Source organism: Telopea speciosissima, chromosome 6 (assembly GCF_018873765.1).
Source record: "Telopea speciosissima isolate NSW1024214 ecotype Mountain lineage chromosome 6, Tspe_v1, whole genome shotgun sequence".
NCBI lineage: Eukaryota > Viridiplantae > Streptophyta > Magnoliopsida > Proteales > Proteaceae > Telopea > Telopea speciosissima.
Window position 1 is genome coordinate 63884288 of NC_057921.1, and position 71576 is coordinate 63955863.

The following is a 71576-nucleotide window of genomic DNA, read 5'->3' on the forward strand; positions in this document are numbered from 1 at the left end:
GAACATTCCTGCTACTAATGTAGCAGCAAAATTTCGTCCTCCATGGGTCCCGCAGAAAGACTCAAAGACCCCACCATATTTCCACAAGATTGCCATTAGAAAAGCTGCGCAAATGTTTACTCTGAAGTCGTCCTCTGTTCCTAGAATCATATCGGAAAGATAAAAGCAGGGAATCTCCGGGGTTTTCTTCACCAGAAGGTGAAGACAAACTCTACTCAGTCCTCTTTTCTTTTTTGTTGCAGAAATAAGATGGTCGTATTAATTGGTCCTTCTGAAAAAGACCATCTAGTACTAACCTCGGCAAGCCAAATTGAAGCTGTAAAAAATCACCTTTTTATTCTCAGCTTCTCTCAGAGATTTGAGAATGAATTGCCATGGAGAAGTGGACCAAAACAGATTATTGATCTGGAGCCGAAGGTGGTGTATGCTTGCATGGTTTTAAAGTATAACTCTCTTCTTTGCTTCTGAAACTACCAACACAACTGGATTGGATTCAGGAGCAAAATAGATCCACATTCATCTGTATTCTGTCAGTTTTTGCTTCATTGTTCATGGGCTTCATTACAATATTCTCCTCCTCCTCCACCATTAGCCTAGCTTGGAAAAGAGTCTTTTGTTCGATTTCAGTTTCCACATGCTATATATTGAACCAAATCGAAATCAAATAAAATAATCAAAACAAACCAATTGACACCCTCAATCTGGATGAACCAGAGAATAGGCCTAAACCATAGATTGACTCTAATTTGGAAACCAGAGATTCAGAGAGAGAGAGAGAGACATCAAGTAGATCAAGTGATCAACTGGGTCTAGTAATATTATTGTTAATAAACGGGAACTGATTCTACCTGCAAGTTTATCAATTGTTTAGGACTTAGAAGTCAAAATGTCAACTCGGAGTAACGAAAACCTTTCGGAAACTGTACAGTAGCAGGTGGCTTTATCAATCAATTCGTGAAAATGGCGTCGTCGTTACAGTCTCTGTGCACGATTCGCTCCACCACCTCATTGCCTTTCTCGTGGAGATCAACCTTATGTTCCCGCCAAAGCATCCCATCACTCTCAACGACCTCAACTCCATCTCCCGAATCTGGTAACCCATTTGGACCCAGAAGCGACACCTCCTCATCCTCTTCAATATCTACCTTCCTCAACAACCCTAACTCGATTCGAACTGTGAAGACCAGAGCCCACCTCAACTTCCCTCTAATTTCCCCCCAAGATCACTGGGGAACATGGACAGCTCTCTTGGCCACGGGCGCTTTCGGGATCTGGTAATTAATTTCCACTTGAAATTCGACACACTCAGATTCTCTCCATCTCTCTTGCGTCCATGTTTGCAGTATCTTGTTCAATTCGTTGTTGTTGTTGTGATTGAACTTGTTGGTATTTGGTATTTGGGATGGAAGGTCGGAGAACACCAAGATCGGAAGTACATTGAGTGGCGCCCTGACAAGCACTCTTGTTGGTCTTGCGGCCAGTAATCTCGGAATCATTTCTTGTGAAGCTCCAGCTTATTCTGTAGTGCTGGAGTATTTGCTTCCCGTGGCTGTTCCCTTACTCTTGTTTAGAGCCGATTTGCGTCGTGTGATACGGTCCACTGGAACGTTGCTCTTGGCCTTCTTGCTTGGATCAGGTCACTCTTGTTTATATCTCCACTAATTCTTCATTTCTGCTCTTTCTCTTCTTCATTAAGCTTTCCTTTTAATTTTAATTGTATTCTGCAAATGTTTTAGAGTTTCATAGTTTATCACTGGAGATGTGCTTAAGATAAAGTTTATTTAGTTGATCTTTTTTAATTTATTTGTTGTCTTGTCACAGTTGCAACGACAATTGGAACAGTAGTGGCATATCTGTTGGTTCCTATGCGATCACTAGGTGGAGATAGTTGGAAGATAGCAGCTGCACTCATGGGTAGACACATAGGTGGAGGTAAGTTTGTTGAATTGGATTTGGTATAGGCTTCTCCTAACAAAAGTAGTAAAATTAGTGGATATCTTTCATGGCAATTGCAGTACTTAACTGCTGCAGAATTTTATGAAGCAGAGACCCCGTGGTATATGGCCTTTATTTAATGTGTATTCAACTAATTATGTATGACTTTGTAATGAACCCAAATCACATTTACCTTGTGTTTGCTGTGAGATGGAGGACACTCTCCATATGTACTTTATCATGGCCTAAATTCCTGATTTTGGTTTGGTGAGGGAGAGGGGAATTTGAGTTTCCTAAATTGGTTAAGCAAAGCAGGTCAGTAGATGTGCATCTAGATTGCTCATTGCTCTCCAGAAATCCCGATTGTCATAGAACTCATTGTGGTTTTGTATGGGCTTATCTTGCTTTTTTTAGACTTTACTAATGTCACTGTGTAACAGGCTGACCAACAAATCCGCTATGTTACCTGGATACTTCACAACATTTGCCGTACCATATCAGGTATTTCATTTCCAATGTAAAAATCATATTGGATACATCAAAATGCTGTGTCATTGTTTGACAACTGCTGTTTGATGGGGCAGCAATCCAAAAGGGATACGGGGTAGGAGGCGTCCTCATAGCACCTGACGGATCTCATATCCCATTGGCATTTATGCTAAACTTCAAATGTACAAATAAAAAATTGCAGAATATGACGACACCGTCTCATTGTTTCTGGGTAACATAGCATGTCTGTTGGTATCTATCAGGGGAAAAAAGTGCATCTATGTTGGTCAGACAACTGATACAATTTTGCTAACACTAACGTAAATTGACCTTACAGATCTAACATGTGAATACTGAATGGAATGCCCTTTCATACTCTCTACGAACCTCTACACACAGCTTAGTTATAACAATTTCATAACTCTCTCTCTCTCTCTCTCTCTGTCTGTCTGTTTCTTTGTGTGGAAAGCTTAGCAAATCTGCCTTTTTGATGCTTTTGAGAATTGGGATAGAAAAAGAAAGGGGGCTATTCTCTTCAGATGAACAGAACTTTGTTTCAAATATACCTGTTGTTACTTAGAGCCTTTGGCCTGGAATGTGGATCACCCATTGACCAATGTTTAACTTGTAGAGGGTAGAGTGGATATGATTAATCTGTTCTTGAATGCTTTAGGGTAAAAAGATATCTGAAAAGTGAAAAAGATTTGAAGAATCTAAAGAACTTGTTAAAACTATTATAGCAAACTTTAGTATGTTGCTCTGCACCTTCAAGGCAAGCATGACATTTTAACCATGCTATCACCTGGGTAACTTGGATATGGCAAGTGAAAGTTGCACAATGAACCTAATCGATTACATATTTACAGTTCTTTTATGAAAGCTTTAGTATACTTACAATTCACTTTGTTGGCTTCCCTTATGTTTCATTTATATTTTTCATCCATGTGGATACCTTTAAGCAAGTTGTGTTTCCTTTTCTCAAGTTCTGTCTCATTAACTTTCATCCTTGATTGCTGTAGCTGTGAATTATGTTGCCATTTCGGATGCTCTTGGTGTTTCTCCATCGGTTCTGGCAGCAGGACTAGCTGCAGACAATGTTATTTGTGCTGTATATTTTACTTCACTTTTTGCATTGGCATCTAAAATACCTCCTGAGGCTGCAACATCAACTGATGGTACATAATGTTTTACCTTGTTTGTACTGTTATCAACTGGAAATTGATCCCCCACCCCCCCCCCCCCAAAAAAAAAAGAAGTGGTGCTTCTCTGGAGCTGTCAGCTGTGTTCTTTTCAGTTGTTAGAAAACAAAGAATATTCGTAGATGTCTAGAACTAGTATGCATTAAATTGAAGGTGAGATTTGTAATGGTATTATTATAAGAGGTACCTTGCAATGAAACATGAAAATATTTTGGCAGGTGGGGTGATGGGTATGGAGTCAAAGCCTGGAAACAAGCTCCCTCTGCTAGAGACAGCCACTGGTCTTGCTGTATCCTTTGCTATCTGCAAGGCAGCTGCTTATCTCACGAAATTGTTTCGAATTCAAGGAGGCCAACTTCCATTCGTAACGGCAATTGTAGTAGTTTTGGCAACCATATTTCCCGCACAACTTGGTCACCTTGCACCAGCTGGTGAAGCTGTTGCAGTAATACTGATGCAAGTAAGTCAACTTCTAACCAAATAACACAAATAAAAAACCAACTACTTTGCTCTGCAGTTGGTCAACAAGTCAACACACAACAGCTAATTCATGTTTGTAGCTTCCTGAGATGCCTTTTTTCTATGCTGCCTTTGAGAAGGTTAAATTCAAATGTCCTTACAAAAACATGAGCAGAATTCTTACCAAAAACTTATGGGAAAAAGAACACTACTTGGTCTCGGGGCTCCTAAGCACAGACATAGGAACGTGCAAAATTACCCATCCGTATTGATGCCCCTGTGCACATTCTCATTGGCTCCTATGCTGGTGCAGGGGCTACACAACCAAGCAGCTATCTATTGCCCAACATGTAACTCCGCAAAACGCTTGAAGTTATGGGTAGCCCAAGCTATTTTATTTTATTTCTATTATTATTATTATTATTATTATTATTATTATTATTTCAATTAAATGGGTCTAGCCCACTAAAAAGAGAAAGGGTGTGTAACTTTTCCAGAATATCTTTTGAGCATGGAACACTAGAATCCTCTTCCCTTAAGTTTTCATGTGCTTTGAAATTGAATGTTCCTGTAGAGCTTTCATCCTTGGCTCTATGGGAAGGTTTAATCCATGTGAATTGCTGGTGATTTTCATCATCATATTCTAAGCCTTGTCCAATTATGTTGGTTTGGTTGCACAAATCACATTATTTTACAAGTTTATATATATTTATTTAGTGAAAAAAGCATGTCTGTTCGTCCCTACATCTTCAGATCTTTTTGTCCCTACCTACTCATGAAGTGAATTTGTTTACATATATATAGTTATTCAAATTTCATATATTGGATTTTGGGATTTCTTCTGAGAATAGATCTTCTTTGCGGTGGTGGGAGCAAATGGGAGCATATGGAATGTCATCAGCAAAGCCCCCAGTATTTTCATGTTTTCTCTGGTTCAAATAGCAGTCCATCTTGCTGTGATCCTTGGATTGGGAAAGTTACTACGTTTTGACCGCAAGCTGTTACTGATAGCATCAAATGCCAATGTTGGAGGCCCTACAACAGCATGTGGGATGGCTACGGCCAAAGGATGGAGTTCTTTGGTTGTTCCTGGGATTCTTGCAGGCATATTCGGAATCGCCATTGCTACTTTTCTTGGCATTGGATTCGGAGTGATGGTTCTTAAGTATATGTAATGGCCATGCTTTTATTTGGTTTTAATGGTTAAAAGATGGCATGATTCACTACTAGGTTGACATTCAAAGAGTTAATAACACAGAAGTTTAACTTGTATCCATCCAATTCTGTGTTGAGCGAAACAATGCCTGCCTCTCAAGTTGAGGCACACAAAAAGGGTCACAAGCAAACCCTAGCACGCCACCTTAAGTTTATGGATCCTTGAATCTCAGTGAATGGGGGTCATGCTGGTGGTTGGGGTTTCTTATTGGTGTACAACATGCCACTAAAGAAGCATTGCACTGCCATGGCCGACTATATGGTGAGAGTACCTCGGTTAATGCACTAGATAGATGTGGTCCTATTGATGCTAGCTAGTTAACTCCTCTTGTTTTTTTGTGGAAGATATTTAACTCGTTATGCACATCCAATACAGAAACATCAGCGAGAAACAAAATCCCAACGGAATAATTGGTTTCATGACACTGTAAAACCTTAAACCTAAACCATGAATCCTAAAACCTAATTCATGAAAAAACATGAAATCCTAAATACTCAAGTAATGGCTTGTGTTCTACCAAAAACTAAAAAGTAATGGCATGTCGGTGACATTTCCCGAAAGAGAGAGGAAGAGATAAACACGCCAGTAATCTTGTAGGTGGCCCGCTCATCTCTTCATCTGTTGGTCTTGGATCTCCTAATCCTTCTTTAAACAATCGGCTCGTTAAGCTTTCTTGAGCCCCAGAAGGATCTGTATTCCCAAACCCAACACGTTCCCTGAAATTATGAATGAAACCTATAGAAACATTGCTTTAGTATAAAAACAGAAACGTCTTAAAAATAAAGTCACGGGCGAAATCAGAATTCCTGCTTTCGCTTTCCACGCTTACTGTGAATACGATCCTTCAATCCTAGTCCCAAACAGTAACTTGAAAAAAAAAATAAGGGAAGCAGTTTTCTGTACAGGAGTGTGGCCAACGCCAACACTCCCATGTGTCTATCTCTCTCTTCCTTAAAACAAGGGGGCAGAGATGTCTTTTCATATGGGGGAGGAGAGAGATAAGACTCATGGAAGTGCTGGCGTAGGCCACACCCGGACAGAGATCTTTTTCCCAAAAAAATAATAATAACCTCTGCGACTTTTCATTTGAAAAAAACAGAAGAGCTAAAACACAAAAGTTTGCACTGGCCGACATCTGTATTTAGATCTAACAATAATACCAGTACCGGTCTTCACATGTTTCACTGGTGGAATGGCACATTCGAAATACATGCTTCTGAAAAGAAAACAACAGTATCAACACCCTTAAAGCAGAAGCATACATTTATATATACAACATCCAATGTGACTATTATCCTATGCAACTGACTAATTAGGCTCTCCAACAAAAAAAGGACACAATGCATAAACATAAATTTGGACCAAAACAACTCCTGCGAAAGCAGGCTCATCTACCTTGTTAAAAAAGTTACCAATTCAGACACTCTGCAGAAACAGGAACATAGGTCCAACACCAATGATAATGGTGACCAAGAAATTTTCCATGGTATTGGGCCAAAACCATCTTCCGGCTGAGTAGGTCCTTTGCGTCTTTGTATGAAGCTATTTACACAATTGGCATCTGCTATAAAATCTTTTGGGCTCCAAAATCATTACTGATGGTCCCACCCTATTTGGCAGAGGCGATGATCCATCTTGAAAATTCACATCAGCAACAGCCAACCCATTGTCCAAAATAATGATTGGTTTACAATCTGTGTGTCCCATATCTCCAGTTATTTCTCCTCGGATCTTGGCACAGATGAGAGTTCTTCTTCTAACACTTTCAGCAAATCATGATATTCGGAAAATGCAGGTTGCGACTGGAAGATATAACAGAGATGATTAATTAGGAAAAAATACAAAAACAAACACAACTGAGTATTGGCTTGATGCCTAGAGGCCAGGATCATATCAAAGTTATTCTTCTTTTCATAGAAGTTCTAAAAAGGAGACAAACCTGTAGCGTTGTCAAGTATGCTTTCCATAATTGCATATCATGCCGGAAAAGATCAAAAAGAACCTGCACAGAATTAAAAAGGAAATTGAACATCGAAGAAAACCACCTTATATTAAGGAACCTCAAAATTAGCAGGTGGATAGAAATGAGAATTCTATTTTTTTAAATGAAAAGAAGGGTTGTGGGGGTGGAGGAAGAAAAGTGAAGGGAAAGAATGCATGTTTAATATGATTTATTTTCACCCAGCATAGTATTTACATGGCTTCCATGCATTTCTCAGTACTTGCACGTGAACTATTATATTCCTGATACACAACCTAAATTTGTCTTATATCTGCACACTGAATGTAGTTGAAGCAATATCAGTCACTTTAGCCTCTATGTGATGTTGAGAATACACATCTGCTCTTATAGCAAAGAAAGGAGAATACACAATTATACAGATCTACATCAGAAAAGGCAAGGTGGGAGGATCATTCTATTTATTTTTTCCCCCTTACAAAGAAACGAACAAAGATTAGACCAAAGTGGAAAGGAAGGGAGCAGGGCACTTGAGGTTGAGCAAGAGAGACACGGTCTAAATCCTCCCCCTCCCACCCTGAACAAATTCCCCAACTCCCACCAACTACTTTTGTTCTTCGAGACTGACTTTAATAATATCTACAAAAACCTCTCCCCAAATTTTTAGAACATGTGCATCCATGTTACAGGTAATTGCTTCATTTCATGATGTCTCTGTGCCAATGCTTAGACTTACATGTTGCTACAATTTAAAATACTATTTTTTGTTTTGAATTTACAAATCAACAATTCAACTCAGTGCCTGTTTCCACATCAAGATCATATAACAGAGAACCTTGCTTTTGGGGCCATAGGAACCACAGAGGGAGATGGAGCTTAAAAGGATCACATCTAACAGATTGGGTATGTCAAAATCAGCATCATGATATTAAGAATTATAAACTTCATCTCCCCCACCCCCCCCCCCCTTATTTTTTGGAACTTTGTGGAGCTTTAGAAATTTTGCCCTGCCATTTCAGCAAAGAAAAAACTATATTGTGAATTTGATATGTCCAAGCAGATCCTTTCCCTAGTTTAATTTCTTATATAGACCCCTATAATGGTGGCTTTTGATCCTCTGGATGTGAGAGATTTTTAAAGTTATAGAGGCCCTCAACAGTTCTACACAATCTTGTAAACCTGGGTACAAGATATTTCCTCGTAGTAATGAGGATGAATCATAGTTGTCAAGGCGTCACCCTGCGTTCGGGCCCCCTCCAATGCGTTGGGACGCCTAGACACCGTAATGTAGTCCTAGAATAGGAATTAATCCCACTAGGAACCAAGTAGAACCAAGCTTAGGGTAAGCCTGCTGTTTAGGGCTGATTAGGGGCTGTTTTAGGGCAAAATTAGGGTTTAGGATGGGAATTTGGGAATGGGGTTTATAGGGTTTTAATCTGCAGGTTTAGAGGGTCATTATGGTATAAAAATATCTGGATTTGAATAAGTTTTAATTTCCTGCAGAAATTAGGGTTAGGTTTCGGGTTTTGTAAATAAGGTAAACAACTAAAATTATGATTCAAAGTAGGATTTAGGGGCAGGGGTTAAGGTCGACTGTTAGAGGGTGGCTAGGGGGAAGATTCGGTTGCAATATGTAAGGTTTCTGATGGCTGAATGTGTCCCAGCAGAAAATTAGGGTTTTTAGGGTCAATGGAGAAGAGGGATCTTAGGGTTTGGATGGACAGAATGGGCAGCAGCTAGGGTCGAGTGGAGACGGTGATGAGGGGAAGTTATGGTCCAAATCTGATCAGATTCCAATGGAGGAGCAGATCTGAATCAGAGTTTAGAGTCTTCTAGGGTTTATGAAAATAGGACAGAAGAGAAAAGGAATTGATTGGGGAAGGGAAGAAAGGATAAACAGAAAATAATAAATTCAAACTCACTCTCGAATCCTCTAACAGCAGTTTGAATGGTTGAAGGATGAAGCCACCTTCGAAAAAAGAAGATCCTCCCAGCCGTCACGGCGTAAGGAGTCAACCGGATTCCACTAGTCCCTTTCCACCTTGATAGAACCACAAGGATGCACACTCAACAGAACAAGGTAGCAACTATGGCAGCAAACAAAAAGCTTTTCATTAATCAAATTCGTGTTCAAGGCTTTGCCCTCTTACAACCTTATATAAAAGACTCAAAAATAGACTTTTATTCTAAAAAGGAAAGGTCTAACCCAATCCCTAACCTATTAGATAACTTAAACTGATTAGGAAACTAAAATAGACTCAAAATAGAGTCCTAATGACTTAAAAACTTAAACTACTTAAAATAAAGAAGATTCCCTACTAGCTAATAGGATATAAGAACCTCTTAGCCAATAGGATCACTTCACTTAAATTAGACCAATTGAACCAATTGGATGCAACCAATTCTAAACCGGTTCAATTTAAAATAGGAAAATAAACTAAGTATTGGGTTAATCCCGTATGCAACCTATATGCCCCTAGTTTAGGCTCATTAAAGTGGCCTAATACATAAAAAACCCTTGGGAACAAAGGCCCAACATGTATATAACCCAACCCTAGGCCTATTTCTAAAGAAATAAGCCCTATTTGGTGATCATTCTGCATCACACCGTGACAACTATGAGATGAATATTCTCAAAAGGTATCTATTTTGCTCCACTAATGGGTCCTATAAGTTACTGCTCAACCTTCCTTCTAAACAATAAAATTTCTCATTTATTTCTCTTGCAAGACCAAACTGATGACAGAATTGGGTGAAGCAATGCCTGCAGTTGCTGGTGGAAGTTAGCTTGACAAGGAAAATATTACAAGTTCTGTGTTAAAGAGGCACTTCTACTACCTCTGAACGTCTTAAAAGGGTAGCCAGGATGACTATCCACTCTTTGAACTTGACAGAGCACATATGTGCCAAAAGGAATTCTGCATCTAATCGGCTCTGCAAATTGCACATTTGAAGCTGCAAAACATAAGCAAAATAAAAAATCAGTTAAGAATATTTTCAAGCGCCTCTCACCCCACAATGAGAAGAAACAGGACACCATGTACCTTGCTTGACAAAATAGAGAGTACACAGAAATATGGATAACTTCATCTGATATATAATGCAAATTTATAACTTCTTTTAACAAGTGAAACCATGACTGATGCGACATACAAGTGTTACTCAAAACAGAGTTCAAGTTGGGATTGAACTCCCAACAAAAATAGTCTGATACCATATGAGAGTTTCCAAGTTGTTTGGATGGTTTGAGCAAATTAACCTACTCCCAAGAGATGGAGGAGAGATCCGGAGAAATCCCATATAACCCAATATGTCTGACAAGTCGCACTATACGTCAACCCAAAATGCATCTTCCTCTCCAGGACTATGCAAAGGGGCTTTTGGTACACCACAAGGGGTTTTGAAGAGAAAATTCCTTATCCATACTTTTTTAGTTAAATTTATGTTTTGTCCATTGAAGCTTCTTAAATAAAAAAACCTAGAGGGAGAAAAAAAAGGCAAACACAAAAATGATGGTCTCTAGGTGCCCTATTCGCCTGTTCTATATTCAAGTCCATCTCTGATCTCCACCATTCCATGACTTTTTACATGTTTCTATGTACCTCGATAAACTTCCACCAATGAAATTCTGCATATGAAGATTGCGATTGAATTTTGAAACCTTGTAGACCTAATATTAAGATGTTCTGATCACACAAGCTGTGATGCGTCTAACATGTGTGTGACACAGGTGTATGCAAAAAAGTTAAAAAGTAACTCTGCAAAAAACAATCAAATCCAAGGGGGGGGGGGGGGGAGATCTTCCATTGTCACCTCTTGATCTACAATTTTTTACCATGACAAAGGGGACTGAAGCACAAACATGTTGCACAAAGATCATAAGCATCCCGCTCAAACTGCTTCTAAGGTGTTTGCTCAGTTTGAGATGAGTAGTTCTTTTGTCCCTCTTGGTGGGAATTTGATGACCTGAGGTTCTCTAAGGTTTCTATGCAATTAGCTAGAACAATGGACCAGTTCATCATGATAACTGAAGTTCAAAGGATGGAAATTTTGAGGGAAATTTGGTAAAATATTTCAGGTCACCATGAGTTGAAGTTGGCAATTTGGGGAAATATATTGGTTTCTTCAGGTGCTGATTCACCCCACCCCAAGCGAATTTTTAAACACAATCAATTTGATAGGCTAATGCATTTCCTAGTTCAAGCCTGGTGTAAAAAATACAAGAAGCAACTGGTTCAAGATAAGATAGGGTGAAACACAATAAACAACAGGAAAACTATACCACAACTATCTAGAGTTGGTTACAACTCCTTTTCCATCATTCAACTCTACTGGAGGCTGTATGTGTTGACTACTTGACTCAATGAAATGTGGATAAATCCAACAAGAATAATTGAGTATAACCAAATACCATATGAAACACTCAGGTTATGGCACATATAGAGAAATAAGATTAGTATCATTCCATTTCTATTGTTAAGTAGCATAAACTTGATACCTTTTGCCCAATTAGCTCAAGACCTGAAGCAAAACTCTCTAAGCGAGCAGATCCATAACGCTCCCGCTGAAGATATTCCTGCAATAAACCAGAAACAATCAACTCCAATCCTAAATGATTAACAGTTGCCCTGAAAAGAAAAAGGTGGGATATACTCTCACCACTAGATCAAACTGCGTGCCTTTTACAAATGCAACAAGCTTGGAAAGTTCTTTTCCTGACATGAGGTAGCTTGCATGGTTTTCTAAGATGTTTTTAACAGAGGTAACATGTGCACTCTGCTCTTTGAACGAGGGGCTGCTCAAATTTAAAAGAAAAGGTAATACCATTAAAAACAATACCTTATAAGAACTTATTATTTAACATCAAAGTCAAAAGGGTCTGACAAAAACAATGCAAAGTTAAGTTACAAATAACTTTGTAACATAATTAACAAAGAATGTACAGTAAATAGCTACTTCACAACCACCAATTTTGATCCCATGTCATGCTTTCCTACTGTGCATTGTGATCACCACTTGATGCCTGAGGACAATTACAAGTCTATCTGATGTGATCCCGGGGTTCGCAAACCTTGTTTGGGTTCTCTATGGGCCCACACGAGGAGTAGAAAGCTCAAATCAAAGGATTTGTAGCAAAACATAAATAAAATTTAGGTTTGTGAATGAGTAGTTGCAATCTGGTAAATAAATGGAATCTTGAACGTTATCGGATAAAAGGAACAAAAGGATATAAGGGGATTACAATTTAATGAGTACAGACAACGATTTATTTACCAGAATAAGGGATAAGAGAGGATAAAAAAGAAGGGGAAAGGTAACTTAGGAAAACAGAATTAAGGGTTTAAAGCAAATAACCCACGCATGAGGTAGTCCTCAACCTCACAACAACCGGTAGCCAGCGGAAACCCAACTTGATTCAAGGTGAGAAATCTCACCTCAAAGGAATCCAATCAACCTGAAATTCAGGGGTTAGGATCCTCACTGTTCAGCCTCCCAATTTCAACAGGTGGCAATTTGATAGAACAAGCAACAAGTGAATAAAATCAACCTGATTCAAGATCTGGAGGCAGGTACAGGCTCTACTCTGGCTGCAGTTTGATTCCTCACAAGTCACAACAGAGAGGAATTTAAAGAGCGAGCCCTACGGTTTGAGCCACCTTAAGGTGGTAAGCCAGCGCCTGAAATCTCAGGACAACTAACCTGGTGTGAGATGATGGTTCAGTAGGTCCTTCTCAGCTAAGTAGTACTGCCAAGCAGAGGTAAACCAGAAAATATATCTACGAAGTTTCAGCAATAAAAGAAAAAAATACTGGTAAGAGAAATAGAAACAGTACAAGAAACGAAGAACAGAATAAAGGAGTACGGAAGGATCACACGTATGAAGGAGTAGAATTATAGTGGAGAATGGGAAGAAGAGAAATGAGAGGTTAGAAGACTTACCGGAGGGAAAGGAGGAAGAGAGAAGAGATAACCAACAGCCCGCATGCTTTCAACCATGCAACACCCACACCCATGAGGTTCAAACTCAAACTCAATATTGTATTCAACTCAGTGTAGTCGATGAGTACATCCCAACATATAAAGAGAAACAAAAAAAAGACTCCAATTGACTGTAAAATTAAAACTAACTTGCACTCGAACTCTATCTCCTATATTCTAATATCCTACATAATCTAATCCCAAAAAAAAAAAATTAAATAAATACTGCAATGAAAATTACAAGATTAACCCCAAAACAAATAAATAAGTCACTACCAGCCCTTAGTAGACCAAAATCCCAAGTTGGCTCATGCTGTTTGGGTTTGGGTTTCCAAAGCCAGGTGGTATTGGTCCAACCACTTTAGAGCCACTGCATCACTATCCATGGACCAGGTATATGAAAGACAAAATCCCAAACACACTTGCATGGCTACGACTGAAGCTTTTTCCCTCTCTTCTTAAAAGTGTCAACAGGGGTGAAGAGGGAGAACATAAACACAAGGGAGGACACAAATACCACAACCATCAAGCACAAAATCCTTTCAGTGGAACAAAGCATCTTACCTTCTTGAGTCCAAGGATTGCTTCTTGTAACTGGGGCGGAAAAGGAAATAACCCAAAAATCTGGGAGACAGTTTGTCAGAATCAGAAGTTGCATGTTCATATTCCCTTCCAGATCTCAACAAAAACCTCACCTAAAGACCAAACAAAAATTGTGGTCCTTAGTGGATTCTTGAAGTGCGTCATTTAGTTAAATGAAAAGGCACATATAAACTAAGTCATACCAGCTCCCCAGCAAGTTCATATAAAGATTCATCAAGTGTTGCCTTCACAGAGTTGAGCATGTAAATGATTAGAACATGCAATTATTCAAGAAATGAATTAACAAATCAAATAAAACGTATAGCAAATATAATGGCATAAAACATTCTATAACATGCCTACCTGCAATAAACGCAAAGCACAGTATTGACTCACAGCAGGTCCTTCAAGTTTGGCGATCACCTGTTGAATTCATCATGATATGAGGATGACAAATATCCACAACTCCCTTCCAAAAAGAGATCATTGAACTCTTATACATGGCCTAGAGAATTCCCAATACTCAATTGCATAGACATCAACATATGATGTTCTTTGAAAAATGAAATTTAGACACCATGGAAATAACACAGGAAGATGTTGTGGCCTACATAGATCGGAAATGTATTACAATTGGAAGCAAGGTTCTTGAGTGAGAGCCAATATATCTAATCAAGCTAGAAGATTCCTGAAACAACTAAATACCCTATCAGGTATCATGATCAATTAATTTGATAGCATGTAAAATGTTTCCTCAGTTGCACATCAACCTGCCCTTTAAACTTACTTTAAAGATCAGATGTAGATATGTCTCTCATTTGGTATAAAATAGATGAACTCGAGAACAGTTCAAACTTCAAACTAGATTTATGTTAAGAAGTTATAACACAAACCTAAGTCTGTGGCTCACTGTAAGTGTGAGGTTGTGAGCAACATGAAGATCCATGATCATTGGCTTTGATAGTACAATGATCCAACACATCTTAAGATCAAAATCAATGATCGGCTTTCTTACATCCAAGATTTGTGGAGAAAGAATATATCAATTGTCTTGATCTCTTCAAATTGTGTTTATTCAATTGGAATAATCTCTTGATGCTCCTTGGGTTTTTCTGCCATTGGATCTTCTTCCATTTCTGATTCATTTTTTAAGCTTCCATCATGCTCAATACATTATCGCAAAGACATTTAGTATTATCAGCAAACTCTCGAAAACTCAATCAGAGATTCAATAATCTATTTTCAAATCTCTTCGTACTTCTCTCCATGTGAAGCTGAAGAGCAAGAATTTGAGATTCAAGAAAATCATAATCGATCAACATCAAAAATAAATGATTTTGGCTCTGATACTAAACTGACGCAGATCAAGTAGATAGATCTGATGGTGGTGGGAAAGAGAAATAGACTGAGGAAGAGAAGAACAGAATTTCAGAATCAAGGGAGAGTGAGAAAGGAGAGAGAAGGGAGAGTGAGAAAGGAGAGAGAGAGGGGAGAGATGGAAAAAAAAATGTGGGGAAGAGAGGAGAGGTAGCAACCTCTTTCAATCCAAACAAACTAAATCATTCGATTAATCAAAACCGTGGAGGGCTCTTAGCCATTGCAAGGTATTTATTAAAAAAAAAAAAAACTGAAAAAGATTAAGTTAAGACACTAAACGTCTTCATGAATTAAACGCCTATTAACAACCCTTACTTGATAAGAAAACCTCATAACTAATCCTCCTTAATCTCCTCCAGCCAATGGCTGTAACTGGAGTTCCTAATCCAATATAGATACTAAGTAAAATAAAGAAAGCAAACTCCTAAAACTAGACCCATGGTTTCTGGTATTTAGAAAAACCAGAACTGAATGATCTCTTGGGCCAAGGTCATGGGTTAAACCAAAATCTGACACAAACAACCCAATCCAAATTGAAGCAAGCCTGTCATGCATGAGAGAGAGAGAGAGAGAGAGAGTGAAAGGGCATATAGGATGGGTACAAAAGAATCTTACTAGTATATAGCAAGCTCCAGTGCGGTACCATCTCCGCTGGAAGCATTCCTCAAACAACCTTCAAAGTGGAAACATAAGATATTAGAACATAAAAGCACCTTTGAATTCTTCATCCCATAAATAAAGCTCATGCTCCCTGTTAATATGTGTAGATATACATTATTGTGGCCCCTACTTAACAGCTCGAGCTTTTGGGATAAGTGACTGTAACATGGTATCAGAGCCAAGAGGTTGGGTGTTCGATCCCTGTAAAATGTTAGGCTCTCATGAGCTACTAATGACCAGCACTGGTTGATTGCCAACCTTAAAAGGCTCTCATCTGTTACTTTCTATGTTTGATGAGATAATGCTAATTGATATTATGATTTGTTAAATGATTGTCTACATGCTATTGGATTTAAGTGTTCATAAGAGTATGAGAGATTAGAATTTAGTTGCAAACAATCAGTTTTAGTTCATTCTTAATACCAGATTAAACTCGTATTTTTGCTCCAGGATTTTTACAGAACAACCATATTAAACACATACCGTATCATTGCCATACGTACTTTATTGCTCCGGATTTTTGAAAAGTATTAAACCCGTATACTCCGTTTAATTGTCATACGTATCCGTTCCCGTATTATCTCCATTCCTGAACTAATTATGTCCATCCCCCCCCAACCCCCCTACTCTCTCAGGGGGCAACCAAAAGTTAAAGTGTACAATCAAGCTCAACATCTACAAATGCTCTCTGAGAAGAGAACTCTCCTTGCAACAACTCTGATCATTCCATTTGATACTATGTTTTGCAAGTGAATAGACCAAGCAACTTGTATGGGGTACCAACTTTATTAAGCATTGTGTACTAGGCTAAGGCTTTGTTGATTATATGCCCTTTAGACCTCACTATTCATATCCTTGTGTTGTTTTTCTCTTCCCTTAATATAATCCAACCTTATTTAAATTATAGGGGGAGGTTTCCGTGCACGGTCGTATGAAGGTGGCACAAGACAATTGGTAAAATAGAGAGAGGGGGTTTGGTCATTTTGACCCCTCCTTATTCCCATCCAAAGGCATCGTGTGCATCCGTGCACCATGCACGGCCGTGTATGAACCTTTTGATATAAAATGCATTTAGATCAAATCTACATGGATTGTTTACTAAAAAAAAATATGGATTTCGGGTATCAATAGACTAATATCCCAATCAAAGATTCTAGTACTGCAAATTCTAAAGATAATTTGTAGTATGACTTAATCAACAGTTGACATTCATTGCAATAACTTCAATATTTTAAGCTTTAAAAAATCTTCAATATTTTTCTCTTTTTTTTTTAAAAATTTTTAATACTGGGTCATATGCTGTGCTCCAATAAGTATGATCTTTTCTTTTTACACATTCAGGACTCCAGGAAAAACCTCTGAAAAATGTAACTTTTGACACAAGAAAATCTTTGGTGCTTGAACTTCAGTTTTTTGCTAACCAGTTGTTGAAATGTTCAATAAAATATACATACATATAAGACTAGGTCAAACCCAATCCCTGAACAGTTTAACCTGACTCCTCCTTTAGGCTTTGGTGTGACCCTGATAGGTCATGCAAGTTGAGTATGTAAAATATCCTGGGACCCACTCTACCCTGCCTTGCCACTCGTTACCTAGGAAATCAGCAAGTCCCTTATGTTTGGTGTCACACTCACAGGTCAGGTTAGTGTTGAAATTTTCATAATAGGGTTTGTTTTTGGATAAACCCCCCCCTTTTTTTTTTGGAAGGGGCATTGGTGAAAACCTAATGGGGTTGCGCATGGTGAAAGCTAAAAGAATTAAGGATTCAGATTAATAAAAGAACAAATAATATGTTGCTTTGCATGGAAAGAAAAGACAAATGGTTCAAGAAAGTTCCTTATTATGCCACTATAAGATGAACAATAAAAAGCAAATAAGAAGTGAAACATACTCCGTTGATCTTCCAGCAGTAGCAAACAAATCTGCCCAATGTCGCCCATCAGTTTTTCTAGCCACACTTACAACAACATCAAGATATTCAGGAAAATTTCTGATCAAATCACAGGTCTTCTCCAAAAGAGAGACACTTGTAGCATTTTTAGGAACTGAGTTCTGGTTCTTGTTTGCATTTTTCCTGTAAGGAAGTAGTTATCATATAAGTTATTCATCAAGGGGGAAAGTAGGTATCATATATGTTACAGATAGTGCTCAACAAACAGGGGGAAAAGCATGAAAGGCACAAAAACAAGCACAATTTCTTGCCATATAGACATGTAATGGACAAAATATCCACGCTCCTCCCACACCTCGTTGGAAGAAAGAACTGTCACAACAACACAAACCCACACACATGTACTTTATAGTGTGAGAAATTCCAGTTCAAGAAAGGAAAAAAGAAAGGGTATCTTAAAGTTTCCTATTTTGATTTATTTGGTAGTGTGGTTTATTCTAGTCTTCAATTTCATGTTTGGAATCTTTTTTAAAGTTGTTTGGTGCAGGTTTGTTGATCCCAGGTTGACACTGAGAGGGGGGGTGAATCAGTGTTCTTAAAAAATAATCCCTAAATTCCAACCCTATGTTGACGTCGATGGAAAAGACTTCAAGCAAACCGCATTGACCGGGGTAATCCCGTAATTACCAATCCCACAACACACATGCACGTCCACCTCGCAACCACTGTGTGGTTAGGTCTACCAGACAGTGCACCCCACTCTGTAGATCAAACACACTCCAATATATGCAATGAAAGTGAAGTAGACAAGACACTAAATTTACGTGGTTCGGCCAAACTGCCTACTTCCACGGAGCAATACCCTACCCAGGATTTCGTATATTGCTCAATACGCTACTCAAATTATGACTGCAACAGCAGCCCAAGAACTACAATCCCTGCTTCGGTTTGTGCAACAACACAAATGAGGGCAACTACCCCAATCTTTGTACAAGCCCCCACTTGAAAAAGTTACAATAATTAATTGCAAATAACATAACCAAATCCCCCAATACAATGGCCGACATTGGCTTACAATCAAACTAGGTTTTCTTTCAACTAAACATGCAACCTAGAAACTCACAATGGGGATTTACAATCGAGGATTACCTCTTGTAGAGTAATCCAACAATCATGAAGCCTCTGACGCATAGAAATCGTGTCTATGTACGCTCCACTGCTCAAACCATCTTCAATATGGAGTCATCGACATAAAACAGTAATATCGTTGACTTTCTGTGTTCAAACGATGCTGCAACTCCTTCCAATGGCTTCCTCTCGAAAAAATACCCAATTTCAAAAAAAACTTCATCCCATTTGGACATCGGATGGCCAAGATACGGCCTTCCAAAGTTGAATGCTCCAAAAATTGGTAACCAGTGGCAAATCTGTAAATAACGAGATTCTTCGTGACAAACCGTGCACAAAAGGAAAAACGCGTCAGAGATTTTCACTCTCTTCCTTCATAAGAAATGGGGGGTGATGTCATGCCAACATCACACTTCACTACACATTAGTTATTTCCTTTATTTCCTCCTTTTTTTCCTTTTTCTTTCTTTTTCTTTTAATGAACCAAATCTGATGCAAGATACCGATCCGACGCTCGAGGAGATTCTAGAGTCTTAACAAATCAATGGAGAACGTCTGTCTATAGTATAACACTTAAAAATAAGACAAAAATTTTGGCTAAGTATATAAACTTTTGCCTATTCCAGATTTGCTCCGTTTTTGCGCATTGACATGAAAATATCTGTAACTTTCTCGTCCAACACTCAAATGATGCAAGACCAGTTGCGTTGGAACCGCGACTCGACGAAATTCATTTCTCATGAAGACCACTTCACCCAGAATTTCCATTAAGCCTTCCAAAAATGACCTTAAAGTCACTGCCATTGCATGAACCTGTGAAATCACAACTTTAACAGTATGAAACCTTCACCTGCTGCTTCGCCCCTTTGCCAAACACTATATAAGGACTTAATATGCTGTTAAATGGTGTTCTTCAAGTGCGGGTACCCTTATAACCCTGCCAAATAACCAAAATACCCTTATAGCTATGTAAGTGACTGTTTGACCATTTCAGCTCTTCCAAACCACCAATAGCTACTGCCACAACACCACTATGACCAAATACGTTGCCAACAATGACAACAACATTCCACACACTCCAATGGACTAACAAGGTTCTTTTAGGTTTCTTAGTCATATGGGGTCTCTTGACTCAATTAAGAGAGTGATGTCTCCCAGCACTTTATTTAGGGTTAAACTTGATCTTGATATCATTAGGAAGGTTTAGAGCTGCTGATCTGACAAAACCAATATCTTGTGAAGCTAATGATTTCTGGAAAGTTATAGCCAAATACTTGAAAACCATCTGTCTGTGATAGATTATATCTATTTTCATCAAATTAGGCATCAAAAGAGGCTGGACAAACAGCATTCTTTTCTTTTCTTTTTTTTTTTTCTTTTTTTTTTTTGGGGGGGGGGGGGTGTGCAGTAGATATGGAAGTACATATTCTAGATTACATACAGAACTACAGAGCTACAAAGGGGAGTACAATACTACAGGGTTACTGAGGGAACAGAACTACAATGAACCTGGGGATCGGAGGGGGAAAATGATGCAGTTAAATCACCTAAATAGGCTTATTTTAATGGAAATAAGCCTTGGGTTGGGTTAGGGTTTTCAATGTAATAGACCACTTTAATGGGCCTAAACTATGGGTATTAAGGCTGCATACAGGATTGCTTTTATTAGGACCTAGTTTCTTATACTTAGAGCCAGTTTGGTAACACTTCTGTTTCTTTTTTTTGGCGTTTTTCTGTGCTACTGGCACAGAAAAACGGAATCTACCGTTTGGATCCACCGGTCTGTTTTTATGTGCCAGTGAAACAAACCGGGTAAAAAAAACAACTAAAACACCTATTTACGAAACAAGGTTTACCTTGTTTCTACAGTTTTGAAACGCTTCAAATGAAACAAAAGAAGGAAAAATTGCAAATGTGTGCCCGATAACTTGAAGACCCCTAAGCTCCAGCAACCACTCTTGCTTGCGACATCGTCTTCTCCAACAAGCAACGAAACCTAACTCTGGTCTTCTCCAACGAAACCCTTGCTTTTGCTGCATGCCACTCTTCTCGACCGAAACCAAATTGAAAGCATCTAGTGGAGTAGTGGGTAGAACGAATCTCCATTTTACTTAGGTAAACCTTTGCTTATCAGCTTCTTCTACTTCGTCTGTGATCTTCTTCTCCTTCTTCCTCTGCTCAGCTTCTTCTTCTTCGTCTGTGATCTTCTTCTTCGTCTGTGATCTTCTCCTTCTTCCTTTGCTCAGCTTCTTCTTCTTCTTCAATTATTTTGTTGTTGAGTTTAAAGATTGTACTCTGATTTTTGCAGAAAACCCAAAAAATCCAAGACTTTGAGAGGCTCTTCCCCAACGATCGAAGCTCGAGTTCACAATTTCTGACCTCTCACACACCGATCCAAGCTCCACAGGTAAAAGCCCTCTCTGTGATCCATTTGGAATAAATTATTTTTTCGTTTTCGTACCATCTCCTTGATTTGTAAAACTTCGTTGCTGGTTTATGCTGGTATATCTGTGGTTGTCAATGAAATTAGGTTTCTTTCTTGGTTTATACATGGGATCTATGTAAATAGTGCCTTTGTGGTGTGGTTTATTCCAGAGAACAGATCCAGTGGATTGTATTCACTTGTGTGTGATATCTGAGATGCAAATAGTGACAAAATCTGAAGATATGAGTAAAATTAATACTTCTAAACAGCTTAAAATGGAATAAAATTAAGGAGAAATGCTAGGCTAATGGGTTTCTATGACTGTGTGAGATGAGTTATGGTGGTTGTTGTCGGATGAGGTGATATTCGTTCTAATTCTGTCTCATTAGTCATTGCATCCATTTGGTGCATGGCAACCGGCTTCAACATGTTGGTCTTCCCCGCTGAATGAGATGGTTCCTTACCTAGATGCTGCCAATTTTTATGCATCAATGATGCTTCCACCTCAGGGGATGCATCCAAATCCTGAATGGAATGGCTATCAGGTAAATTTTATTCATGATTACCTTTTCATCATAAACTGTACCCTGATATCCTGGGGGGGAATTTGTTTGATGAGATGCTTCTTCCTTGTTTTTAATGGGTAACAATTTATTGGTAGGAGAAACAAAAAATGTTCACAAGAAGCAGCCAAAGAGGCAAAGCCATAGCTAGTTTTCAAAATTATACATACAGTACGCATTGATCGAACAATCTTTAATAGGGTTGGTCATGTATCGACTTGAATCTAAGCATAGGCTCAAATATTCTAAGATTTAAGCTTCTCTATCTAGATTTTAACTTTCTCAACTTTGCCAATTAGACCAGTATTATTACTGTCACTTTTCTTCTTCCACCTAATCCATTGAGGCTAACATGTCTTATATCTATGGCTATTTGGCTCTGTTTGAGTAACTATACCGAAATTGTGTGGCAATGTTTCAGTGTCAAAGGGTGAGAGAGAGAGAGTACCCATACTATATGCGTACTGGTTCCTGCAAAATCTGGATACTTGTTACTGCTGTTAAAAGAGATGAGGTCGACCATAGTATGAAAAATAGGGGGTGAGCTCCAATTTATCACAAATGATACTTTGTTCTGTTCCAACAAATGCCAAGGAAGAGTATGATGAAAAATCAAAGAAAATGTTGCAAGTTTAGACAAACTAGTTACATCTTCTAGGCAACCGTAATGCCTTGTAATTTCTGGTACTTGAACAGCAAATAAGTACAGTTCACTAATAAACTTGAGATTCTTAGATTACAGTACATTCATCCCAATTTCAATACAAAGTGCATTTCTATCTAATGTTGTTACTGGCTGCTGGCCATGTGGCTACGAGTGTGCTTGGTTGAGGTTCATGTGGCCTCAGCCATAGCTATCAAAGTGAAGAGAAAAAGTAAAGAAGAAAATGAAAGAAGAAGGGTAGAATGGGAAGAAGAAGTTGAAGGAGACAAAATAGAAGAAGATTTGCAGGCAGAGATGGAGAGTGGGAGCTGCTGCCCTGTTGCAGCAGGGCTGGAGGTCAGCTTCCCTCTTTCCTCTCCATGTGTGTTGTGATTCGGTGGTGGTTGGGGTGCTTTGTGGCCCCAGCCATTACCAAGTAAAAGAGAAGACTAAAGAAAAAGAAAAGAAAAAAAACGAAAAAGAAGAGGTAAATGATGATGGTGTTTGTATTTGTGTATATTTCCTGTCCAGGTGTTTGTGGATATGTGTGCTTATGTTGTTCTTGAAATTGACACCACATTGTAGTGACCTATCTGTAAATGATTTCTTTTTCATTAGCACCCCATTGATGTTATGTTTGTAGTTCAATGAGGTTTGGATTTCATTTGAATCTGTTTCATTAGATTTGGTTTAGGTTTGGGTTACTTGTAAACTTCAAACTCTACTTGTTGGGTCTTTAGCTCAAATTGGTAGAGCATTTGGAACATGCGCATGTCTCAAATATGTTCTAAGGGAATGGTGGTTCGAATCCACCAAGATCCTTTTTGCATAGTCATACATAATCATGGTGGGTGTTTTCATCTTACTTTTAAGTAAGTTTAGTGGTATTTTTGTAATAATTCATTAATTTGGTAAAAGGTGTTTCAGAACAGGTTTTACCAAACGGAGTTGTGTTGTTTTTTTGTTCTAAAAACGTTTCTGGAATAAGTTTACCAAACACCATTTTAGAGCCCAGAAACATGTTTCTAGCACAAAAACAGAAAAAAATGATAAAGGTAAAAAACACATGTTCTGAAACAGAAGCGTTACCAAACGGGCTCTTAGTTTATTTTTAAGTTGTTTTGGGTTAGTTCAACTGAACCAGTTCTATATGGTTCAATTTAAGTTGCGCAAGTAATTGTTATTAAATGTTTTAGTTGGGTTGGATTAGGATTCTATAAGTCCAGTCTTGTTTTGAGTTGGTTTCCTTTATTATTTCACTTTCCTAGTCAATTTAGGCAACCTTATTAGTTAAGGATTGGGTTACGCCTTTCCCTTTGAGTGTTTGAATCTTCTATATAAGTTTGAAAGGGAGGCCAGCATTGTACACAAATTTGATAAACAAAGTTATTGTTGTTACTGCTATCATCTCCATTGAAGAACCCCTTGTGTGCGATCAAGGTAGGTTGGCGTTTGATCCAATCGAACCACCTTGCGGTGTGAAGCCTGGGTGTTATTTTCTGTTGTTCTTATTATTCTATTATTTTCTTCACCCATTAACAAGTAAGTATTCTTCTATTTTCCTGCAACTAGAACCCTACTTTCTAGAAGATCATACGTAGCACATTTTTTGAAATCAAACCAGCCGTTGGATTTGGCTGAAATTTGGTTTGACTTTTAAGAACTCGATTTAAATTTCACTCAATTCTGACCAGCCAATTAGCAGCTGGAGTGAAATCTCTATTTTGCCCTTTGCCTTATTAAACCCTGTTTTACATCTGAATCTGATACTGATTTCATGAACCTATTTACTTGTTGATTATAGGTTAATTTTATATCTGAAAATCAGCAACCTAAACCTATTTACTTATTGATTATAGGTTAATTTTATATCTGAAAATCAGCAACCTATCTTCACTTTCAAACCCTAATTCCATTGGTTATTTTACTGCTTTACCCCTAGCCCTTTTGCTAAAAAGAATACTCTATCTATCTATCTATCCTAGCCCTCTTGCTTAGTTATTTTACTGTTTTACCCCTAGCCCTTTTGCTAATACTCTATCTATCTCTCTATCCTAGCCCTTTTGCTAAAAAGAATACTCTATCTATCTATCTATCAGGATAGATACCTGTGCTTTACACCGTGATGCCGCAAGCCACTGAAATTTACCTTTCCAGTATAAAGACTATGTGAATCCTCAGTAGACCTCTTTTTCTTCTTACTACAACTTTAATCCACCAAAGGGGGTAGCATCAGATCACTCCAATTTCTTGTAGTTTAAGAGCTTTTCTTCATAAATCTTCCCGCATTCACTTTCTCAGCAGTCATGGACATAGTTGTCAGGTCGTCACGGCGATCCAAGTCGGTGGAGGAGTGTCATGTCAATATATCGACATGTCGCCCGCCATGGCATTGCCATGGCGATCATATCAACCATGTTTTATTTTTTATTTTCTCTATTTTTAATGTCATTTAGTATGCTATATCCTATAACATCAAAAATTAACATGAAAGTGTACTACTAATCTACTATGGTTTAATTCATGAAAGTGTAATATCCATTAGTGTATATGAAATCATGGAATATCAAATTCATGAAAGTGTAAATCATGGATATCATATCGACCATGTTTTATTTTTATTTTCTCTATTTTTAATGTTATTTAGTATGCTATACCCTATAACATCAAAAATTAACATGAAAGTGTACTACTAATCTACTACGGTTTAATTCATGAAAGTGTAATATCCATTAGTGTATATGAAATCATGGATTATCAAATAATTGATAGCAATAGTCTTCCTGATAATAAAGTTGAAAAATCATGAGAGTTGAGATATGATTCATATGAAAGTGACTACAAAAGTAACAAAACAAAAAAACAATTACAAGAACATAATTTATATTAAGTGAATAAAGCTAATAAACAACCCATCTAAATAAAAAAAAAATTTGCTGATGTGAATATGTGATTGTGTATTAGTCAATTGTGCATTAGTCAATAGTGTATTAGTGTTTTCTGTTTGATGTTTTTTTAATTTTTTTTTCTGTTAAGGAAAAAGCATTAAAATAAAAAATGGTTAAAAAAAATTATTGTTAAAAAATTAAGTTTTATAATTTGAAACAACCATGTCGCCCAATATGGCCATATGTCGAGGTATGGCCTCCATGGCGGCACCATGGCGACGACATGGAGGCCATATCGATCGATATTCTTACATCATCCATATCGGTGGTCGATATTCCCACTTCTCCAACGCTATGACGCCATGACAACTATGGTCATGGATAGTAAGATAGGTATTGACTATTGAGAGGTGTATGACCAAAGGGTTTTTGACTGAAACTGTAACACACTGCAATAAACAGACCTGGTCCATCTTGCACTGAAATCAATCTTTCTGGTCAACTGAGGGTAGCTCACCAAATTTGGGCCCTTCAGGCGTAGGTCCAGTCGCAATAGTCAGCTAGTAGCTTCTAAAATATTGATCCCAATTCCCATGCATCTGTGACTATTGAGCCTAGTTTTCCCCACTGGCCATTGGGACTACAACTCTAAGTTCCTTCAATACAAAAACATCAGTGATATTCTAGCTCGTCTCATTTATTGCATTTGCTCTTCTAATATTGGTTCTGGCTGGCATAAAGCCAGATGTATTTGCAGGATGCCATTCAATAAAAGAAACTATTAAGAACTTCAAATTATAACTTGGAAGCCTGATGGGTTTCTAGAAGCCTAAAAGATTAGGTTTCAGAAACTTGGATTAACCAGGATCACAGTGATATGACAAATAACTAGAATTCAAGAACAATTAACAGCAGTAGATCAACAACTCAAATGAATCTGAAATTCTGATATGAAGTTGATAAAATACCAAGGAACAACTTTGCAAAAGATGGGCTCGATCCAATGGTTGGATCTCAAGAACTAGCACTGTTACAGAATCAGTAACTTTTGTTTTTATGAATAAATAATTCATTACCAAAGGAGAAAAACAGGGGGGGCCCAAGATTAGGGGGAAAACAAAAACACAAAACAAAGAAAGCCCAACCCTCAACTAGGGGGCGGGGGGCTGGAGGGGAGTACAATGAAATGGGGAGACCCCATGATTCTGCAATTAGCTTATTTCGAGGGGAATCAATGCAACACGAAGGGGCTGAAGATAGCTTGCATCCAATGTCAAAAGCAATAGAGGCCAAAATCTGCTGCAAGGTCCTAGAATTGGGGGTCCATCTTCTGAGGTTACACTCCATAAAGAAATGTATATGGTCGCACCAAATGCAAGCTTACCCACACTGTCACAGAATAGTAACTTCAGATCCTAAAAACTAGGAACTCAGATATCTTAGCAAATAATGAACTGATAGAGATAAGATTCTAGGAGGGCAAGGATTCATGTGGCCGACCCCATTTAGTTGGCATAACGCTGAGTTGTTGTTTGTTTTATAGAGATAAGATTCTGATCAACAATAGTTTTTAGATTAGTAAACAAGATATCAAAATATAAAGCAGATGTGATGGTTAGATTGGGAGTTGTAAATTCATCTTACTTGAATATTGTTGGAAAAGGAACAATGAAGAAGATATGACTAAGCATCCCACCTAGCCTCAACTGGAATCCCACCGGCCACCATTGGCTTCCCACCAACACAACATTGCATCTCACAGCAAGTCCGAATCACACAGAATAAAGAAAAGGCTAAAGCCAAAATCTCATTAATCAAATCTGTGCACAAGGCTGGACCCCCTAACAAACTTAAATGGAAGACTTAAAAACATACTCAAACACTAAAAAACGAAAGGCCTAAACCAATCCTTAACTAATAAGGTAACATAAACTGATTAGGAAACTAAAATAATAAAGGAAATTGACTCAAAACAGGATTGGACTTACAGAATCCTAATCCAGCCTAACTAAAACACTTAATAACAATTAAAATAAAGAAATAAAGACACTTAACTACTTTCTTAGGTCTAGCTTTTACCCCTATTATAGGCCCATTAAAGTGGCGATTACAATGGAAACACAATGGATCAAAAGCGCAACACATACATAACCCAACCCAAAGCTTATTTCCATTAAAATAAGCCCAACTGTATTTTATCTGCATCAAAGCCACCTTTGCTTAGATGAAAATCCCCCACCACAAGTGTCGGCAATTAAAATTCTTCGCACACAAAATACCTTGATATCTCTGCATCAAACACGGTAAAAAGTAGCCACTCCAGACAGTGGGAAAAATGAGGCTTTTCAGCAGATAAACATGCTAACCGTAAAGCTTCCTCTTTTTTATCTCTCTGGTTAACAAGAAAAAAGGAAAAGAATTAGTGCTTTCCAGAAAACAAAGGAGGTAGACAGGTTCCTAGATCATGTAGCAATAACACCACACACCCCCCCCCCCCTAAAAAAAAAAGGGGCAGAATTTGAAATTGAAAAGACCCATGCGCAGAGTTCATGACTATAATGAAAGAAGAAAGTAAATGAACTCTATTTCTTACAGAGAACACCGAAAATTGCAGTGGTATTTCATAAACATGAATGTTCAAGCTATGCTGATGGAAGGAAGGGGATCAAATAATACCTGAAGAAGGTGTCGCAGTAGACAGTGCAAAATAGTTTGAGCTTGAGGAGAAGGCTCAAAACACGGAAACTCTGTGGATGCTGAAAATGACATTCTCTGGGAAACACCAACTACAATCCCAGCATTTGAAAGAAGCCCTAGAGGGTAGACCTCACGATCAAATTCCAGCTCAGGGTCCAGCTAGAGAACAGATAACAAAAAAAAAAAGAATTAATGTAGAAACCCAACTTAGAACAGCTAATAAATTAACCAGATGGAATACTTAATTTCCAACCACTTTATGTGATTCAAATAAACAAATTGAACACTTAACTTCTAGAAGCTTTATTTGATTCAATTATAGAAACAAAACATCACAATGCAACTTCAACCATTTGCTTACACAAACCACTGTAGAAAACCACAAATGACTACACAATAAAATCCTGAAAAGATCCTTAAAACTAATGAATCAGAATGATGCTTATATCTACATTATCAAAGATAAGATAAGAGTATCAGAAAAAAAAAAAGATAAATGTTCAGATATGCAGCTACACGACCTAAACTCACAAGGCATGACATTCAAGTACATCTATTGTCTTAAAAGATTTCATTGACTAAGACAACCAACAAATCCACGGTCTCTTCAAGCAGTGCTCACCATAGCTAATGTAGTCCTAGATAGGTAGGAGGCCTACTAGGAGCCAAACAACAGGATCAAATAACAAAAGGGGTTGCTGGTTCGAATGGACAGCACTAGGATTTAGGTCAATTCCTAGGGTTAGGGTTGGATATTGGGAAAGGGGTTTATAGGGTATTAATGGGCAGGTCTAGGGGGTCAATATGGTATAAAAATAATAGGATTTGGGAAGGTTTTAAAATTCTGCAGTTCTGGACAGAATTGTGTTGCAGGTTTTGGATTTTAATGGAGTGAAGGAATGGAGGGGATAAAGTGGGAGTTTGGGGCTAAAACTTGGATCGAGTGTCAACAATGATGTAAGGGATGTATGCTGAAAGTTTGGTTTGAAACTGATGGACAGATTTGGAGTTATGGAGGTTTCCTAGTAGAAGTAGGAGAGAGGGGTAAAACTGTAATTTCAGACAATCGGCTGGGTGGATGGTGCTGAAATTTGAATTGAGTCTCTCTTAGGGTTTGAGAAAGACTTGATCAAATTTTTAGCAGATTCTAATGGTTAGATTTGGCTGGGCAGAATTCTCACGAAAATCACCTTGTATGTGACCTTCTAGAAGGAAGAAGAATAGTTGCAGAATTTCTTACTTGTTACAGGTCTTCAATGGCAACAACTTTGAAGATGAACAATGGGGTCTCCCGATCTTCACAATGCAAGGAGATAAGTAGCAGCCCTCCCAATCTTCACAATGCAAGGAGTCGATTGGAGATCCACCAATCCCTTCAACCTTGATATTACTCACAAGGCAGCCTTGATATTACTCACAAGGCACACTCACGATGGAGCAAAGGCAGCAAGCATAAAGCTAATTTTTATTAATCAAATTCGTGTTCAATGCTGGCCTCCCTCACAAACTTATATAGAAGACTCAAAAATAGACTTAGACACTAAAAAGGAATGGCCTAACCTTATCCCTAATCTATTAGGCAACTTAAACTGACTAGGAAATCCAAATAGACTCAAAATAGAGTCTTAATGACTTAAAACAACTTAAACTACTTAAAATAAAGAAGATTCCCTAGTAGCCAATAGGATATAAGAACCTCTTAGCCAATAGGATCACTTCACTTAAATTAGACCAATTGAACCAATTGGATGCAACCAATTTAAACCGGTTCAATTAAAAACACAAAATAAAAACTAAGTATTGGGCTAATCCCGTATGCAACCTATATACCCCTATTTCAGGCCCACTAAAGTGGCCTAATACATAGAAAACCCTTGGGAACAAAGGCCCAACATATATATATCCCAACCCTACACTTATTCCCAATGAAACAAGCCCTATTTGATGATGAATCTGCATCAATAGCCCACCCACCCACTCCCAAGGAAAAAGTTGCTTTTTATTATATTTTCAAGTTGAAAACTTCTATCTTGAAATTCAAAAAAAAAATTCTTACTGAAATTCTAAGACAAAAAACTGTTTAAAAAAAAAATACTTCAGATAAAGAAAAGCAGATGTCCATAATAATCTAAAAAATTACAACTAGGATATGTACAATACCTAAACTATAGACTATTATGAAATGGAAAAATAAGTACCTGCAAGAAATCCTCCTGCTTAAAGGCATCAACACCAGGAGATGGATACCATACCTGTAATGATAAGCTTCCAAGAAGAATTTATATCAGACAAAGAAAGCAGACAGGATACAAGGATGAAAACTTAAGAAGTTAAACAATGTAATAAAGAATTTTTAAAAAATATGGATGCATACAGTTTGTTACCTGCATTCCTCGGTGACCATAATCTAACCAAGCAACTTCCTCAATGAGGTTTGCTTTCTCATCAGATTGACCACAAGTAACCCAAAACAATTCAACTGAATCTGTGAGCTCCCGCTCACGCCCGTCATCCAAATCAAGTAGTGAAAGTTCCCCATTTGTTCGTAATACCAGGCATCTGGCATAAATGCATCCCATTTAGCTCCCTAAGATGCAATAGAAAATTATCATCTCAAAGGACAAGCACAAATACCTAGAAGGCTGACTAACTAAGGAATCTGATGAAGATGAAAGAAGGTTCTTCGAGATGCATTCTTTTGGAAGCTGATCTGGAATGAAGCGCATCGCAGCAGGATGGCTCTTTGCAGTCATGATTGAAAGCTCTCGTACTGTAGAAAGCTGTTTGTCATTTTATTACTTACAAATGCATAGAAGATTAATGTTACAGCTAAAACATCTCCATACAAATTAGAAGACAAAACGTCAACGACTTGCATCTCCCTAAGAAACAAAAACAACTCACTGCTTTTAACATGGTCATAAAAGAAGAAAGTCATCTACCTCTAAAGTGGGAGTGTTAGAAGGTGATAATTCACCAGAAATCTTCACGTGGAAAATATGCACATCGAATGGACGATAAGTTACAAGCATATAATCTTGAAAGACATCCATGACCATTGGCTTGCCAAGTAACGATTTGCGACAAAGTAAGGAGCTCTGATCAAGGTGATATCTTGGATAAAAGAGCAATTCATAACTGCAAAGCACATTTAATTTATTATTATGGATAAAATCCTAGGCACCAAAGACAGAAGTCGTAGAATGAATAACTTCTTTGTGTGGAAATATACAGTAAAGATAACACTATTGACACTGAACATTTGTCTTCGAGAGAGATATTTTTATATAATTTAGTTCACCATGTCAATAATAAGAAAAAAAGGTAAAAATATTCAGTTAGGAAGGCTGTACCATTGTTTTTATATGACAAGGAATGACAGAAATCAGTCACCTTTGATGCAGGGAATAAACCTCATGGACGGACCCTTTTCTAATAAATAAAGTAATTACATAACGAGTAGGATTTATATATGCAAAAATGAAAAATAAAAAACCGTTAAACTAGAATTATTTTTGCAACAGATGCTGAGTTGGACAGCAACACCTGTGTTCATGTCATTGTCACCTAGCTATTCATATACATTCTGACTCAAACATCAAGTTATATAAATCATATGGAATACAAATAACCCACCAGTATTTTAGCTATAACTTTCTAATTCACACATTAAATAAGTAATCGAGAAATCATGCTTGTCAAACTAATTCAAGCCAAGCTGGCAAGTTTTCAAATGGAATCGTGTTTGAGTTGCCCAGGGCTGAAACTCATCAAACCCACTTTTACATTGTTAAAGGTTACTCAATACTCACAATAGGGATAGTAACCTATCATGAGTTATGATGACTTGTAGAGCTTAGATTTGTGCCTATGTTGAGTCTTAGTGTTAGGAGAGTTGTTTTGGTATTCATTGTAATTAGATGTGTACTCTTAGTAAGTTTCCTACCAAGAGTCAAATAGTAGGTTTTATAAATAAAGGCAGAGCACCACAAAAGACACAGTTTGAGTCTATCATGGTTCAGAAATTCTCTTCTACTTTGCAGGTACTGGTTTCAGATCCTGTTTCATTACATGGTATCAGAGAAGTAACCAATATCTGTTTTGAGAGTCGTTCAAGGTTCTGGTTTGTGGTGTACAGCCACCTAAGCTGTCCATTCCTATTTGTGAAACCCTAGTTGATAGGCAAAGAAAAACTAGGGTTTCGATGAAGACTGGAGTTTTGTATGATGAACCATACCTTGGCTGCTATTGATTTCTGCTGATCGAACAAGGATTTTCCTGGTTGGTCAATGCTTTCAGGCTGATCAAAGATTTATTTGTTGTTGCCCTGCAGCTTGAAGAACTTAGGATATGTCGTTTGATCAAAGAACTTTTGCAGATCGATCTACAGTCAATCATGCTCTCCCTTTTGAAGTTTCACTCGATCTTTTTCTGCTTGCTGATGGTATTTGTGTTTGCTATTGCTGAAAACCCTACAGTTTGGGTATGATTATCCTTGATTTGCTGCACAGCCCTTTATCATTTGCTACATACAAAGGTAAACAACTTGCTGTTTCTATCATTTATTGTTGAATGGTCTTCCGCTTGGTTCGTTTGCGCCTCATCACAGGGATTCATATGCTGTTGCTTGATTCTCTGCTGTTTCTTGGTTTCGTAAGTCGATGGGTTCCTCCACCGCTGGTTTTGTGAGGAAGAAGAACTCTTCTTCCCTTTTCTTGTAAGAAGAGTATGCTGGTTGTGTGACTGTCTTAGGTGAAGACAGTTTAGTTGTTTTATTTTATTTTTTCTTATTTTCCATAAATACCCCTCCCATTCTGCCTAATTCAGACTTAATCCTTATTTTGTGTTATTGCTAAGTCTGTCCTCAAACAATCATTTCTAATTCCCTTCATGTCCCATTGCTTCTTATTTACCAATAGCCCCTTCAAAATTTCTGTTATTTACCAAACTGCCATTAATACTTGGAGTATTGTTGATTGGATGGGCCCATAAGCGATTCGAACATGATTTTGGAACCCCAGATTGCATTATTTGGTATTACTTTTTTACTATCTGCCATTACTCTTATGAACTTCAAAATATCTACTAATTTGCCACTAAGCACTTGATTTGAGTCTTCACTTGCTTGGGTGGGCTCACTAGTGTGGGCCCATAAGTGTGGCCGGAATTTACAGAATTGCCATTGGTGGTATATTTACAATTTATTGCTTTGGTGGGGCCCTACATTACATCAGTTTGGGGTTGCAATTTTTTGAAGATTGGTACTTGCATAGAGTGATGGTTGTTACTGCTATTATTGGAGATTAGTTGCTCAGATTTGTTTAAATCTGGTTTATCTGGGATCGTATTCGTGGCTGTTCTTGAAGTCTTGATTATGAGATTTATGTGCTTCTCATCCTTTGTGATGTTGGATACTGCCATATGATGGTGGAATATTCTTTATTGCATCCTCTGCATTGCTTGTCCATGTGTAATACAACACGTGAGAGGGAGATTGAAGATTATTATTATCAGCTCATGTCATCAGCTGAAGATTAGTATTATTTGTTTGTTCATGTAATAATCTGCTCGTGTCCTCAGCAACAATTTTATTTTATGAAAATCTTATTCGTGAAATTTAGCAACAACATTCTTATTTGGTTCCCAGCAACCTTATGCTGCTACTTGTGGTTTCCAGCATTATGTTGTTACTTAGTTCGCAGTAATCTATACTGCATTTTTAACCAGTGGTCCGCAATAACCTATACTGCATTTTTATCAGTGTTATGCAGTAACCTATACTGCATTTTTGTTAGTGGTCCGCAGTAACCTATATTGCACTTTTACCAGTGGTTCACAGAGACCTACGCTGCAATTTTATCCGTCTTCTTTATGAAGATTACTACTTGCAACCTACCTTCCTTGAGAAGGGCTTATGATGTTGCTGTTGCTGCTATGATATTTTGGATTGCAGGTTGGTGTTCTCTACCGCTTATTAGTTGTTGTTTGGGTTTATTCGACACAAAAAATTTTCTCTACTATTGCTGCCAATGATTGGTGTGCTTGAGTTGATATTGCAACCAGAATGAAGTTATCTATGCTCATTGGCGCCTATAACTGCTATTTATGTTCAAGATTGGTGCACCTAAATTGGAGGCCAAGGATCCATGTAGCCAACCCCATTTAGTTGGGATAAGGCTGAGTTTTTTTTTTTTTTTTTTGGGGGGGGTGCTGCCTTCAATATCTATTCTTGTTGTTCAAAGATGGAACTTTTTGATAGACACACACACACACACTCCAGGTTGAGGGGGGGTGTTAAAGTTTACTCACACTAGGGGGAGTAACCTATCGTGAGTTATGTTGAGTTGTAGAGTTTAGGTCTGATCTATATTGAGTTGTAGAGTTTAGGTCTGATCTATGTTGAGTCTTAGTGTTACGAGAGTTGTTTTGGTATTCATTGTTTCATTGTAATTAGATGTGTACTCTTAGTAGGTTTCCTACTAAAAGTCCAAGTGCTGGTTTTATAAATAAAGGCAGAGCACCACGATAGACACAGTCTGAATTTATCGTGTTTCAGCAATTCTCTTCTCTCCTTCTCTCTCTTTCTCTCTGTTCTCCTCTCTCTTCTACTTTGTGATGCAGCTCCAAGAAGGAAGAAGAAGAAGAAGAGGCCCTGAACTTAGGGTTTGAATAGGGAGCCATAGACTAGGATTTATTATTTTCCATACTTAGTTTATTTTCTTGTTTTTAGATTGAACCGGTTTAGAATTGGTTGCATCCAATTGGTTCAATGGGTCTAATTTAAGTGAAGTGTTCCTATTGGTTAATAGATTCTTATATCCTATTGGCTAATATGGAAGCTACTTTAAATTAATTGTTTTTAAGTTAGATTCTTTTATTTTAAGTTAGTAGGGGTAGTTAGGACATTTATTGTTTTAATTTAATTAAGTTAGATTAGAACTCTCCCTTCCACGATTTTAGAAGAAAAAGACATTAAGTTGTACTAGGATTTGGCTTAGGCCTTTATTATAAATAAAGTAGATCGTGGAGGGCTCCCCCACAGAATTTTGAATTTAAAAAATACAGATTTCGTGGCTGCCATTGTTGTTGTTCCTTGCTCCCTTGTGTGAGTGTGCATCCTTGTGGATTTCAAGGTGGAAGGGTGGGTGGATTCCTGCGACTCTTTACGCCATGACGGCTGGGAGGATCTCTCTTCGAAGGTGGTTTCATCCTTCAAACATTCAAGCTATTGCCATGGCGAGCATGTCGACCATGTTTTATTTTTTATTTTCTCTATTTTTAATGTGTTAATAGATGTATACTCAAGCCATGTTTTATTTTTTCTCTATTGTTTCTCAAGTTTTAAGAAGAAAATTCAGAAATCGAAGAGGGAAAGAAGAAATCGAAAGAAATCGAAGAGGGAAAGAAGACAGGAAGAAGAAATCGAAGAAGGAAAGAAGAAATCGAAAGAAATTGAAGAGGGGAAGAAGAAATCGAAGAGGGAAGAAGAAACCGAAAACAGGAAGAAGAAATCGAAGAGGGAAAGAGAGACAGGAAGAAGAAATCAAAGAGGGACACCATGGCGTAGGTCGCCATGCAACCCTCTCCAGCGCCAGGACGCCATGACAACTATGATCTTAATTTTCTGTTTTTATCTTTCCTTTCATTCCCATTCGATCCTTTAATTTTCTGTTCTAATTGAATAAACCCTAGAAGGATCTCAGTTCTGTCCAGATCTGTTTACCCATCAGAAATCATCCAAACTTTGACCACAGCCCCCCCTCACCATTGTTTACACTCGATCCCAGTTGCTGCCCATATTCATCCCCCAAAACCCTAAATCCTTCTTCTCCATAAGAGCCCCATAAGCCCTAAATTGCCCACAGCCCATTCTGACCATCAGAATTGGACCATATCCTGGTCGAACCCTCCCCTCCCAGTCCCCTACCTTCGATCCCAAACCCAGCTGAGGCAGAATGATCACTAAATAGGGCTTATTTCTTTAGAAATAGGCCTAGGATTGAGTTATATACATGTTGGGCCTTTGTTCCCAAGGGTTTTTTATGTATTAGACCACTTTAATGAGCCTAAACTAGGGACATATAGGTTGCATACGGGATTAGCCCAATACTTAGTTTATTTTCCTATTTTTTAGATTGAACCGGTTTAGAATTGGTTGCATCCAATTGGTTCAATTGGTCCAATTTAAGTGAAGTGTTCCTATTGGTCAATAGGTCCTTATATCCTATTGGCTAACATGGGATCTACTTTAAATTAGTTGTTTTTAAGTTAGATTCTCTTATTTTAAGTTAGTAGGGGTAGTTAGGATATTTTACTGTTTTAAATTAGTAATTTGATTGTAATTAGATCTCTTCCACGATTTTAAGTGAAGAGGAAGTTAGATTGTATTAGGATTTGGCCTTTGGCCTTTAATTATAAATAAAGCAACCGTGGGAGGCTCCCCCACATTGAGATTTGAAATTAAAATACAGAATTCGTGGCTATCTTGCTGCTGCTCCTTGCTCTTCAAGAGTGTGTGCATCCTTGTGGGTTATCAAGGTGGAAGGGTGGGTGGAATCCTGCGACTCCTTACGCCGTGACGGCTGAGAGGGTCTCTCTTTGAAGGTGATTTCATCCTTCATCCCTTAACTTGCTGCCGGTGGAATCCTATAATAAGTTGAGATTTAAATTTCTGTTTTTAGTTTCCTTCCCTCCCCCATTCGATCCCTCTTGTTTTTCTATTTGAATTTCCAAAACCCTAGATCATCTAGGCATTATCCAGCCATCATCCTACCTCTGTTTTACACCAAAATCAGAACACAGCCTTCCCATCACCCTAAACCCTAATTCCCCATTAATCACCATAAACCTAAGAAACCCTAATTTCTGTTTAGGCATAGTCAGCCATCAGAAATTCCCTGCTGCAGCCGAACCTTCCCCCTAGTCCCTCTAACACTCGACCTTAAGCCCTGCCCGTGAATCCTACTGTAAACCCCAGTTTTGGCTATTTTCCTAATTTTAAAAACCCGGAACCCTAACCCTAAATCTGCAGAATTTTGAAACCTACCCAAATCCAGATATTTTTATATCATAATGACCCTCTAAACCTGCAGATTAAAACCCTATAAACCCCATTCCCAAATTCCCATCCTAAACCCTAATTTTGCCCTAAAACAGCCCCTAATCAGCCCTAAACAGCAGGCTTACCCTAAGCTTGGTTCTACTTGGTTCCTAGTGGGATTAATTCCTATTCTAGGACTATATTACCAGCTCTCACAGCCCACTTGAAACCCTAGTTTTGTTAGTTTCCCTTAACCCTAAAACCCGAAACCCTAACCCAAAATCTGCAGAATTTTAAAACCTAACCAAATCTAATTTTCTTTATACCAAAATAATCCCCTAAACCTGCATATTAAAACCATATAAGACCCATTCCCAAATTCCCATCCTAAACCCTAGAATTAAGCTAAAACCTAGGTTGTCCATGTGAACCAGCAGCCCCTTTTTGCTATTTATTCTGTTATCTGGCTCCTAGTAGGTCTCCTACCTATCTAGGACTACATTATTTCTTCTGCTTTGCAGGTACTGGCTTCAGATCCTGTTTCTTTACATACATCATGTTATTTTGCAATCCAATTGATTGTAAAGAATACCCAGTCCAACAAATTAAAATACCATGTTCAGGCAGACAGAATATTTTAAAAATAAATATCCAGTCAGTCAGATTCAAGTTGAGTCCAATCCAAGTTGCATCCGAACTTCAGATAAATTCACATCAAACAACAGAGAAAATGAAATATAAACATAAAATGCATTTGATGAATAAATTAAACAAAAGACGTGGTTGAGAGTAAAGTACTCACGTGTTAGAAGAATCAATGTAACTACAAACAACAACAATTTTCCCCAACCATAACAACCCTTTACACTGTATTTTTTGTTCCTGGGTAATATCTCCAAAAACACGCCATTTTTTATTACGTAGATCATATAAGATCAAGCCATGGATGCCAGCAACGGCTAAGTACATTCCATCGTTGCTAGTGACAACATGTAAAACTGGCCAGTTTTGGGAGATATAAGAAACCTGACAAAAAAAAAAAGTACAATTGTATCAGGATCATCAACCTACAATACAGCCTGGGAATTAAAATAAATACAGAACAGTTATACAACTTGAACACATAACTGGAAGGTTAAGATGTAGCATCTTAAGTTCATCAGTATCTTCAGACTGCACAAGCAGCAATCGATCTTCACCATAAATCACTTGACGACTGTATGTTGTCCCAGAAACTCCTCTGTTAAGGCAACATTTTCCAAAAGAAAATGAAAGAATCCTCTCTGAAGACCCTTCCTCAATAGCATAAAGCCTATATCCATATTCATCCCACTGCAACAGTGAGGTTCCACCCATCATAGGTTCATATTTAAAATCCTGGTTTGGTTTAACCATTGGAGAAGATACAGAACTAATACCAATTTGACGGATTGTACACATCAAACGACAACCAGATACAGACCAAACTGTAAGTCCTCTCAATTTCCATCCAATTGCAAATGCAGAGTTGTCAGGTGTCCATGCTATACAACTGACAGGACCAGTATCTTCTACAGAATATCTGCAGAGCAATCATTACGTAAAAGAAGAGTGTAATAAAACAACAACAGACTATTAATCCAGCATACAACATTAATAAGAGCAAAAAGATTGAAGGGACGAGATAATTGAAACATTATCAATTCAGTAATCATCAAACAGCCAGGATATGGTTTCATATTAACACTATAACAGGCAGACACTGGTGAAATTTATAGGTATTGGCATCAAAATATGCAAAATGGGCTCAAAATTTGGTCCAATTCACATGTCAACTCGAAATGGCCATTTAGGTGTCCAAATGATGGAATTTTGTCATGAAACTTCTTGTAGTGCCTATTTAAGCATGTTTTCACATTTTGAATCATTAGATTTGGGTGGGGGGGGGGGGGCACCGAAAGTGGTAGTTTGGCTTCAGACCCTAGGTTGCAAGTAAACGGCATAGCCTATTGTATCCTTTCCTTATATAGCCTATTTTACACATAATTTACTCCTATAACATACAACATTCAATAAAAATATTGTAATATGCAACAGGAATGAAAAACCACAAAATTGGAAAGCAGTACAAAATTCCGACCATTTCAAGAGAAATTTTGACCATTTTGGTCATTCACCGAAATTTCTACCACAACCTTGTACTTGTCAAGTCGCTGGTAGTTGCGTTTTGACCAATATCAAAACCGAGATAAATTGTCAAAATTTTGGTATTTCGAATTATGGAAATTAACAAACATCTAATGCAAAAGTAAACAAGAAGGCTTTTAGAAGCAATCAAAAAGTTAAATAAATATGTAAACAACAAAATATTCCATCACCTAATCTTTGCAAACAGAAGGAAAAAGAAATGATAGCAGCAGAAGCACTTAGAGCAGTCAGAAAATGAAGGGCATTGGACTGCAAGCATAGGTATGATGATCATGATTGGGAGACCACTCAGACCAGATCCATGGACAGGATTGTATGATCCATACACTTAGAGCAGTCAGAAAATGAAGAGCATTGGACTGCAAGCATAGGTATGAGGATCATGATTGGAAGACCAGATCCATGGACAGGATTGTATAATCCACTATTTGAGCGATCAAATTTAAATGATTTTGAAAAACAAATCTCCATAAGACTTACCCCCAGTCATATAAAGATACAGTGCGAAAAAGGGATGCAGGTTCTGCCAGGTCATATAACTCAACAACACCTCTTCTGGTACCAATGGCAAGGATTTGTTGATCTGATGCTACTGAGACGCAGACAGCATCTCCCGAACCCAACCACGTTTCAGCTTCAATGGATTCAGCTTGCTTCAAACCTTTCTTACTCATAGAACATAAAGCAACTTGCCCATCAGAATATAGCACAACTAGTAACCTCAATGACAAGGCAAGATCCAGCTGAATAACAGCAGAACTGCTGGTAGAATTATGATTAGATGTCAAAGCTACCAATGCCCCTTCAGAACAAGGACCATTTTCCAGAGAATGCACTGGTTCTGTAACTGGATTGCAAGGAAGTGGATGGGAATGGAGTCGAAAGGCCCCACAAAACTGTAAAATTAAAGTAATAAATAAAAGTAAAATTAGATGCAAAATACAGATGAGACTTGCTTTCCCAAACAAGGTTACATAATCGACAATGTGCATAATAAAACAGCAGTTTTATGATGAAATGAATCCAACAAAATGTGCAGAATGGCAATATGTGACTCATATTCACGTATACCTCCCCCTTCCAGGATATAAGATGTAAAGACCCATTTGAAAGTCCAAGCAGTATGTGTTTATTGTCACATACAATATTGCTCCTAAAAATATATAAAATAGAGACAACATTAAAATGATATACTTAAATAGTACAACTTATGGCATTTAAATAATTGGAAAGAGCACTTACATGGTTAAGTTTTTATCTGAAAAGGGTACCTCCTCACTAAGAAGTAGAGAAATGTTAGCAAGAAATAAACCCGATGGTTGCTTTCCTCCAAGTTGTAGTCTTTTTTCTGAATTCTGGACCTTAAAAATGTGAAGAAAAAATGAAGAAGTCTGCAGGAAAGCAGAGGGGGGGGGGGGGGGGAGGGAATCAGTTACCAGTAGAATGCAGAAATATTGATTAAAAGCTAGAAGGGGAACAGAGAAAATCGCAGTTGTCAAACATATTGTTTAAGATCATTAAACAGTGGTTTCACCATTGACTTAATGGTCATCTAGATCGACATTATTAACATGAGCAATCCCAACAGATATTATGACACAGATACATTGTAGGCTATACAATCCAATAGAACAAGTAGAAAATAAAATCAGTAATACACTAGAGCTCAAATTCTTTCTTTTTCATAAAAAAATAACTGGTACGTTTTGCCTACAACCCCCACCCCGGAAGAAGAGATGGTGGCTTCATTGCGCTGTCGGAAATTTATAAAAGCAGGTTGTGTCCGGCAACTCAAAGGATTATGACAAAGTTCAATTAATCACAGTTTTACGAGTTTGTAATCAAATTTCGTGCTTAAATATCATGTTAAAGTACAGTTGATCAGTAACCGACACAATGCACTAAATTCTGGACTCAATTCAACGCTCACCAAAATTAACAAATGATCACAATAACCGCATCGAGGACTTACAAGAACAGCGATCAATTTCGCGTCGGGGCTCCACACCGCCTGCGAGTTCTCCCCCTCCCTTTGAATTGAATCCGAATCTCTCTTGTACTTCCCTAACCTCACCTTATGCTGATTACAAGTCCCAACATTCAATTGCAAGAATTATGATCTCAACACATTATAATTTTAAAGAAAACCCAGAAAACGAATCGAGATGAACAAAGACTATGAATGATTCAAAGATTAAAGATATTAAACCTGAAAACAGCTCCATAGTTCGAGGTGAGTGGGAGCCACAACTAGCAACAAGCGATTGATGATTTTGAGATAGACGATATGCTCGGAAGCTGGACAGAGGCCAACTTCAAGAGGGATGACCTGAGGCCATCCGTAAGCCATATACATCTTTGTTAACTACCTGATTAATGCAAAAATAATGAGATCTATGAAGACCGAACCATTGCCAGACGCAGATCTGATGGAAATGGAAGTGGAGAAGGGAAGATGAGCATTTCAAGGAACCTGCTTCCTCAGGTGAATCATGAACGGGTCTAAAACAACCATTAGATGCAGAAGTTAGAAGAACCGAAACCCATCTTGGCCTCGTTGGCTTTGGGCTGCACTGGCATAGCGCGATAAAAATAGTTTCCTTTCTCTGCATTTACCGTTATGTCCCTCGTGACCGAGAAGGTATATCACGAGCAAGGTTTCAGAACACGGAATCCAAATCTGGAGGAATCGGTGTTTTTAATGCCTCTTAACCCTAGTTTCCACACAAGGATCGGCGAGGTGGATCGTTTGGAATCGATTTCTTATCCTGATTTTTGAAACGGCGATCACGTACGTTGAGATCCAAACGTTAATTTTTTTTTGGTAGATAACCAGGCTATTCATTCACGCGCGCCAGCGCCAACAGAAAAACAAGATACATAAAAAAACACTGAAAAAAGATAGATAGCATGACCAACAGAAGGTTTGGGTATACAAAACCCAAATCGACGAAGCGGAAAGTGACCCAGTCTCGTATGCCATAGACTGAGTCCTCCGGAGAGGGGGATGGGTGAAAGCCATTGCCCCAGACAAAGTGTTGTCAACACAGCAGCTGATAAACGCATGCACTCTCGTGCCAAAAGAAATGACCCCATAAGTGCCGAGAAAATCTGCGCCATCATACCCATGCGAGCCGGCACATTGCCGCACGTTAATTCAATTGATATAATTTGATGATGGTGGGTTGGTATAGACACTAACAACTGATGATTAATTGGTGTTACATGACCGTGGGGGGGGGGGGTTCTATTTTGTGGCTTGAGAAATTCCTTGTAGGGTTAATTAAGTTAAAATATTTCTACCCAAAAAAAAAAATTTAAGTTAAAGTATAGTTAAATGGCCTTAAAATAAACCTAACTTTCCAAATAAAATGAGTTTCATGTTGAATATCCTTACAGTTATATTTGATCAGAAAATGAGTTCATTAAACCCCTTTACTTTTGAAAAGATTCTATTTTAGTCACATAGACTCGCTTTAAAGGTAATTTTCCGTCACCAAAGTAGTCCCTGAATTTCTTATCATTTATATGTATTTGGAACAAGCTTTAAAATTCCTTTAGAGGCGTTTCCCCCAAAAAAAAATCCTTTAGAGGCTTGTGGTGACTTTTTTTTTTTTTTTGGTGCGAGGTGCCTTTTGAAGTTCGACTTCAATTGAACTTATGTCGACGCAAAATAAGCTCAACTCAAAATCAAGTGCACGCATCTATTGACGTCTACTCGAAATCGATGGAATTGGTGAGCAGGTCGAGGTTCTCAAAGCCTTGTATCGATGTACTTTGGCCTCTACTTGACACAAACAAGCCCGTTTTGACGCTGAGTGTATGTTCATCGAAACACACTTGATGTTGAAGTTCATGGTTAATACTCCAATTGATCGCAATAAGCCATGGTATCCCCCTACTTATCCCCTCTGCAAACTAAATTCTGATGCCTCTCAATATGAAGGAAAAGGAGGTCTGGGATTTATCATAAAAAATCATCAAGGATTGCCAATTTCTGCCGTCTCAGATCCAAGTTGCTTCAACTCCACCATTCAAGGTGAGGGGCTAGCTTTGAAAGAAAGCCTGCTTCAGTCTTTATCTGAAGGTATTGAGCACCTGATCGTTGAAGTGGGCAACTTGGAATTAGTGCAGTGTCTTGAGGACCACAGCCACCCCCTCCCATAGAGTGCATTAGCATCATCCAGGACATCCAGTACTTGAGATCTTTTTTTGCTTCTTGCTGCTTTCAACATGTTTCTAGGGAGATTAACAGCGTGGTTGACTCCCTAGCCCGGAAAGCCTTGTCTGTTGCGTGCAGGTCAAATTGACATTCTTCCACTCCCTGGCTATCTAAGCTTTGTACTTCAAATACCTTGCGTTGGTCACGCTTTAATATATAGCCTTCTTCTTACCAAAAAAAAAAGAAGTTCATGGTTTTGGCATCAAATAGAAATCATTCAACGTACATTGAGGTTGTTTTCTGCATGCTTTACTCCACTACCTCTACACCTTTGGATAAGCTCCAATTAGCCCAAGAAACGTCGAAATACATCTATCCTATCCGAAAGATGGATTTTAAATTATAAATTTGTGATTGATCAAGAGTTTAACTCTATTCTAATTGGATTATAGTATTTTCCCCCAATCTTTGCCATTAATGATCGAAAAACTACCACCTTCTCACCAAAATCCAACAAGTTTGGGTGAGACTTTATCATCCACATCATCGAGAGATTGAGGAAGTTTCCCAAGCCTATAAATAGAACTTTAATCACATTCTTAAGCAATATTTGGAGAATGCAAGTAACGCATAATATTGAAATAAAAAATTAGGGTTTTAGTGAGGGAATCAGCCCTCCGCCTGAGTTGTGAATGCTCTCCACCCAATACTTTGGTTCTTCATCATCTTTTGTATATTTCCTTTAACTTCTCTTTAGATTTCAATTCATTTTATCATGCAATCTATTCACATAGCTCATGAGAAGGGGTTTATGCTCTACTACCTCTCTAGGTATTAGTGACATATATCATAGTTATTTTAGATTGATTTTAGTATAGTTTTGCATGCATTTTAAGGTTATTTCTTCATGCTCTTTCCCTATTGTAATGTTCATCTAATTTTCATTGTTTCTTTTTTATTTGGGTATTTTCATGATTTAAACATGCACATTGCATATAGGTTTTCTAACCACTTTTTATTCTTCACTTTGTCTTGTCTTCCATATTGATAATTTTTTTTCTTGGATTTGTTTTCTCTTCCTTCATGTTTTATGTTCTTCATAATGGTCTTTCTAAAGCCTCCTTATTCATGCTATTTCAAAATTAGTTTATCTTTGACGTTTTGCAGTCGTAGAATGTGTTATTTTTATTTTTGTTATTTATTTGTGGTTTTTATGGATGGTTTTATTCCACTTTAGATGTTGTAGTGTAGATTTTCATATATAAGGGTTTTCCTTAATTTATGAGATTTCTACATGTATTTGCAATTTTCTATTCAGTAATAGGGGTATTTTTATCATTTTCAACACCTTTCTCTCTCTCTTACACACGCACAAGCTCCTTGCAATCTTTTCAAGTTATGTAATTTGCTCCTTTAATCATATAAAAAATGGATAACTAAGAAATCAAGTTTGACATGTTATTGATGGGGAGGGAGGCACAATTACAATTCGCTCACAAGGGTAAAACCAAAGTAGGTATTTAGTTATGCAATTTTATTTTTTTTTTTTGGCGGAAAGCAAACTTATTTATTGAAGTGAGCCTCGCTCAAGGCATCTAAATTACATAGGGCAGATAGCCAGGGAATGGAAAGCGGCCATTTTGCCTCGGCCGCACAAGACAAGGCCTTCCTAGAGAGGCAGTCAGCAGTGCTATTGGTTTCCCTCCGAGAAAAAGAGAAGATGCAACTTCTAAAATAGGACGCTGAGTCCTGGATGTCCTGCACTAAGGTGAGTACATCAATAGGAGGGTGCTTCTAGATATTTTGGATGAGGTTGATGAGCTGTTGAGAGTCAACTTCAGCCTCAAGGTTATCAATCCCCTCCGAAATACCATATAGTAATCCCAATTTTAAGGCCTTGGCTTCCCCTTGAAGAGCAGAAGAGATGACCATGGTGGCAGAGACCGCTATCAGTGGAGCACCCATGTCATTCCTATCGATAGCACCCAGACCTCCCTTTGGTCCATTACCAGCAACATCTGAGTTGAGCTTAAAAAAGCCAGAGGTAGGGCGTTGCCATTGTTTGGGTAAGTGATGATCAGGGATGGACGAGGGGTACCGTGATGCACCATTGTAACAGCACTCCTGAATTCATCAAAGGAGGACTCCGCTCGTTGAATCACCTCACCAGGGGATCGACTGATCCCGTTAAATAAGAGGTCATTTCTGGACTTCCAGAGCGCCCAACAGACAAAAGACGCAAGACCAATGACTTCCTTACCTGTCTTCTTATCTTTTGATAGTAAGGAGTCCCATCCTTTAATGAATTGGGTCAGGGTAGGGTTGCTAGAAGGGGGAGAGAAGGAGAGACGACATCCAAACCAGACTGCTCTAGCGTATTTGCAGTCCAATAGAGCATGATCAATAGATTCCAAGTCTTCTCCGCATCTAGGACAGTATGGATCGATGGGAATGTTGCGACGACTAAGCCCCTTCCCAGTGGCAAGACCCCCTGCACAGGCCTTCCACAAAAAAGATATGATTTTAGGGAGTATAAAACCAGACCAAATTCTCTTCCAAATCTCTGCTGGCTAAGAGAAGTTAGGATTTGTTGTTGAAGAAGAAGCCACATTTCTCTCCTTGGAAGCCACATTTCTCTCCTTGGAATCAGCCTGGTTACAAAGGAAGTGGTACCCACTTTTCGCCGAATATATACCGTTTTTTGCTCCACCCCACAGTCTATGATATGATCTGGTTGAGGAAAAACTCTAAGGTTAATTCTCAATATTGCATCAATATCCTTAGGGTGAAAGCAACGCTCCAGCAAATCTTTACGCCAAGTTCTGGGCCCCGGGTCAGTAAGATCAGCCACAAGGGTTAGACTTTGATGATCGCGTTGAGGGTGCAAGATTTGAAGAGTAGGACTGGAAGGTAACCAACAATCCTCCCAGATGTTAATGTGTTCCCCAGTCCCAACGATCCAGAGAAGGCCATCAAGCAACAATTTTCTCCCTTCGAGAACCCCTCTCCATGCCCAAGAGGGAGAACTTCCCAACTGAGCTTCAAGGAAACTAGCATTAGGGTAGTAGAGTTGTTTAATAAACTTAGCCCAATGAGAAATCGGGTCCTGCCATAGATGCAATGCTAGTTTACCTAGAAGAGCCTGATTTTGTTTGGCTGGCTCCCTAAACCCAAGACCACTGTTCTCCTTCGATCTTCACAACTTTTTCCATGAGATCCAGCAGATCTTGCTTTTGTCCTCTTTGTTTCCCCAATAGAAATGAGTAATCAATTTCCTTAAATTTGAATGGTGAGACATTGGGAGCTTGAAGTGAGAAGCGGCAAAGGTATTTGAAGATAAGCCCACCGATTTGATCAAAGTTTCCCTCCCTACTTGGGATAGTAATTACTGATTCCACCCTTGAAGTTTCTTAGCCATCTTTTTCCATCACCTACCAAGTTATGCAATTTAAAGGTATGCAAATACTTTTAGTAATATATTTTGTTTATAAATTTTTTTTTTTTTTTTCTAACTAGGATCAATTGGACATATATGTGTTTTTATTAAAATGGACACAAGGGTGGTGCCTTAAACTTGGTAGGTGATGGAAAAAGATGTTCTTAATATATACTTCAAACCATTATTAAAAAAAAAAAGAGGAAATTTTTATTTTAATATTTTTTTTTGGGTACTCCATTTTAACATTTCAAGGGACCGTGACCGGCATCACGTCGATCATAGCCAGGAGGGAGTGCTTATACGCAATGAATTCATCCAATGGTATAATCATTTCTTATTATGTGCTACGAAATGTACATAAAAAAGGTTGCAACTATGCCGATGTGGATTTAAGGATAATCAAAATGTGTGTTTATTGACACATTAATTATACAGGTACACTATGAAGAGCATTGAATTTAGAAAGTTTAACTATATATCAAAATAATATTTAAATAAAATAAAAAAGAAAACACATGTGGAAATGAAAATTGGGCGATCAAGATCATGGTAAAGATGTTGGATGTAGCATTAAGGGAATAAAATAAAATGAAAAAAATCCCCTTTGTTGGAGCAAAAAGGAAATAAATTAAAATGAAAAATTGCATGTGTAATTTGCAATAACACATGGCAAATCAAACTAAAAGGAAAAATCACCTTTATTGTTTACAATGTTACATGGTAATTAAATCTATCTTTCAACTATTCTAGAAACCTAGCTAATTAATTCATTTCCTCCCTCTCCCCCCTTGTTTTCTCAAAAGTTGTTCATTTTTAAAGAAGTGATGTTTGGATCTATGTTAATTTGACAATCTTTTTGGTGGAGATAAATTTACGTACCATGCTAAAAACTAGATACAAAGATGATAGTTATTATCGATAGATATCAATAGCTGCACCACATTTAACGATGAATTTCAATGGTAAGTAAATTCGCCTATAAAATATTAATAAATAAAAAAATCGCCTTCAAAAGATTTAAAAGTTGTTTCCCTACCTTCGGTGATAGTAAATACCATATCTAAAAGCCAGTTTCTTGTAATGATTTTATTGAACACAATGCGAAGAAAAAATGGAAGAGGGTTTCCCATAAGCTTGTATGGTGGAATCTCCTAGGCCACATCAGTGATGGCACAGAGAATGATATCGTCAATATGGGACCCACATGATCAGGGCAAGAGAGAAAATCATTGGATTCTTTTTCTCCTCACCATGGTAGATGAAATTCCTGGTCAAGCATTCAAAAAAAAATCACAAAAATGATAAAAATAATTTTCTGAAAATTTTATTTCAGTTGAAAAAAAAGAAGATTTTTGTGCCATAAATATATATGTTTTCTTCTCTTGTTTCTCATTTAAGGAATAAACATGTGGGTGTAGGTAAAAGAGCAAATTGAATACAGGAAGATATGAAGAAAAATTAAAGAATATAAGAGAGAGAGAGAGAGAGAGAGAGAGAGAGAGAGAGACCTAACTTCAGCCATTGGTGTCCAAGAGTTGGGAATTAACACGTCTAGAACCCTAATTTTTTTTTATTACCAAAAAAAAAAAAAAAAACCCTAAACTTTGAGCAATCCTGAATTCACTGCTCAAGGTCAGAAAAATGGATCAAAGCTTGAACCCAATCCGAGGGCCTGTGTTAACCAGAAAGATACCTTCCAAACAGAGATCACTGGCTACCCTTTACTACTATGAACTGAAATAGAAGAAGTATCTATATGCTCTTCACCAATGAATGACAATAACAATCCATTTTCATCCTATCAAGTATCATAATTAATCTAGGTAATAAATACTATCATGATATAGAGAGTACGTGGAACACTGGAATTTTTTAAAGTATGGATCGAGTATGTATCATCATCAATACCTTGTAATTCTATCTATATCTGCCATGATCACCATCCTCACTACACTTCACTGTATGTAGTTAAGTAATTCCGGTGAACGAACGCCATCATCATCTTAAAATAACTATTTCGATCTCCAGTTTACCCAGCCAAGTCATGGAGCAACTGTGCTCCCATCAAGTTCCTGTAAGGTAGATTCTGCCCTTCTCCTTCCATAATTGAGTACTGAACTGATTGACAATCTTCAAGGTGATCTCTAGGAAAGAAAAGAGAGTTCTGAGACGCCGGAGAGAACGATAAACTCACACCATTCCCACCATGTTGTTGCAATCCTAGAGTCAGAGACACACCATTTCCGAAATTGTGATGGACACCATCGTTTGCATAAGAAACAGTACTTGCTGTTTGGTGATTATAGGAAGAGAAGTCTAAGTCCACAACACCAAACGTTTCTGCTACTGATCTCCCAAAGTGTTGTTGTTGTTGTATGTGATGCTTTCTACTGTCTTCTTCTTTATCTGGGTTGCTGATGATAGAAGATAAAGAATCTGAGTTGCCACGAACAAGTTGATCTACTGTGGGCTTCTGGTCCTCCCCAATACGATGCTGAGAAATCTGGTTGTTGTTGTTGTTGTTGTTGTGGAGCCCTGTAAGTACCCCATCTGATGAGGACCCAACATTGTCTGGTTGTTCCTCTTTGGTTTCTTCCAAGTAAATCTCCTCCACCATGGGTTTCCATAGCCTCACCCTTGCATTGATGAACCAATTTGAAACCTGAAGTGGCAAATGGAAACATATATTATAATTAGTTTTGTTAAAGCCTAAGAAGATAGGAAGATATGCCCTATGGAACAGATGAGAGAACCTAGTCCCACAGGAATCAAATCATAAATATATATATATATAGAGATGAGAGGGACGTGAACGTGCCTGGCTTCTCGATAGACCAGTTTGGCGAGCTAATATATGTTTATCCACATCGCTTGGATACCTGTATGGTTTCCAGGAAAACACAATGGAAAAAAATGTTAGAGAGAGAGAGAGAGAGAGAGGGGTGGGTGAGGTATAATATAATGGGCCCTATACCATGGCCAATAGTGAAGCAAAAGGACATTATATATGACAAATTCATGTTGGGAATCTGAATAGTGATGTATAGAAACAACCAAACAGTTGGGTTTTTTAGCAGCAAATGATTAACACTCTATAGAAATAGAACGCCTGAACAACTAGTACTGAAGTTGTAGTTTAGCTTCCCTTTTATTAATTGCAGAGAGAGAGAGAGAGAAAAAGAGAGATAGAGAGAGAGAGGTTTACGGGTGAAGAAAATGTTCAAAGAGCCAAGCTCGAAGAACAGAAACAGATCGTTCAGGGAGGCCTCTTTGAGGTCTCCAAGGATGACTTTCCATCATGCTTATCTGTTGAAATGCCCTTTGCTGCCTAAGGGTTTGGTCAAGAAGCCTCAATCTTGGTGTCTCTCCTGTAGTTGTTCCTGGTGCAACTGGGTCTTTCTCTCCTATTGCTTTCTTGGTTGCCTTTATTTGTCCCACAATTCCATCTCTTAGACACCTAAAATGCCTCGACATGGCTTTAGAAGCCGATGCCGAATACACCGTTGCAGCTCCGGCACCGGCCACTCCTTCAAAAGATGACATCACAGCCTTCATCCGGTCACAGTATTGCCTGTATCTTCTATCCACCTAAAATCAACAAAATTTGGATTAAAAAAAAAAACACACACACACCATATTGAGAATTCAGAAAATTAATGAAAAATGCTCGAATTGTCGTGATTTGAGCATTAATGTGAAGGCCCACAGTCGCTCAATTAGTTCAAGAATCAAGTCTTGAGATCCAATCAAACAACCACCCAAGTAAAAAGTAGGGTCAAGTTTTTCCAACTTTTCCACAGAGATGAAAAGAAAATCTAGTTACAGAGAAATTGGGAGTAAAAAAACAAAGATGAAAATACCTCTTCAAGCATGGAAATCAATTTAGCTTTTCGTTTCTGCAATTCAAGAAGGTCAGGAGTGTAAAGAGATTGCCTACGAGAACCATTTTCTTCTTCCCATTGATTAGTCTTCTGTGGCTTCTGCTTTAGTTGATCTGTTTGCTTTATTCTGAGATTACAAAACTCATTCAATAGATCCTGAGCAGGAGCTAAATACTTTGAGTTCTTGAGCTCGAAGTGATGAGTTTGTGTTTGATGAAGATCATTAACAACAGCTTTTCCCAAAAACCCATCTTCTGACATATAGTGATGTTGATGATGATGACTCGTCGTTTCTCTGAGCTCAAACGACTGTAATCCAATACTAGAAGGTTGGTTTGAACTGAGTGAAAGAGATAACCCTTGACTCGGCCTCTCGTTTCCTTCACAGGGTAACACACATCTTAAAGAAGAATCGTCCATCATTAACCTGTTATCTTGCCAACCCGATTCTTCAGATAACCCAGTTGAGATATCGAGTTTATTGAACTCAGTTTGATGATAGAAATCACTGGGAGGTTCAGTCATAGTCTTGGAAGAAGATGAACCCTGACTATCACCTGGTTTCCCAAAGAATCCTTTCCACATGACCGAGTTACCATCTCTCTGCTGCTGCTGATGATGATGATGAATATTCTTTGAAGGAAACCCTAACATCTCCATGCCTGTAGTCAAATTGAAGAGCTCCGAATTCGATTCGAAACTTTGCATCTGGTTCATATGAATCGTTGGGTTATTAGATGAGTTACCCAAGTAGGAAAACCGAGTAGAAGAAGAAGAAGCTAAGTTTCTGGGTTTCCCTTGAGCCATAGAAGACACAACAAGCTTTTATAACAGTGGGTGTTTCTTCTTCTGATCCCTGCAACTAAAATTCCATTAAAAGAGGAGACTGTAAAGAAACGATTACCCAATAAGAACCTCAGAGGAAACCTACCACAGAAAACCCACCATTAAAAAGCCAAGAGCCAAAACAAGATCCACAAGCCAAGTATCTTTTATTTGTCTTTTTATTTAGTACTTACACGTGTGTGCGTGCATGTGTGTGTGTGTGTGTGCCTTTGAGGTGGGTGGGTGGGTGTGGGATTTGCTTTGCATGAGAGCTATGAAACAGATACAGATTCAAGAGAGAAGGCTTACCAGTCTACAGAAAGGAAAGATTTCGTTATTAAATTTAAGAGTCGCCGGATTTGGTGGCCTTTGGTGGTGGTGGTGGTGGTGGGGTTTCAGTGGAGGTACGGTGGTGCGCCACTGGGTTTCGTCTGCTTTTCATAAATTGTTCAGATAGCTTAACATGGAAAACCATGAAAACCAACCTAGGAAGGTAAGTTGAGATATCTCTTCAGAAATAGTAGGAGATAGAAGTGACGATGATGACCACCCAGCCATGATTTGATCTTCTTCTCTTCTCTTCTCTCTCTCTTAATTTAGGCCAAGTGGACCAATACTCCATGATTTAAATACATCCAAAATTGGTTTTGCTAAAATCAAATCGTCTCAATTATTTCATTCTCTAAGGGCCACACTCAACAAATTATTAAAAAATAATTAAAATAAAATAAAATAAGAAAAATCACCCAAAAAAGCCTATAAAATATAGTATTATAATCTTTAAAAAACCATTACTTTATAAAGAAAGAGAAAAACAAAGAAGAAGAAGGGCAAAAGCTCAAACACCACCTTCTCTTTCACTTCCAAAAAGTGCCACAGAATCAGCAGCAATAGCAATAGAGAGATTATCGTCCTTTGCGGCTTTGCCTGGTACACAAGCTACAAGCCGCCACCACTTGGCCACTGTGAATCACTTAAACCATATAAGAGTCCTCAAAGCAAACATTTTTTTTTAATTTTTGGGGTGGGGGAGGGGGGGTTTGGAGGGGTTGAGTTATTATAGCTTTATGTGTAACTCTAGTCCCTTTCTGTTTGACATAGAAATTCATAAAGAAATTAATAGAAAAGAGAGAGAGGGAAATTACAACATTGATGGCTTGATACTACATATAAGATGAAGGAAGGGAAGAAACCCAAATCCCAATTTATCCTGAAAAGTGAAAATTATTCAACCTGACTTTTTCAGACTGGTTTTCTGTTCTCTTACTGTTGGGGACTTGGGTCTGAGATATGAATACTGTTCTGTTCTTAAATCAAAACTCTCAGTTTCTTTGAAAACTTTTCAGTGACTTTCACAGAGACAGAGAGAGAGAGAGGCTGTAGACTTGTGGTGAAGTGTGGGAGAGAGAGAGAGAGAGGGAGAAGGAGAATAGATGCTGGGTGGGTAATGCAAAATGTTCCAAAAATAGGGACTGGGAGGAGATGAGATGAGGTGGTCCATTGTTTCCAACTAATTCCAATTAAAACGCATATTAATTAAAGAAGAAGAGATCCTCTCTCTCTCTCTCTCTCTCTCAGTCTCTTGTTCATATTGGTGCAAGAAGGAAGTGGGCCGCACATCTCTCTCTCTCTCTTTTTTATTTTTATTTTTTTGGCCTTTTAAGCAGGTGGTCCTGTCACGCTTTCTCCGCCGCTTGCCTTTCTCTTACCCTCACCTCACCTACAGCGTTAAAACCAGCCCAAAGCCCAGCCCAGCCCCCCCCCCCCCACCCTATGAATCTATCAATCCACCCCTCTATGATACGCTGACGGCACGCATACGATATGGGATCTATTTTCGTAGATATATTTAATACGCATTGTCCGTATGTTAACATTACTTAACACAGAATCTTTTCTTCGTCTTCTAACTTACGTAACGTAACCTGCCCCCTTTATTATTTTTATCGGAACCATATTTACGTATCGTTTCGTCATCACTAGTTTATGCAGCCCTCGGTGCGTATTCCACACCCCTCCTTCCATTCGGCGCATTATTAATCATGTGTACGGAAAGTGTACAGTATAGCATGGGAGATAGATAGAACAGCTAGAGAGAAAGTCACTGTCTGTGACAGAGAGAGAGAGAGACAGAGAAGCCACTTTAAGACAAGGCTTCAGGCTCCCAAGAAAGGCGGGGTAAAAACCTGCCAGGCAGAGAGCGTCGGTGTTATGGTGGTTTACATTTTTGGAAGGTTCTCAATCTCTGACTCTGTATGTACGTACATCTCTACATGTATGGTGGGGTCCACTTTAGTATAAAAGTTCTATGAACTTCTCGGTTTCAAGAGTTGGGATTCGCGGATCCGGCTCGTTCAGAAATTAGGGATAGGATATAAAAACACCGGTTCTAGGCTGATTCCAATTGGATTCAAATAATTGGGCTCGATTCGTAATTTCCCAATCATTGACGTCTCCCCCTCCCCCTCCCCCTCCATACATAAACGAGTAAGACCGTCATTGTAATGGTTCCCTGGATTGAATATTCTCACTTGTCTACATTGTCAATAGACGATGTATTGTTGTGTCGGTGTAACTATAGGGTCCTTTCGAATGCTCTTTTGTACAAGAAATAGAAAGTTGTATTGAATGTGCATATGAGAACACCATCCTACCTACTAAATTAACAAGGTTGAAAAAAACAATGTGTCGAACAAATAATGTGACTTGGAATAATTTTTTTGGTGGGGGGTTTTTTATGTTAGGCTGCAAAACTTAAGCGACTAAGAAATATTCAATGCGTACCCCTATTAGATCAATTAATAACGGTAGAGAGATCATTTCAAAGACAAGGGAGAGAAAGAGATAGGGGCAAGGCCTCCAACATCAATTATTTCCATTTTTTTTGCTTTTGGGGGTGGTGGGGGGGGGGGCAAAACTCGTAAATGAGAGATTCCCCCATCAAACTGTCTTATAGGGGGCAAGTGGTCTTTGGTCATTTTATATTGGTACTTATGCATATCCAACTGTACTTATGCAGGTCGTACATGAAACACCATTGTTTTTTTTCATTCACACTTGAAATGACCCTCTTACCCTTTAATACATGACACCGTTTCATCGCACCTCATTAGTGGCACTTGTAGTTGAGAGAAATTTTTTTTTTTTTTCCTCCGGAGGTTTATGAAAACTGTCCAGCATCACTCAGAGTTGGCGGGCCACGACAGACGTCGACCCTATCATCTTACGTCCATTTGAGCAGGAGAACACAACTGGACATTGGACGGATCAGATTGATGGGTTGCTGTTTAGGGCCAATTGTAAGATGTAGAATTACCCAACTACATAGGGAAGAAGGGGCCAGTGATGGATCATGGATAGTGATGGGATGTTTGTCTGTGGACTTTGTCTCTATGATGATTCCTATTCTTTTCTTTTAAAGGAGACGCAGAGCACCAATGAGTTTCGTCATGTAGCCCTAAGCATGGCCCACATGACCCTTCTATTGGTGGGCCCATCTGTACCCTTCAATTTTCCCTTACCAAACAAATTGAATGCCAGAAAACAAGTACCGGAGCAACTCTGACCCTATCTGTCAAAAGTAAACAAAGCATGCTGTTGAATGCACAATAACCTGTTTGACCTGTAATATGGGTTCAGTTAAAAGCCCATTGACTAAGGGGTTCCTTTCCGATCCTCAACTTGGTTTTCAAGAGACAACCAACACTTTGTTCAAACTTCAAACCCGGGTTTTAAAAACCCGAAAGCTGCTGATTTTGATCCGGATTAAATTGGAATTGGTTGGAATCGATGAGGAATCGGTAAGAATCAGCAAAAAAATATGTCCTAAATCCTAGTTTTTGGAAGAGGATAGACCGAGTCGGGATCCCAACTAGTTCATCCAGGATCGAATTGAACCATTATCGGTTTGATTTCAGTTGGGGTTTCATAAAACCAATAGAAACTAACTAAACCGGATCAACTGAACCGATCCCAATTTTGAAACACTGGTTCATACTCAAGGACGAGTTAAGACTTTAGAGTAATGGAACAATAGAAGGTGTGAAGTGAGTGGAACCAATTCATTGGATCCCAAAGCACTTGTTTCTTGGGTTGGGGGTCCATATGGCACTTATTACAGATTGACAAATTTACAGTTCCAGTGTTACCCATACTTGATGGACCTTCCCCAAAGATAGAACTTATCCATTAAAAGACCAAATAAAAGTGTATTTGTCCATAAAGTTTCCAAGCCAATAAATGGAAAAAGAGGGCAAAAGGAAAAGTAAGATTGGATCAACCAAAACTGATAAAAAAGGAACCCTATAGAACATAAGCTAGTGGGCTTTGGTTAGGGGGGGTAGAGACATGCACATCACACAAAGTTGAAAATTAAAGTATCCATTGCAGATGATATATGCTTCAATGGTCCCCCACTACTCCCTCTTTACTTATAGTCCCTCTTGACACATATGGGCCCAAAAAATTGGGAAATATCTCAAGCCCATATCACCTGAATTGGCATCAATGACCTCTTGGATTCCAATCCAATGGCTGAGATCAAATGATTGGAAATGAGAAAGAAAGAAGAAAAAAGAGAACACAACAAGTGATGTGGTTGTGAGAATCATCCAACCACTATGACATGAGAATCTACTAAACAAGACTATTTATCAAGTGGTTGGCCCACACCCAATAATCTATAAAAAGAGGACAACCAATGATTTGATGATTCTTGTTCTTTCCAAAGAAAGTGGAAACTAATCGTCTTTTTAGCTTAACTACTTAAATTCTATATGATCAACCTTCATAGTGTCGTGCAACCTCAAACTGAGAAGATAACAAAGAACCAAGGGTGTCAAATTTCAGCCCAAACCAATTGAAGCGATGGAAACCGACCCAACAAAAACCGTAGATCAATCGAAATAAAAAACCGGACCAAACTAGGTTTAAAAAAAATATGTATTTGTTTTACTTAGAATATGTGAGAGAAAATGACACACTGTTAGGATATATTAAAATCTTATAAGACAAGCCAATGAGAAAGAAAGAAGTGCATTTCGATATATACACAAGGAGCCTACACGGTAACAAAAGTGAAAAGTGTGTGATATCGGCGATAACAATCCGATAACAAATTGATATGAGCCTGATAAACCAAACCCTATTAAAATTCAAAATCAAAGGGTGTCAAATTTTGATATATATACAAACGACCAATCAAATTGGTTCACATATACCTCAAATTTCCCCCCCCCCCATTTTTAGACTTTTCAAAAGAAGATATCAAATTACGAATTTTTATCGTATGCAGTTTCCTGATCGGTGCGGTTCTCTAGTACCTCTCACAAGAGGAGGGTGGACTCCACCTAGGCAAAGTGTTGGGTCAGGTGCCCCAGGTGAGTCCCACCTCCCTCTTGTGAGAGGTACTAGGAAACTGCACCACCGATCAGAAACAGTAGACGATAACGATTCATCAAATTACTCCTAACTGCATGGTTGGAATTGGATGGGGAGGAAGGTTTACCTACGTAAGCTTCATTAATGAATCTTTCATAAAGATGAATAAGAAGTAATCCACTCAGGTTATAGCATTTAAAGAGTGGTGGGACTTGATTTTGTTGAACTAATAACCAGTCCAATATGATTCTTAATTGCTCTCATGATAATATAATCCCTTCCAAAGACCGCACCCGGGTTATTATTTTCTATGGCCATTAATGGTGGTTATATATTGTCTTTCTGGTTCTAAATGCTACACGATAATGGTCTCTCATCCATGTACAATTTCAATAAGCCACCCAATGAGATCCAAAAACAGGTTTATGATCAGCTTAATTAAGTGCATTGTTTGGACTTGTGAATGGGGAAGCCAAGCATGGAGAAGGCATTGAGGCCCCATTTAGGATCTTGGTGGGTTTGAAGCAGGCACAAAGGCCCTTAAGTCATGATTTTTTGTTAATTTAGGTCAAAAGACTATGAGAGTGGACTAATAATTCCTTAACCTGACACAAATTAAGCCGAGTCATCTTTTCTAGGGTTTCACTATAAATTTGTATTGAGAGTTCTTTTTCTATAATCAATGTAAGAGAGATGTGAGAACGAGTGGTTGTAACTTTGTTCTCCATTGATGGTAATGTGGATTTCATTCTCACCGTGGAGGTAGGAAATCTTGTTAAATAACGTAAATCCATGTGTATGATTGTGTGATTGTTTATTGAAGATTTCCATTCTTTTATGCATCATTTTAGGTTTACCTTTTTCTACAATCTTCTTCCTTCACAAAATGGGGAAAATAAATGGGTTTGGATCAAAAGAAAATCGGCTTCATTCCTACATGTCTTTGATAATGTGTAGGTCGAACCAGGTTCATAGCTGTTCCAAAAGTTATGGTTCGATCCGATTTGGAACCCCCCTTGTTTTTTTTTATTTTTTACATATATCAAGCCAGGCCAAAACTGAACGGCTAAAATGTTTGGTGTAAAGCCGAGTTAGATTGATAAGGTGTTCAGTCTATACAAACAAACCAAAACCAATAGGCATTGTATGATCGTTTTTGGTCTGTTTTTTAATTTTTTAACGGTCTCTTATTTGTCTAATGACTCTAATCGGTCCGGTCTCATTCATTTGTGCCGGTTGATTGAGTCCTTATAAACACACATTAAATCCCCCAAGGAACGTGTCTAACTACCTCATCAAGAGCATCCACATGTATTTAATTTGGCTATAAATGGATGTATTTTAAGTATTAAAATTCAATTTTATTGATTTTATCGGATTTTTTTTCTTATTTTTATCAGTCTTATCGACACATATGAGGTTCAAATGTCACCATGAAACAAGCTAAACTAAATATTTTCCTTGCGCCTGGTTGCCCTGGGCTTACGAAATAAAAGAGTTGGATAACGATGTAGCAGAAATGGACTTGAACGAATTTGCTATACCAAACCATTGCGAAGATTGGTAGAAAAAATATGAGTTAGAGTTCATGATTTTTAAAACCAAAACCAATTCTGAACCGAAAATTTTCAATTTAGTATGATCAATTTTGATTGGTTCAATCGATTCGGTCTGATTTTTTACCATCCTACCCAAAATGTAGGGCAACCCTGGTTGAGTTTCTGGTTGGACCATTGAGGCTTTGTCTTTGGAGATTTGACTATAAAACAGTACTTCTATCCACGTGCTGCTCTCCTTCCTAGGGGTGTGCTGTGTGATAACCACACACCATGCAACATGCGTTGCATCGGGGTTGGTGGGAACAAATCATAGCACATAAATAGCTTTTCTTTTTTATTTTATTCTATTTTATCATTTTTTAAGAATAAATAAATGGAATAAAGGAATGTGGCCCCCACTTTCCAGTAGTAGGTTAGAGCTAGACTGGGCTAGACTGGGGCTAGTAGGGCTCTGTCACGAAAGAACCTATTTCCCTTACCGGCCATGCTTTTAGTGCACCAGTTTCCAAAGTTTTCTTTGCAACAGTTCACGGTTTAAACCCCTCCATGGCCCCATGTCGCTATCTCCACTCGAGATTAGATTACACAAAGACCAACAACCAAACAAAAAATAAATCCATTCGATTTTTTGAAGTGCGGACCACATACCAAGCTCATAATTAATGGGTGATGATGTCACTAGAGAACCTGTCCGATTAGTGAATGTGATTATGTTTAATGAGACTTACTCTAATTACTCTAAAGTATGATCGTTTGTTTGGATCAGTCTAATATGGGATAGGGTTAAAAATATGGGATAGGGTTAAAAGGCTTCACTTAACATGTTCCATCAGTTTGTTAAGTACCTAACATTGGTATCAGAATTGGGCACCATGTCAACTAGTTCGAATCACGAAAAGGATTAGATGGGGTAGAGTGAAAATCGTCAAGAAATGGTTACATGCTATTAGATAAAACTCCTAAAACAGAGTGAAGCTGCTTGAAAAAGACTACCTACCTCCAATATGAAAGCTACAGAAGCGTTTGTGGTCTGTTATGTGTTTAATGGGGCCCAATCTAGTGTATAAGCGCTAGATTGGATCAGCCTAATATGAGATAAATTAAAGGACTTGATTTAACACGTTTCATCAACTCTGAAGCTTTTGGCATATCAATCAAATACTTAATAGATTATTGGTTTGGTATCGACCATATTGGCTTTGGTTGTCACCGATATCGATCCAATTCCAACACCCATCCTTCAAACACTATGGATAAAGGTAAAAATTCAAAAAGGAGTTTAGTATTATACCAGTATTTTGAAGGGTGAAATCGATCAATACAATCGATACAGACCGATACGAATTACAAAATTTGTTACGATATCAATACAGTTGGGTTGAACTGGTTTTAACATCCGTTAAGTTAAAGGTAGGTTTTGATTTTGGTCTGGTCTGATTTGGGTTTTTGTTGGTTTCCTCTCCTCAGGTTATTATCGATTTGATATTGATTTTAGTCTGGTTCAGTTTTGGTTCAATCCGATTTTGTGCAGTCGGGTTCAGTCGATCTAGCCGGTTGGATTTGGACACCTCTACAACCTAATTGGGTTTGGGCTGCTGCCAGGTGGGCGAGAGAATTGTTCCGTCATCTCCACGTGATCGCTCTTACAATACCATATACTGACGACGTCTTACGTGGGCACTCGGCCCACGGGGTCCCCACCTCAAGGCCCAATTCCACCCAACCCAATCTATAGTCCTATACACACATCAACTCCAACCAGATTACCACTCACTCACTTGTGGTCCTGCTTTACTTCCTATATAAGGCTCTGTTTGTTTCTTCTTTATAAAATTTTATAATTTTTTTGTGCAAATAATATTTTTTTTACATAAAAAAAAAAATCGTCCATGTAAAATTTTCCATAGTCGTTGCAAGGCTGCATGGCCCTTGCATTTGTGTGGGGTCAATGAGAGCACACACAAGGACATCCAATAGGATGAGAATGAGTTTACCAAAAGAAAATAGGATGAGAATGAGATTTTTCATTTTATGGGAGGCAGGGTGGTCATTTTATCTTTCTTGTGTCTAGGCGCAAGAGCCATGCAACTTGACAGCGTTTTTTCGCCTAATTGTTATTAAGTAAGTAAAAAGATCCATGTTAGATTGCTTGTAACTTACGCTCAGACATTGGATTGTGCGAAATGATACTGCCACCTCTTGAAATGAAAAAAACTCCACACCTGTTGATGCCCTTGCATGTTATCATTGGGCCCCGCACTTGTGCAGGGGCTCCACAACTTGGCCACGATCTTTTGTCCTTCCATTTATAATATTTTAATTTTATTTTTATATTAAAAAAAACCCTGAAAGACAGCGTGGTCCCTACGCCCAGACACAAAGGGACGCAGAATGATCGCCCCTATGCTATCGCAAAGGCCATGCTTCCTTTAAGGGAACTCTCTCCCTTACACAAAAAGTGAGAAAACATATTTTACAAAAAAATTTCCTCTTCCACTATTTTTTATGGAAACAAATGGAGCCATAAAATAAAAAAAAGGGAAAAGATCCGCGCACTGTCTTTGTGCGGATTCTTTTACATACCCTCTCACAAAAAGTGAGGATCTCACACATGTATCTTCTCTTTTTTTTTTTTTTTTTTTTTTAAATTTCATCTATTTTGAAAACATGGGTCTAACATGGATGATACCTTTTTTGTTAATACTAATTGGTGTGTGCAGATTCCTTCCCACACTGACAGCATGAGAAACTCTCTCATATAAAAATTAAAAAAAAAACTATCAAAATTGTAAAAAAGTGGCCCATCTGATGAATACACTGTAGCTACCCGATTTGCCTCGAAGATGAACATCTTTTATGATTCTAATTTTCTTCATCAAGTCCTATGGAAGAAGAAGAATGTGATAGTGATGATGATGATGAGATCTTATTATCTATCCTTAGATATTATATTTAGACAAGTAGTTTTTTGTTTGGGTGTGTGGTCTATGCCAGCACTCTCGTGCGACTATCTTTCTCCTCCTCAAAAGAAGAGGGCATAAACTCGTGGGAGTGCTTGAGGAGACCACACTCCCAAGAGAATTCTTTCTCCCTTATAGTATATTTATTACTGAATATAATAATATCTTTCTCTAGATGTCTGGGATTAAGAAAGGTTGGGTACTTTGGAATTTTAGATAAAAAAACAGAAAATCCTCTTACAAAAACGACAAATAAGCCTTTTAATCACCATGACCATTCATGCCATATATGATGATGATATATAAAAATCAATAAATCCAACAGTCCTCAGGCCTCAACCAGCACGAAAAGGTTAAGATTGGCATGCCATCCCAACAGCCAATAGCCAAATTGCCGTGCTCTTCCCATTCTTCCATTAATTATTTAAAACGGTTAAAGGTAGGTACTTTCCCATTCTCTCTCTTTTACTATTATAAGGTGTTTGATGATGATATATTACTATAGTGTTTCATGATGAAATTTAAACCCAACATTAGGGCATTCCCATATTTTTTTAATGCCCATTTGTTCATCAAGCTATGTCCCCTTTGTAGTTGCAGACCAAATCCCCATTATCAAAACAAGTACTAAAAAAGAAAAAAAAAAAAAAAAAACAAAAAGAAGGCTATCAAGCTATATGGTGCCTACATCCAGACATAAAAAGGGCAAAATGATTGTCCTTACCCTTATAAAATGAAAATTTTTACCTCTGTTGGATGCCCCTTTGGATCTCAAGCTGGGGCAGGGGCCATGCAACCTAGTAGTGATCCCCCTCCCGCAAAAAGAAAAAGAAAAAACAACTACAGTGTTTGGTTGTACTACACGCTATGCACTGCTTGTTGTAGAAGCCCCCCCTAAAATTCTCATTTTTCACATTTTTTGGCACTCTCTCTCCTCGATATTTGGGGTCTCCTATATACGAATCATGAGTCAATCTCTTCCATGCATCCATTGGTTTGGTGCGGCAGATGTCAATACACACATAGAACACGTAGATGAGTAGATCCCTCCTCCCCCCACCCCCAAAAAATAAATAAATAAAAAGAATAATTGTTGATGGTCCTGCTCAAGGTTTTGGAAGAAACTAAGCTTCAGAATTTTTAATTTTTCATTGAGAAAAGGTTGTACACTCCACTAGTGCATTCGAGCTTTTCACACACTCTCTCCTCTCTGACATATGGCCCTAGCCCCAGTTTAGGGACCATGAATAACCCCTCCAGTGCTCACAGTGGCTAGGTGTGTAGATCCCTCCCCTTTTTCATTAGGGTGCTAGAAATCGATTCTTTTCCTAAAATTTTGAAGTTTCAGCGTAAATTGTTTTACCTAAATTTGTTTCATGGAATCCTTTTGACTTTTAATTAGTATCATCTAAGATATTGAAATTAGGGTGGGTTGTGGTAAATTGCGCTTGGTTGCTCACAATGGGGAAATCCAGATCCTCTCCAATGACATTTAACCACCAGAGTCGATCTCCCACATATTGCAATATCATACATGGTGAAATTTGGCCTATAACCAATCATGGAGATGATTTATTGAACCAGCGGTTTGGGTTTCTCACACTCTCCATATTGCTTAATGTGGTCACTTGTGTTCCCTGTCTTATTGCAACTAGGAGTGCAAATTTGACCCAGTGAGTCCCAGCCCACCCGAAGCCCATTCGGGAATTTCAAGGCCTAGGATGTTCTTTTAAACCCATAGGGATAAGATATTAGGATGGGGTAGGGACATAGGGTTGGGGTTTAAGCCCTAGGGTCGGCCCTGGCTTGGCCTGGGCTAAGGCCTTGGGTGAGCCCAACCTTACATATATATAGGGGGAGCATGGCCACTGTGCGCATGAGGGTCCAATGAGAGCGCATGCTGGGGGGGATTTCTGCCTTTCATAAGGGGTGGGGTGGTCATATCGCTCCTAATCTTATTCCCAAAAGTTATTTAAATTAAATTTAAAAAAACATTTAAAAAAAATTGTTAAAGATGACCACTAATTATGTCATTTTCAATAGTTGCCATTGTCCATGTGAAATGATATGATTTAACCACTTGAGAAAAAACAAAAGTGTGTTGTACTAAAAAAAGACAACAAAGTAAAATTACAATTTTATGGTAACTAACAATTTACCCAAAAAAAAAATTGTAACTAACATTGGTGACAACAATGGTCGGGCCTGGGCTAAATATCCCAGCCCAGGGCTGAACCCTGGGAATCCGGATTAGGCTTGGGTTTGGAAAAATCTTGTGGTGTGGTCTATCAAAATCTCATAAAAATAAAATGCTTCAGAAACTATTTAGTAGACAATGTGATTGTTCTAATTATACCATTAACTTACTTGAAAATCTGCATATATATATTCTCCTAAAGGTGATGTTGAATCTGGTTGGTTTAGTCAAATATTGACTTCAGCCTTCAGGTGGTCACCACAACCATGCCTCTAACTTGGCCACCCATCACTGTTGCCTGATTTGATGCCACAACGTCGAGATTTCTGAAATCTTTATCTTTGCAACCATGACTTTGATCAGACAAAGTTTAGTTGATGACTAAGAGAAAAGTTTGAGTAGGAACCAAAGAAAAAAGAAAAAAAATTCTGAAGTTAATGTTTGTTGATGCTGAAAAAGTAAGCAATGCAGAGAGTATGAGTAGGGACCAAAAAAAAAATAAAAAAATTCTGATCTTTATGTTTGTTGATGCTGAAAAAGTAAACAATGCAGAGAGTAGTAGATAATACCCATTAGTTAATTCCCCAAATTGATCAGCAGTGCTTCTCAATCACCTTTCTGGAATCATTCTTCAAGTCAATTTCCCACTTCCTACACACACCCACAGACTACCCTGGACATCTTGGAGTAAAGCTCACTTACTGCTGCATCACAATTGAGAACCAGCAACACCTGTAAACCAAGGGAGTGGGACCTCGGCATGCCCTCGAATATCTGCCACAAACAGTTTGGTGGGGGCTGAAATCTTGCACATAGGTGGACCCAAGGTCCTCTTAATACCTATCAAGTTTCAGAAAAATTCAACTTTGCCAGAACTGTAAAACAAGGCATTGAAAAAATGAGCGACTACCAAGGGACTACAGTGAGGTGGATGGACATACATGGGAGGGTATGCCTACATATGAAAGGATACACTAAATCTCGGTCTGAAATTTGACACGAGGTCAATCAAACATCCAAGGGTCAGAATATCCAGATCACCCCTCCACACATGGCAAAAAAACACAGGGCTTTTGGATCTACTTCCAAGTGAGGGCATGCTGGAATATTTTTCTCCCAAAATGGAACACTTTAGAGAACCCTTCTACAGCTGCTTATTATGGTTTTCCATGGACTAGTAACATTTTCATACTGGATCCATTGAGGAGCACATATGTATAGCAACCCCTTCCACAAGAGTACAGTATCTGCTCAATCAAAATTTCTAGAGACTCCGACTGGCTGTCTTATTGTTCCAATTATTAATGAGATGTGTAAGCTCAAAATTCCTTGATGTAAAAGCCTATCAAACAGGATTACATACTATATATTTGGCTCAAGGACGAATCATCTAAAATTCTATCAAGCTTCTTTGACATCCTATCAAATAATGCTCCTTTGAAACAAGGAATGTTTGTAAAAAGACGGAGAAAATTCACCTTCTATCTCAACACTCTAATGCAAAAATCGTCGCATTCCCTTGAAATAATAAATTTAACAGTCAACATGGCCAAATAGGGCAATAATTCACAAACTCCATCTTGTGGATTTGGCATTTACAAGTCACCTTGCTTTCTTTATGATTTAACAACTCTTCATTTTCCTTTCATATTAATGGAGGAATATTGAGAATGTGTGGTCACCACAACTATAGACAGACTGGTATCCAATCCAACCTATAAAAGCACATGAGTCCATTACAAACTTCAGTAGTGCCAGTTGATGTTCTTCATCTTCCACATAATGCAATTAAACACAAGGATGAAATACTATAATACTTTGCTTGGCCCAATGATACTGATTTCTTAAAAGCATAGCTCAGTTACAGTCACTAAACAGTAATTGCTTAAATCTGTACAACTCACACCATCATCAACACTGCAATATATTAAGGTTTTTCATTTCTTTTTATTTTTGGTCAAATCCTGTCGAGGGCTTATAGGCCACTAAGGTGTCAGCTCAAGAGGGCAGCCAGGGGTGGCATCCCAGCTCCAAGAGAAGAGGGCAGACAAAGGGCAGGGGGGATTATAGGATGTCTAACATTCAATGTGGAGGAGGGGGGGGGGGGGGGGAAGGGAGAGTTGAACAAGCAACCTCTCCCTTGGACTTGGGCCAACACTCTACTGCACTGGCAGCCACCACCGCCCAAAGAGGGTCTTCCCCCATTTCTTAATTGTTGAATAGTCATGAAATCAGATCCATTAAACTTCTTGAGTAGGATAAAGATCAACATACCTGCACTCAAGATATTGTAAAGGAGATCAAGCTACAGAAGTGTTTTTTTTTTTGAAAATAGATATCATGCTGCACAGTAGTTGACACCAAGTCTCTAAAGGAAGTTCATTCAAGCTTCCAACAATTGTCCTCTGTTATTAGTTGCAAATAGAGTTCTGTAAGCCTCACAGACCCCTTCAGCTGAGTGGTTTCACAGGTCAATCCAGACAATCCATATAGGATAGCACACACAATCCACCGGTAGAAAAAAATGGAAATTTAGAAAAAACCAAACTTGACATGACAAGACACAACACCGTTGCAGTGACTGTCAACCTAGTGTACGGTAGAAGAAAAACCACCAAGGAGAAGGAAGAGTAGATGATTGATGAGCACATTTATGTGTGAAATTTTAGGGCATAAATTATACATTTTACCACATTGAACAGAGTTACTCGGTGCTTTCTTATGCTTTTCAGGGTTTAGGTGAATTCTTGTGAAAATGAAGGAGATGATGCTAAGGAGATGTTTTTAAGCTTTTTAGAAGTGTAAATGGATGCATAGCCCATCGACTCAGCTTCGCAATGGTTCAAACGGCACTTAATTCCTAGTTGAAACGAAGAAGTTATGGTCGTTTTCGTAACGACGCGTGAAAATGGTCTGCAGGGGTTTATTTATAATTATTGACAGTCGGATGGGGACAAAGTGAAGCGGAAGTTCGGATTTTAGGAGCCTTAATGCAATTATCAAAAGTTACTTTACTGTACCCGAAAGATTCCATTTGGAAGGCTCTGGACAGTCCAACTTCAACTTGAGATATCTTGGGCTCCCCAACTCCGAATTGGATGAAATTTGGGTCTATTTTGTGTGATTTTTCGCAAGGAACACAATGGTGAGACCTATATAAGCACCCCATGCTCCACGTTTTCTGAAGGACAGAATGGATATTTTATTTATTCTTGAAGGAATCCTAGTCATCACCCTTACTCTCTCTCTCCTCCAACTTCTCAAGGGCACTTCTGGAATTCTACTTGGGATAGACTTATTTTGAAAGACATTCTCACCTATGGAAAGTTGAAAAATCAAAGATGATTTGATTTTATGGCTTGGAGAAGATATCTACAAAGAAAAGGAAGCACTTGTTAGAATGAAGTTTACTTTTCTGAAATGAAGGTCTATGTAAACAATCTTCTCTTCTTCTTTTCTATTTTTTCTTTTTCTTAGGATTCAAGGCATTGTAAAAGAGGAAGGAGAAGAGAATATTCTCTTTTCTTAGGGAATATTTCTCCTACACTTCCCTCTTCTCCCTTCTCTTCTCTTCCCCCTATAAATACCCCTTGCCCTTTGGGTTGTAAGAAGTAGTTTTTAGTTCAGTTTTTAGTTAGTTTCTAGTTCAATTTTAATTCAGTTTTTTAGTGTAATTTTTATTTCATTCACTTAGTGAAATTTTCTCTTCTTTTCCTATTTTTGGCTTAAGTTCTTAGTTTTGATTTCCAGTTCTTAGTTTTGATTTCATAAGTCTAGTTTAATGGTTGTAATAATTTTAGTTTAAAGCTTCCTAGTCTAAGTTCCTATGTTGATGACAAGACATGGAGATTTAGAAGAGGAAGCCATGGTGAGTTTATTCAAGTATTCAAGCACATCAAGGTATCTCATTCTCTAAACCCTTAATCTCATTCTCCCTTTCCTCTATCTCTCTCTATCTTCTTCTTCTTCTCCCTCTATTTCTTTTATTTTTTTTATATGGTTGTGGTATGTGGATGCACTTTTATTCCCTTATTTCTTTTTATGTGATTATGAAGTGTGGCTGCGATTTTGTTATTCCTTTCAATTCGCTTTAGTTTGATAGGTTAGATGCTCATGTGTCAGGACGCCAATTTAATCCCTTAATTTTGTTAGATGCTTATGAGTTAGGATGCATTAATTTTCATTAGTTTAATTAGTTTAATTTAACACTTTAATTTGGTTCACTTTGCATTACTTTTAAGTTAATTAAATAGAGTAGCGTATATCTCCTCGTGTTCGACCCGTAGCTACGATTGACCCGTACGCTTGCGGTATTATTTTAACTCAAACAAGTTTTTGGCGCCGCTGCCGGGGAGATTATTGACCACTTTATTTTTTTGATTTTTAAGTAATTCGAAGTGCTTTAGTTTCTTCTCTTTCTCCTCTTTCTTTTTAAAAAAAAAAAAAAAATTTTGAAAACCTCCTCTTGTTTCTTTTCTGTTTCAATAGTGTGCGCCCAATCTAAAGTCCTTCATATGCCCAAACTCAGCCAATCTTGGTGGCCCTTGATTCGTTGGGTGGTTTGGATTGGCATGTGACTTATCTTTGGAGGTGACCACTCTTGATAACAGGAAAGCGACATAGTGAGAGCGTTGGAAACATAAACGTATAGTAGTCCTCCACCCTACATCAGAATCCATTTGGAGTCGCCCGTAGGTGGCTCGTGAAGACTATACGGGTTCCCTTGCTGTCAACCTATATGGCAACCTTACAGCTTTGGAACCATTGTTTCGATTTCTGAGGGATAGATGCACTATCTACCTTGGGCTCCCTCTTGTTTTTAGTATTTTTTTTTTTTCTAGTCTTTTATTTTTCTTTAAATTTTTTTTTATGGGAGACCTCAATTTGGGATAGGTGGTTAATTTAGAATAATGGGAGATACACTTCCAAATAAGACTTTGGGGGAAAGATGGACCTATGCTAAGGCAACCATGATTTTGGAGGAAATGTTTAAACAGGTTAGGGAAGCCAAAAGTAGTGAGAGAGAGAACAATTTTGCACCACCCCAGTACAATTTTGCTCCCCAACCCAACTATGGGCTTTCGAGAAATTTTGATTGGTCACTTCCCCAGACAATCCATGTTATGGAAGGATGCCCTAATCTTTATGGGAGTAGCTATGGTAATGAGAATGTGAGTTCTCAATTTCAATACAATTCTTTTGGCACTTACAATAGGGGGTGGAGTGATCATCCCGATTTTTTGTGGGATCAATGGAATAACCAAGCTGGACCACCCAATTTCCAATATCATGGTCAGTTTGATCCTCCAATGCCCAACCCTCCATTAAATCTCAATGTGCCACCTCTCCTTAAACCATATCACCAACCCCTTGAGTTTCAAAACATGGGTGAGGAGGCCAGATTGAATGAGCTTGAGAAATACATAGACCTTCTCACAACAAGCCAAAATACCATGGAGAAGCAACTCTCTCAACTGATAACCATGGTGCAAGAGGAGGAAACGGGTATATTACCTAGTCAGCCTGAACCGCCCCATCCCCAGTTTAATGATATTGAAAGTCCACCACCCCAGTTTGAGGTTAATGAGCGTCATTCCCAACAAGCTGCTTTTCATGGTGATTTATTTGTTGAGATTGAGTCTCCTCAAGATATTAGTGAAGCGAGGTTTGATGAGCTACCCGGGGAAGTCCACCTTTTGCCTGAAATTTCTGATTTTAGTGAGCCTAGTCAATTTATTGATTTAGAATCAGATTTTCATGATAACATAGAAAGCCAGGAAATTCGATCTCCCCCTCTCTCTTTGGAAAACTTAGAAAATTGTCATTTTGAGGATTCCATTGTCTCACATGTTGATTTGTCCAAACCTCCTAGGTTTGACGATTTTATTGAGGAGGACAATGTTAGTCATAATGCCTTTCAAGCATATTTCCATGATCCTTATTTGGCAAACCAAGTTATGCAAAGAGCGGATAGTTGTATTGCTAGGATTGATTTGAGTAAGCCTCCAATTTTTGATGATTATTTAGATGAGGTTATTCATAATCCTTTTTATGCTTATTGTGATCCGTTTTTGATTGATTTTTCAAAGAATGATAGGTGTTCTACATTGCAAATGGGAGAGAAGGGAAGAATTTATGGCCTGAGTTTTAATGCCTTCATTTTCCACTGTCCCATGAGGATAGATTTTTCTATTGGATATTTCTCGGTTGTGCTTAACTTCCATATTATTTCTCGCTTTACTAAAATTCATGGTCGAGTGTTTTGTGCGAAGCTATTTCTCCATTTCTGCCATGGATTGAGATTTCATTCTTGCTCTTAGCACTTTTATATAGAGCTCATGACTCTTCATGATCCTCGTTGTTGATTATATCCGGTAAGCACCTTCATCTCCTCCCTTGTCCTTATGTTTTTTCTTTTATGCATGCATTGAGGACACTGCATGAATTAAGTGTGGGGGGGATGTTGGGCTTAATTGGTGAATTTTGATTGTGGCAATAGTTTGGTTTTGTGCATATGTCTCTTTGATTGCAAAGCGAGAGAAAGAGGGAATTAGGTGTCCTAGCATGCGAAATAATAAAAAATCCCTTTTCAAGGATGGTAATTGGTTTGTATCCGGTGAGAGGGATTGAATTGAAAAATATGAGCGTTATTTCATTTGATGGCTAGATTCCTCTATGTGTTTTATGGATCCTTTGATCTTTTGGCTAGTAGTTGAGACCAATTTGTTTGTGGCAAGGCAAGGCATGAAAGTGGAAGTGAATGAGAAAAAAGAAGAAGCAAAAAACAGAAAAGCAAGTGGAATTCCTTGGGACTAGACAGGGCACTGTGCCTCATGAAGCAGGGTGACTTGATCGAAATTCTTTGGAAAGAAACTAAAAAAAAAAAAAAAAAAACTCTTGCATCAATGTCTCAATGTCTTATGGATATATGCAAAAAGCGAAGCTATCAAGTATTTGGGTGTCTGGTGTATGCTCCACCATGTCATTCAGAGAACAGTAGTGGAGTAGAAATAGAGTTTGTGGTTGAGAAAGAAAAAAACTTTTGCCTTAATGCCTAAAAAAAAAAAAAGTATGGTCAACAATACTCAATGCCTAAGTCTTTGGTTCCATCGATGCTATGGGGGGTTTACTTGAAGGTGAGTAGTGTTCAGAAAATATGAGGAGATCCCTTGAACTTGATGCATACTTGTTACTTGAATTGATGTTGGGTGATAAAATTCAAGTGTGGGGGAACCTTGGGCTCCTTGATCTTTAATTGAGCACTTTTTTGGATTATGTGCACTGTCCTACTTATGCCATGATTAAAATTTACATCATTCATTTACAATTGAATTTTGGGTGTATATTCACTGCAAACACTCACGAGACACAACTCGTCCACTAAGGGTAACCTAGGGGTTTAAAGGCTTGTTGCACATGCTAAGTGCAACCGTGATTCCTACGAAAGTGAGTTAGGATTTTCTGCATTCTAGGTTAGTTTTTGTTTTTGCTTTACTTGAGGACAAGTAACGTTCAAGTGTGGGAGAATCTGATGAGCACATTTATGTGTGAAATTTTAGGGCATAAATTATACATTTTACCACATTGAACAGAGTTACTCGGTGCTTTCTTATGCTTTTCAGGGTTTAGGTGAATTCTTGTGAAAATGAAGGAGATGATGCTAAGGAGATGTTTTTAAGCTTTTTAGAAGTGTAAATGGATGCATAGCCCATCGACTCAGCTTCGCAATGGTTCAAACGGCACTTAATTCCTAGTTGAAACGAAGAAGTTATGGTCGTTTTCGTAACGACGCGTGAAAATGGTCTGCAGGGGTTTATTTATAATTATTGACAGTCGGATGGGGACAAAGTGAA

The 71576-nt window shown here is 38.3% G+C and overlaps 3 protein-coding genes and 4 long non-coding RNA genes across 10 annotated transcripts; 4 read left to right on the forward strand and 3 right to left on the reverse strand.

Annotated features, from left to right (window-relative positions):
* The first annotated feature begins 916 nt into the window (after window positions 1-916).
* LOC122666241 (uncharacterized membrane protein YjcL-like) lies at window positions 917-5353 on the forward strand. Its single transcript, XM_043862402.1, has 6 exons — window positions 917-1274; window positions 1410-1636; window positions 1822-1932; window positions 3444-3599; window positions 3842-4083; window positions 4934-5353. Exons 1-6 carry the CDS (start codon window positions 961-963, stop codon window positions 5255-5257), a joined length of 1374 nt encoding a protein of 457 aa, XP_043718337.1. The 5' UTR covers window positions 917-960; the 3' UTR covers window positions 5258-5353.
* A 1180-nt stretch (window positions 5354-6533) lies between these two features.
* LOC122666239 (guanine nucleotide exchange factor subunit RIC1-like) lies at window positions 6534-41828 on the reverse strand. Its single transcript, XM_043862397.1, has 23 exons — window positions 41531-41828; window positions 41294-41401; window positions 40564-40712; window positions 40393-40474; window positions 39802-40217; window positions 38263-38695; window positions 37937-38160; window positions 31037-31232; window positions 30729-30874; window positions 30479-30653; window positions 30293-30346; window positions 28074-28253; window positions 27677-27789; window positions 17751-17933; window positions 15812-15869; window positions 14183-14242; window positions 14023-14064; window positions 13802-13932; window positions 11918-12053; window positions 11757-11834; window positions 10097-10213; window positions 7238-7300; window positions 6534-7100 (listed from the first exon to the last, which is right to left on the reverse strand). Exons 1-23 carry the CDS (start codon window positions 41675-41677, stop codon window positions 7014-7016), a joined length of 3378 nt encoding a protein of 1125 aa, XP_043718332.1. The 5' UTR covers window positions 41678-41828; the 3' UTR covers window positions 6534-7013.
* Window positions 9425-27492, forward strand: LOC122666244. The gene is made up of 2 exons (XR_006333517.1): window positions 9425-9457; window positions 27294-27492. It is a non-coding gene; the product is annotated as an uncharacterized LOC122666244 (long non-coding RNA).
* LOC122666243 lies at window positions 11166-24074 on the forward strand. Its single transcript, XR_006333516.1, has 3 exons — window positions 11166-11176; window positions 15771-15773; window positions 23929-24074. It is a non-coding gene; the product is annotated as an uncharacterized LOC122666243 (long non-coding RNA).
* On the reverse strand, window positions 33961-51669 carry LOC122666240 (homeobox protein BEL1 homolog). Of its 4 annotated transcripts, XM_043862401.1 has the most exons (6): window positions 50783-51669; window positions 50128-50510; window positions 49741-49801; window positions 49283-49584; window positions 38344-38347; window positions 33961-34026 (listed from the first exon to the last, which is right to left on the reverse strand). In XM_043862401.1, exons 1-6 carry the CDS (start codon window positions 51608-51610, stop codon window positions 33976-33978), a joined length of 1629 nt encoding a protein of 542 aa, XP_043718336.1. In that variant the 5' UTR covers window positions 51611-51669; the 3' UTR covers window positions 33961-33975. The 4 variants fall into 4 exon arrangements, with proteins under 4 accessions (XP_043718336.1, XP_043718335.1, XP_043718334.1 ...); XM_043862400.1 differs by lacking the exons at window positions 33961-34026; window positions 38344-38347 and adding an exon at window positions 48898-49089 and having other exon boundaries at window positions 49135-49584; window positions 50783-51666; XM_043862399.1 differs by lacking the exons at window positions 33961-34026; window positions 38344-38347 and adding an exon at window positions 48898-49080 and having other exon boundaries at window positions 49117-49584; window positions 50783-51666.
* On the forward strand, window positions 34070-49696 carry LOC122666242. The gene is made up of 4 exons (XR_006333515.1): window positions 34070-34083; window positions 39075-39079; window positions 44721-44730; window positions 49283-49696. It is a non-coding gene; the product is annotated as an uncharacterized LOC122666242 (long non-coding RNA).
* A 259-nt stretch (window positions 51670-51928) lies between the features above and the next one.
* On the reverse strand, window positions 51929-52918 carry LOC122665279. The gene is made up of 3 exons (XR_006333464.1): window positions 52822-52918; window positions 52478-52591; window positions 51929-52310 (listed from the first exon to the last, which is right to left on the reverse strand). It is a non-coding gene; the product is annotated as an uncharacterized LOC122665279 (long non-coding RNA).
* Window positions 52919-71576: the final 18658 nt, after the last annotated feature.

Excerpts from the sequence above, each read along its gene's own strand:
- LOC122666241 (XM_043862402.1), top strand. The coding sequence starts at position 961 with ATGGCGTCGTCGTTACAGTCTCTGTGCACGATTCGCTCCACCACCTCA. Across the intron at positions 1,933-3,443 it reads GGGTAGACACATAGGTGGAG|CTGTGAATTATGTTGCCATT; the intron begins GTAAGTTTGTTG and ends TGATTGCTGTAG. Across the intron at positions 4,084-4,933 it reads TTGCAGTAATACTGATGCAA|ATCTTCTTTGCGGTGGTGGG; the intron begins GTAAGTCAACTT and ends TTCTGAGAATAG.
- LOC122666239 (XM_043862397.1), bottom strand. The coding sequence starts at position 41,677 with ATGTATATGGCTTACGGATGGCCTCAGGTCATCCCTCTTGAAGTTGGC. Across the intron at positions 40,713-41,293 it reads CGAAATTGATCGCTGTTCTT|ACTTCTTCATTTTTTCTTCA; the intron begins GTAAGTCCTCGA and ends GCTTTCCTGCAG. Across the intron at positions 30,654-30,728 it reads TTAGTTAGTCAGCCTTCTAG|ATGCCTGGTATTACGAACAA; the intron begins GTATTTGTGCTT and ends CATTTATGCCAG.
- LOC122666240 (XM_043862398.1), bottom strand. The coding sequence starts at position 51,610 with ATGGCTCAAGGGAAACCCAGAAACTTAGCTTCTTCTTCTTCTACTCGG. Across the intron at positions 50,511-50,782 it reads TGATTTCCATGCTTGAAGAG|GTGGATAGAAGATACAGGCA; the intron begins GTATTTTCATCT and ends TGTTGATTTTAG. Across the intron at positions 49,585-49,740 it reads CTGGTCTATCGAGAAGCCAG|GTTTCAAATTGGTTCATCAA; the intron begins GCACGTTCACGT and ends TTGCCACTTCAG.